Source organism: Lolium perenne, chromosome 3 (assembly GCF_019359855.2).
Source record: "Lolium perenne isolate Kyuss_39 chromosome 3, Kyuss_2.0, whole genome shotgun sequence".
In the NCBI taxonomy this organism is placed as follows: domain Eukaryota; kingdom Viridiplantae; phylum Streptophyta; class Magnoliopsida; order Poales; family Poaceae; genus Lolium; species Lolium perenne.
In genome coordinates, this window is record NC_067246.2 from 352,957,735 (window position 1) to 353,029,823 (window position 72,089).

Below are 72,089 nucleotides of genomic sequence, written 5' to 3' on the forward strand. Positions count from 1 at the left end.
GCATGTATTCTGCACCAACCATTAGCGTAGAATCTCCGTTTGTCAATTGCCCATCTATAATTTGTTTACCTAGCATATTTATTTATTGGGGAGGCGCCTCTAGTGAACTATGGACATCGGTCCTTCTTATTTTAATTGCAATCTTCTACAGCATTTTTCTGTTTTGGTCTCTGCAAACAATTCTTCTTCCACACGGTTCGTTTAATCCTTTGTTTTCAGCAAAACCAGTGAGCTTGACAACCTCGCTGAAAGTTGGGGACAAAGTACTTGGTTGCTTGTGTGCAGGTCTCCACATTGCTGCTGACGCCAGCAGTGCGCCCTGATACGTCTCCGACGTATCGATAATTTCTTATGTTCCATGCCACATTATTGATGATATCTACATGTTTTATGCATACTTTATGTCATATTTATGCGTTTTCCGGAACTAACCTATTGACGAGATGCCGAAGGGCCAGTTGCTGTTTTCTGCTGTTTTTGGTTTCAGAAATCCTAGTAAGGAAATATTCTCGGAATCGGACGAAATCAACGCCCAGCATCTTAGAATCCCCGGAAGCATCCAGAACACCCGAGAGCCGCCAGAGAGGGGACACAGGCCCCCCAGATGATAGGTCGGCGCAGCCCAGGGGTGGCCCGTGCCCCCCTGTGGTGACACCGCCTCGTTGACCCTCCGACGCCGCCTCTTCGCCTATTTAAGCCCCCTCGACCTAAAACCTCGATACGGAAAAGCCACGGTACGAGAAACCTTCCAGAGCCGCCGCCATCGCGAAGCCAAGATCTGGGGGATAGGAGTCTCTATTCCGGCACGCCGCCGGGACGGGGAAGTGCCCCCGAAAGGCTCCTCCATCTACACCACCGCCATCTCCATCAACGCTGCTGTCTCCCATGAGGAGGGAGTAGTTCTCCATCGAGGCTCGGGGCTGTACCGGTAGCTATGTGGTTCATCTCTCTCCCTATGTACTTCAATACAATAATCTCATGAGGTGCCTTACATGATTGAGATTCATATGATGATGCTTGTAATCTAGATGTCATTATGCTAGTCAAGTGGATTTTACTTATGTGATCTCCGGAGACTCCTTGTCCCACGTGTGTAAAGGTGACAGTGTGTGCACCGTGTGGGTCTCTTAGGCTATATTTCACAGAATACTTATTCACTGTTATGAATGGCATAGTGAAGTGCTTATTTATATCCCTTTATGATTGCAATGTGTTTTGTATCACAATTCATCTATGTGCTACTCTAGTGATGTTATTAAAGTAGTTTATTCCTCCTGCACGGTGTAATGCTGACAGTGTGTGCATCGTGTAGTACTTGGCGTAGGCTATGATTGTGATCTCTTGTAGATTATGAAGTTAACTATTGCTATGATAGTATTGATGTGATCTATGCCTCCTTTCGTAGCGTGAAGGTGACAGTGTGCATGCTATGTTAGTACTTGGTTTGGTTATGTTGATCTGTCATGCACTATAAGGTTATTTAAACATGAATATCGAATACTGTGGAGCTTGTTAACTCCGGCATTGAGGGTTCGTGTAATCCTACACAGTTAGTGGTGTTCATCATCCAACAAGAGAGTGTAGAGTCTAGCATCTATCTATTTATTTATGTGATCAATGTTGAGAGAGTCCACTAGTGAAAGTATGATCCCTAGGCCTTGTTCCTAAATACTGCTATCGCTGCTTGTTTACTGTTTTACTGTATCTGTACTGCCTGCAATATTACCACCATCAACCACACGCCAGTCCTGGGCAAAGCACTTTTCTAGCACTATTACTACTACTCCTATATATTCATACCACCTGTATTTCACTATCTCTTCGCCGAACTAGTGCACCTATTAGGTGTGTTGGGGACACAAGAGACTTCTTGCTTTGTGGTTGCAGGGTTGCATGAGAGGGATATCTTTGACCTCTTCCTCCCTGAGATCGATAAACCATGGGTGATCCACTTAAGGGAAACTTGCTGCTGTTCTACAAACCTCTGCTCTTGGAGGCCCAACACTGTCTACAAGAATAGAAGCTCCCGTAGACGTCAAGCACTTTTCTGGCGCCGTTGCCGGGGAGGAAAGGTAAAAGGCTCTCATACTCCGGTTCCAGGTAACAGTACTTTTCTGGCGCCATTGTGTGTGTGTGCTCGAAGCTATTTCCTTTAGATCCTGCAATTGCATCTTTTTGTTTCTTGTTTTACACTAGTTAGGCATAATGGATAACAATGAGCTTCTTATTTTATTTCCTGATTTAAGACATGGATGGTTTGATCCGAAAATTAAAAAACCCATGGAACATGTTAGCATGAATACTTTGAATACCATTGTTGCTAATGATATGGAAAATTCTAAGCTTGGGGAAGCTGGTTTTGATGAGCATGATCTCTTTAGTCCCCCGGGCATTGAGGAGGAAATTTACTTTGATGATACTTTGCCTCCTATTTATGATGATTATAATGATAGTAGTATTTTGGTGCCGCCTATTATGGAGGATAAATTTGATTATGATTACAATATGCCTCCTATATTTGATGATGAGAATAATAATGATAGCTACTTTGTTGAATTTGCTCCCACTACAACTAATAAAATTGATTATGCTTATGTGGAGAGTAATAATTTTATGTATGAGACTCATGATAAGAATGCTTTATGTGATAGTTATATTGTTGAGTTTGCTCATGATACTACTGAAAGTTATTATGAGAGGAAAATATGGTTGTAGAAATTTTCATGTTACTAAAACACCTCTCTATGTGCTGAAATTTTTGAAGCTACACTTGTTTTATCTTCCTATGCTTGTCACTTTGCTCTTCATGAACTTGTTTACTTACAAGATTCCTATGCATAGGAAGCATGTTAGACTTAAATTTTTTTTGAATTTGCCTCTTGATGCTCTCTTTTGCTTCAAATACTATTTCTTGCGAGTGCATCATCAAAACTACTGAGCCCATCTTAATGGCTATAAAGTAAGAACTTCTTGGGAGATAACCCATGTGTTTATTTTACTACAGTACTTTGTTTTATATTTGAGTCTTGGAAGTTGTTTACTACTGTAGCAACCTCTCCCTATCTTAGTTTTGTTGCATTGTTGTGCCAAGTAAAGTCTTTGATAGCAAGGTTGATACTAGATTTGGATTACTGCGCAGAAACAGATTTCTTGCTGTCACGAATCTGGGCAAAAATTTCTGTAGGTAACTCAGAAAATTATGCCAATTTACATGAGTGATCCTCAGATATGTACGCAACTTTCATTAAATTTGAGCATTTTCATTTGAGCAAGTCTGGTGCCCCTTTAAAATTCGTCTTTACGGACTGTTCTGTTTTGACAGATTCTGCCTTTTATTTCGCATTGCTTCTTTTGCTATGTGGGATGTATTTCTTTGTTCCATTGACTTCCAGTAGCTTTGAGCAATGTCCAGAAGTGTTAAGAATGATTGTGTCACCTCTGAACATGTGAGTTTTTGATTATTCACTAACCCTCTAATGAGTTTGTTTCGAGTTTGGTGTGGAGGAAGTTTTCAAGGGTCAAGAGAGGATGATGATATACTACGATCAAGAAGAGTGAAAAGTCTAAGCTTGGGGATGCCCCGGTGGTTCATCCCTGCATATTTCAAGAAGACTCAAGCATCTAAGCTTGGGGATGCCCAAGGCATCCCCTTCTTCATCGACAAATTATCAGGTTCCTCCCATGAAACTATATTTTTATTCAGTCACATCTTATGTACTTTACTTGGAGCGTCTATTTGTTTTTATTTTTGTTTGAATAAATGCTTGTGTGGGAGAGAGACACGCTCCGCTGGTTCATATGAACACATGTGTTCTTAGTTTTAATATTCATGGCGAAGGTTGAAACTGCTTCGTTAATTGTTGTATGGTTGGAATCGGAAAATGCTACATGTAGTAATTGCTAAAATGTCTTGGGTAATGTGATACTTGGCAATTGTTGTGCTCATGTTTAAGCTCTTGCATCATATGCTTTGCACCCATTAATGAAGAAATACATAGAGTTTGCTAAAATTTGGTTTGCATAATTGGTCTCTCTAAAGTCTAGATAATTTCTAGTATTGAGTTTGAACAACAAGGAGGACGGTGTAGAGTCTTATAATGTTTACAATATGTCTTTTATGTGAGTTTTGCTGCACCGGTTCATCCTTGTGTTTGTTTCAAATAACCTTGCTAGCCTAAACCTTATATCGAGAGGGAATACTTCTCATGCATCCAAAATCCTTGAGCCAACCACTATGCCATTTGTGTCCACCATACCTACCTACTACATGGTATTTCTCCGCCATTCCAAAGTAAATTGCTTGAGTGCTACCTTTAAAATTTCTATCCTCTACCTTTACAATATATAGCTCATGGGACAAATAGCCTAAAAACTATTGTGGTACTGAATATGTACTTATGCACTTTATCTCTTATTAAGTTGCTTGTTGTGCGATAACCATGTTTCTGGGGACGCCATCAACTACTCTTTGTTGAATATCATGTGAGTTGCTATGCATGTCCGTCTTGTCTGAAGTAAGGGCGATTTACCACTCATTTAATGGTTAGAGCATGCATATTGTTAGAGAAGAACATTGGGCCGCTAACTAAAGCCATGAATCATGGTGGAAGTTTCAGTTTTGGACATATATCCTCAATCTCATATGAGAAAATTGATTGTTGCTACATGCTTATGCATTAAAGAGGAGTCCATTATCTGTTGTCTATGTTGTCCCGGTATGGATGTCTAAGTTGAGAATAATCAAAAGCGAGAAATCCAATGCGAGCTTTCTCCTTAGACCTTTGTACATGCTGCATAGAGGTACCCCTTTGTGACACTTGGTTAAAACATGTGCATTGCGATAATCCCGGTAATCCAAGCTAATTAGGACAAGGTGTGGGCACTATTAGTATACTATGCATGAGGCTTGCAACTTGTAGGATATAATTTACATGATGCATATGTTTTATTACTACCGTTGACAAAATTGTTTCTTGTTTTCAAAGCCAAAGCTCTAGCACAAATATAGCAATCAATGCTTCCCTCTGCGAAGGGCCTTTCTTTTACTTTTATTGTTGAGTCAGTTCACCTATCTCTCTCCACCTCAAGAAGCAAACACTTGTGTGAACTGTGCATTGATTCCTACATACTTACATATTGCACTTGTTATATTACTTTACATTGACAATATCCATGAGATATACATGTTACAAGTTGAAAGCAACCGCTGAAACTTCATCTTCCTTTGTGTTGCTTCAATATATTTACTTTGATTTATTGCTTTATGAGTTAACTCTTATGCAAGACTTATTGATGCTTGTCTTGAAAGTACTATTCATGAAGAGTCTTTGCTATATGATTCATTTGTTTACTCATGTCATTACCATTGTTTTGGATTGCTGCATTCATTACATATGCTTACAATAGTATGATCAAGGTTATGATGGCATGTCACTCCAGAAATTATCTTTGTTATCGTTTACCTGCTCGGGACGAGCAGAAACTAAGCTTGGGGATGCTGATACGTCTCCGATGTATCGATAATTTCTTATGTTCCATGCCACATTATTGATGATATCTACATGTTTTATGCATACTTTATGTCATATTTATGCGTTTTCCGGAACTAACCTATTGACGAGATGCCGAAGGGCCAGTTGCTGTTTTCTGCTGTTTTTGGTTTCAGAAATCCTAGTAAGGAAATATTCTCGGAATCGGACGAAATCAACGCCCAGCATCTTAGAATCCCCGGAAGCATCCAGAACACCCGAGAGCCGCCAGAGAGGGGACACAGGCCCCCCAGATGATAGGCCGGCGCGACCCAGGGGTGGCCCGCGCCCCCCTGTGGTGACACCGCCTCGTTGACCCTCCGACGCCGCCTCTTCGCCTATTTAAGCCCCCTCGACCTAAAACCTCGATACGGAAAAGCCACGGTACGAGAAACCTTCCAGAGTCGCCGCCATCGCGAAGCCAAGATCTGGGGGACAGGAGTCTCTGTTCCGGCACGCCGCCGGGACGGGGAAGTGCCCCCGGAAGGCTCCTCCATCGACACCACCGCCATCTCCATCAACGCTGATGTCTCCCATGAGGAGGGAGTAGTTCTCCATCGAGGCTCGGGGCTGTACCGGTAGCTATGTGGTTCATCTCTCTCCCTATGTACTTCAATACAATAATCTCATGAGCTGCCTTACATGATTGAGATTCATGTGATGATGCTTGTAATCTAGATGTCATTATGCTAGTCAAGTGGATTTTACTTATGTGATCTCCGGAGACTCCTTGTCCCACGTGTGTAAAGGTGACAGTGTGTGCACCGTGTGAGTCTCTTAGGCTATATTTCACAGAATACTTATTCACTGTTATGAATGGCATAGTGAAGTGCTTATTTATATCCCTTTATGATTGCAATGTGTTTTGTATCACAATTCATCTATGTGCTACTCTAGTGATGTTATTAAAGTAGTTTATTCCTCCTGCACGGTGTAATGGTGACAGTGTGTGCATCGTGTAGTACTTGGTGTTGGAGATATGCCCAAGAGGCAATAATAAAATGGTTATTATAATATATCTTTGTGTTTATGATAATGTTTACATACCATGCTATAATTGTATTAACCGAAACATTGATACATGTGTGTTATGTGAACAACAAAGAGTCCCTAGTAAGCCTCTTGTATAACTAGCTTGTTGATTAATAGATGATCATGGTTTCGTGATCATGAACATTGGATGTTATTAATAACAAGGTTATATCATTATATGAATGATGTAATGGACACACCCAATTAAGCGTAGCATAAGATCACGTCATTAAGTTATTTGCTATAAGCTTTCGATACATAGTTACCTAGTCCTTATGACCATGAGATCATGTAAATCACTTATACCGGAAAGGTACTTTGATTACATCAAACACCACTGCGTAAATGGGTGGTTATAAAGGTGGGATTAAGTATCCGGAAAGTATGAGTTGAGGCATATGGATCAACAGTGGGATTTGTCCATCCCGATGACGGATAGATATACTCTGGGCCCTCTCGGTGGAATGTCATCTAATGTCTTGCAAGCATATGAATAAGTTCATAAGAGACCACATACCACGGTACGAGTAAAGAGTACTTGTCAGGAGACGAGGTTGAACAAGGTATAGAATGATACCGATGATCAAACCTCGGACAAGTAAAATATCGCGTGACAAAGGGAATTGGTATCGTATGTGAATGGTTCATTCGATCACTAAGTCATCGTTGAATATGTGGGAGCCATTATGGATCTCCAGATCCCGCTATTGGTTATTGGTCGGAGAGAAGTCTCAACCATGTCTACATAGTTCACGAACCGTAGGGTGACACACTTAAGGTTTGATGTCGTTTAAGTAGATATGGAATTTGGAATGGAGTTCGAAGTTTTGTTCGGAGTCTCGGATGGGATCCAGGACATCATGAGGAGGTCCGGAATGGTCCGGAGAATAAGATTCATATATAGGAAGTCATATTCCAAGTTTGGAAATGATCCGGTGCATTTATGGCAGGTTCTAGAAGGTTCTAGAAAAGTCCGGAAGAAATCACCATGGAAAGTGGAGTCCCGGAGGGACTCCACCTTGCATGACCAGCCAACCCTAAAGGGGAGGAGTCCAAGGTGGACTCCCCAAAGGGTGGCCGGCCAACCCCCCAAGGAAAGGGTGGGAGTCCCACCTTGAGTGGGATTTCCCCCCTTGAGTAGGTTTCCCACCTATGGGAGGTTTCATTGTTGGGGTCTTATTCGAAGACTTGGATACCAACACTTGGGGATTTCCACCTATATAATGAGGAGGAGAGGGAGGGGGCTGCCTACTCTTGGCCGCACCACCTAGGGCTGCCCTTGGCCGGTGCCCTAGCCTCCCCCTCTCCCCAAACCCTAGCCTCTCCTCCTCCACATAATACTCCCGCAGCGCATAGGCGAAGCCCTGCCGGAGTTCTCCACCACCACCGTCACCACGCCGTCGTGTTGCCGGGATTCCGAGGAGGATCTACTACTTCCGCTGCCCGCTGGAACGGGGAGAAGGATGTCGTCATCAACACCGAACGTGTGACCGAGTACGGAGGTGCTGCCCGATTGTGGCACCGTCAAGATCTTCTACGCGCTTTTGAAAGCGGCAAGTGATCGTCTACCGCAGCAACGAGAGCCTACTCTCGTAGGCTTTGGAACTCTTCAAGGGTTAGTCTCGTTCATCCCCTCGTTGCTCCCATCTTCTAGATTGCATCTTGGCTTGGATTGCGTTCTCGCGGTAGGAAAATTTTTGTTTTCTATGCAACGTTATCCTATAGTGGTATCAGAGCCGTGTCTATGCATAGATGGTTGCACGAGTAGAACACAATGGTTTTGTGGGCGTTGATGCTCTTGTTATCTTTAGTTTGAGTACTTTGCATCTTTGTGGCATAGTGGGATGAAGCGGCCCGGACTAACTTTACATGACCGCGTTCATGAGACTTGTTCCTCGTTCGACATGCAACTTGTATTGCATAAGAGGCTTTGCGGGTGTCTGTCTCTCCTACTATAGTGAAGATTCAACTTACTCTTCTATTGACAACACTAGTATCACCGTTGTGGTTCATGTTCGTAGGTAGATTAGATCTTACTCGAAAACCCTAAACCACGTAAAATATGCAAACCAAATTAGAGACGTCTAACTTGTTTTTGCAGGGTTTGGTGATGTGATATGGCCATGATATGATGATGAATATGTATGAGATGATCATTATTGTATTGTGGCAACCGGCAGGAGCCATATGGTTGTCTTTATTTTTCATGTTGAGTAGTATTTCAAAGTAGTTGTAATAGTTGCTACATGAGGTGAACAACCATGAAGATGGCATCATGAACCTTGACGCTACGCCGACGATGATGGAGATCATGCCCGTTGATGATGGAGATCATGTCCGTGCTTTGGAGATGAAGATCGAAGCGCAAAGACAAAAAGGGCCATATCATATCACATATGAACTGCATGTGATGTTAATCCTTTTATGCATCTTATTTTGCTTAGATCGCGACGGTAGCATTATAAGATGATCCCTCACATTAATATCAAGATAATAAAGTGTTCTTCCCTCGTATGCACCGTTGCATTGTTCGTAGTTTTGAAGCATCTCGTGATGATCGGGTGTGATAAACTCAACATACAACGGGTGTAAGCCATGTTGCACACGCGGAATACTTGGGTTTGCTTGACGAGCCTAGCATGTACAGACATGGCCTCGGGACAACGGAAACCGAAAGGTTGAACACGAGTCATATGGATGATATGATCAACATGTTGATGTTCACCATTGAAGCTACATCATCTCACATGATGATCGGTTTTGGTGTAGTGAATTTGGATCGTGTACCACTTAACAACTATGAGGGATGTTGTATTAAGTGGGAGTTCATTAGTAATTAGATTAAAACATGAACTAATTATCATAAACATAGTCTGAGTAGTATTTTGAATTAATTTTGTAGTATTGGCATCCGTTTTCTACTATGCGCTAGTCTTGTTATTGAGATAGAAATACTGTTAAAATCTGACAAGAAACTTTACGGATTGGTACCGTATTGTTAAAGAATCAAGAATTGATTAAGTCCTATTGCAAACTTTTAGTAAACCTCACATTGTTGATTCAAAGAGCTAAGGTTTCGATTAGTACCTAAAGTTATCTTGTCTCCGTCAAACTTGAAGTTCAAATTTGTTTGAAAAGTAAGGAGCTGAAAATTTAGTTTTCAGAAATAATCAAGGTATGAGATATATGTGATATCTAAGACCTTATTGCAAGATGATAGAATATATTTTGGTGAGACTACATAAACTCATAAGTTTTATGGGAATGTATGAAGGTTGAAGACGCCAGGCGTCACAATCCTCCAAGTATTGGGGCACTAACGATATTCGCATATCCATGAAGTTATCATCCTTAGTATACACCGTTGCTAAGACTCGTCGTATCGAAGCATCACGTGATGATCGGGTGTTATAGATTCTACGTGTGCTTACAACGGGTGCAAGCCAGATTTGCACATGCGAATACTGAGGTTAAACTTTATGAGCCTAGCATGTACAGACATGGTCTCAAAAATTTGTCATGAATTGATGGATAAAATTATGAGTGAAATTGTTCATCGTATTACAAAGTTACTAATAAGTGAAATCTAGAACACTTGTCATATGATGATCAACTTCAAAGTAAGAACCTCAAGGTTATTGGTATTTGACCAACAAACCTAGAAGTTATTGATGTTGAAGTGTTTTTCTGAATAATGAGGAAAGCTAAAAGAGAAGCTGCAAAAGATATTTTGGCAAAAAGAAAAGAAAAGACTAGAAAGTCTAGCTCAGGTGTATATAAATGATATACATGTTATGGTTGTATTCCTAGTTAAGTCACACAATGAAATTCTTGGGTATTAGTACCATATTGGTTGGTATGAAGTGTCATACAAAACAACGCAATACAAGAATACAATGGCCTAAGTGACTGACAAGGAATATGATAGGAATGCACGTCTGGAACAAAATAAAGTGTTATTATGTTCGTCGTTAGCATTCTATCTAGCCCTTAGAATTTATAATAAAGAACTTAATAATTGTTATTTTGCTCTGGTCAAATGAAAACAATGAGTTGTTTAAATTATGACATTACTCCATGTACGATGGATAAGTTATTATAAATCTTAATGGTGAAACACACACACATAATACTGACGCTAAAATGCCATAAGGCAAATGATTCGAATTCCACTTATTTGTGGAACCGCCATTTAGGTCATGTTAGAAAGGAACGCATGAAGGAACTCCATGCAAATGGATTTTTTGGAGTCATTTGATTTTTGAATCATTTGGCGCTTGCAAATCTTTTCTAAAGAGAATGATTAAAATACCGTTCGTAGGCCAAGAGTTGAACGGGCAACAAACTTAGTGGAAAAATACATAATGATGTATGTGGTTCAGTAAGCATAGTTGTGTGCAGGAGATTCTTCTACTTCATGAAAACTTTCAACAATGAATTGAATATATATGTGGATATATTCAATAAGGAAGAAGTTTGAAACATTTGAATGGATTCAAATAAATTTCAGCATGAAGTGGAAATCATCGTAATAGAAAAATCAAATATCTATGATTGGATCATGGTGAAAATATTTGAATTACGAGTTTTAGCGAACATCTAAGATAGTCATGAAATTGTTCTACAACTCACATTTCTTGGAGTATCATAATGATGATATAGTATTCGAGAGATGTATCCAAACCTTGTTGGATTAATGATGAGATAAAATATTATGACGCCATTATATTTTTGTGGATTATGCTTTAGTGACTACCGCTTTTACACTGAATAGAGCATCATCATGATCCGTTGAAATGACACCATACGAGTTATGGCATGGGTATAAACCTTAATAGTCCTTTCTTTAAATTTTGGTCTAAGAGTTTTCAACCAAAATCGGATGAATGTCTTTGTTGGTTATCCCAGAGATTTAATTGGGAATTCTTCCCACGAGACAAAGACAAAAGTGTTTGTCAATGTTTCTTATTTCCAAGAAATTGTTTCTAGTGAAGTATTTGAGTGGGAGGACAATATAATTTGATAAGGTTTATGAACCTGAGCATAATGATCAGAGTAGCGCAGCATCGGAATTGGTTTCGGAAGCGGCCACGACGATCATGGCTCCCATGACTACAAAGTGTTTTAGCCATGGAGATCGAAGTACATATTGAACCTTGTAGGTATGGTTTACTTTGTGATCAAATAAATGATTTGTGTACAAAGGATTGATTTTGAACAATGATAAACTAACTACAAACAAAGAAGTTATGATGGGCCCTGACTCCGTTAAAATGGCTATACGCCATGAAATCCAAGATAGATGAATGTTTTTTGAAAGTAAATGGATCTATGAAATTGATGGACTTGGATGAAATATCCTTGAAGAAAGCTTGACTTGTCGAAAAATTGTTTACGACAAAGTTCAAAGAGTTGACTACGATAAGATTAGATCTTCCATAGCAATGCTTATAGTCTATGTGGATTATTCTAGTAATCACTACATATTTCTTTTATGAGATATGCTAGTAGGATGGCAAAATATACTACTTAACAGAAGTATGTATACAAGATACAACCAATTGTTTTGCTAGTCCGTAGAATACTAGATAGGTATACGAACTTCAATTGGATGAAGTGAGTATTACGGAGTTGGAATCTTCACCAGATGAAATAGTCAAAGAGTTTTTGATTTCATCAGAAACAATGAAGATGCTTGCATTTGCAAGAAATTAAGTGGGAGTGCTGAGACATATTTGTAATACTTTATGTAGATGACATATAGTTGGTTATAAATGATGTAATTATATACTTGATTAAAAGGTTTCATTGAGAAATTAATTTCAATGAAAGGATATGGACTGAAACATATTTAGTGTCAAGATCTATGAATATAGATTGAAACACATAATAAGTTTAAGTCAAAGTACATAGAATGGATATTGAAGTAGTTCAATATAGAAATATTAAGAAAATGTTCTTGTCATGTGAAGGTTTAACAAGACTTGAGTGTATCTGACACTCGATGAGTAAAAACACATGAGTGATTTTAGATCACGAATAATATGTACAAAATCAGATATCTTGTGCTCTAAAATGTTATGAGCATATACCAGAATGATTCATGAGATGATCATTGGACGACAGTAAGAGTATCCTTGAGTACTTTAGAAGAACCAAGGATATATATATAGTTTTGTATGGAGAAATGACAAACAAATCGCTGTAAGTTGATTACACCGATATTTGTTTTGTCAGATATAAAAATAAAATTTCAATCTCAAATTAGACTAAGTGTTGTTTTAAAAGGTAGCACAATGAGCTAGAAGTTGTCTATGCTAGATTTAGAAGAGTTCTAAATATTGTGACGGATTCTACAAAAGAAGGCAGAATATGTCATTGTTTTGACAATGACAAAGGATGTTAAAGTCAAGAGGTTCTTTGAGAACTTGGTGTAGTTCCGACAGAGTCAGAACTTTGAAGCTATATTGTGTGTGACAATATTAGTGACATATTTCAGACAGAGGAATTAAGGTTCCACCAGAAGATCAAACATATTTAATGCTGACTCATTTGGAAATGAGTGATGCGATTGAGACGCAAATGAATTACAAAATACATACGTTTCTGAGCATGTCAGATCCGTTGACTAAAACCTCTCCCGTGAGCAAAACATGATAAAGCACCAGAAGGCCAAGGTGTTATATCTTTACAAATGCAAACTAGATTATTGACTCTAGTGCAAGTGGGAGACTGTTGGAGATATGCCCAAGAGGCAATAATAAAATGGTTATTATAATATATCTTTGTGTTTATGATAATGTTTACATACCATGCTATAATTGTATTAACCGAAACACTAATACATGTGTGTTATGTGAACAACAAAGAGTCCCTAGTAAGCCTCTTGTATAACTAGCTTGTTGATTAATAGATGATCATGGTTTCGTGATCATGAACATTGGATGTTATTAATAACAAGGTTATATCATTATATGAATGATGTAATGGACACACCCAATTAAGCGTAGCATAAGATCACGTCATTAAGTTATTTGCTATAAGCTTTCGATACATAGTTACCTAGTCCTTATGACCATGAGATCATGTAAATCACTTATACCGGAAAGGTACTTTGATTACATCAAACGCCACTGCGTAAATGGGTGGTTATAAAGGTGGGATTAAGTATCCGGAAAGTATGAGTTGAGGCATATGGATCAACAGTGGGATTTGTCCATCCCGATGACTGATAGATATACTCTGGGCCCTCTCGGTGGAGTGTCGTCTAATGTCTTGCAAGCATATGAATAAGTTCATAAGAGACCACATACCACGGTACGAGTAAAGAGTACTTGTCAGGAGACGAAGCTGAACAAGGTATAGAATGATACCGATGATCAAACCTCGGACAAGTAAAATATCGCGTGACAAAGGGAATTGGTATCGTATGTGAATGGTTCATTCGATCACTAAGTCATCGTTGAATATGTGGGAGCCATTATGGATCTCCAGATCCCGCTATTGGTTATTGGTCGGAGAGAAGTCTCAACCATGTCTACATAGTTCACGAACCGTAGGGTGACACACTTAAGGTTTGATGTCGTTTAAGTAGATATGGAATTTGGAATGGAGTTCGAAGTTTTGTTCGGAGTCTCGGATGGGATCCAGGACATCATGAGGAGGTCCGGAATGGTCCGGAGAATAAGATTCATATATAGGAAGTCATATTCCAAGTTTGGAAATGATCCGGTGCATTTATGGCAGGTTCTAGAAGGTTCTAGAAAAGTCCGGAAGAAATCACCATGGAAAGTGGAGTCCTGATGACCCACAAGTATAGGGGGTGTATCGTAGTATCTTCGATAAGTAAGAATGTCGATCCCAACGAGGAGCAGAAGGTGTTGACAAGCAGTTTCGATGAAGGATTCACTGTAAATGCTCACAGACAAGTATTCAGGGGGGTTTGATGTAACAGTTGAATAAAGTGCGAGTATGTAAAGTGCGAGAGTAATAATTGCAGCGAGTGGCCCAATCCTTTTTAGCACAAAGGACAAGCCGGTTTGTTTACTTATAATGACCAAACGTTCTCGAGGACACACGGGATTTTAGTCTAGTGCTTTCGCTACATACGGCTAAATAATCTTCATTGTTGTGATAAGTGTTGTGTGGGTGAACCTATGCTAATGTACCGCCCTTCCTAGGACTAATACATACTTGTGATTATACCCCTTGCAAGCATCCGCAACTACAAGAAAGTAATTAAGAATTAAATCTAACCACAGCCTTAAACTCTGAGATCCTGCGATCCCTCCTGCATCGATATACCAACGGGGGTTTAGGTTTCTGTCACTCTGGCAACCCCGCAATTGGCAAACGAGTACAAGATGCATTCCCCTAGGCCCATAAATGGTGAAGTGTCATGTAGTCGATGTTCACATGACACCACTAGAAGAATAACACCACAACTTAAATATCACACCATTGAATATTACTCAACCATAGTTCACTACTAACATTTAGACTTCACCCATGTCCTCAAGAACTAAACGAACTACTCACAAAACATCATACGGAACATGATCAGAGGTGATATGATGATGAATAACAATCTGAACATAAACTTGGTTCAATGGTTTCACTCAATAGCATCAACAACAAGTAGAAATCGATACCGGGAGAGTTTCCCCTATCAAACAATCAAGATCAAACCCAAATTGCTACGGCGGTGGCGGTGTCCAGCGGTGATGACGGCGGTGATGATGGTGGAGATGATGATGATGGTGATGGCGATGATGTCCAGCTCGATGACGGTGTCGATGGCGTCGATTTCCCCCTCCCGGAGGGAATTTCCCCGGCGGATTCCTGCCCGCCGGAGAGCTCTTTTCTCTCTGGTGTTCTCCGCCCCGCAGAGGCGGCTGTAACTCTTCGCGAGGTACCCTCTGTGGCTTAGGTCTTCGGGACGAAGGGTTTGGCGAAGAAAAGGAGGCGAAAAGGGTCGTGGGCCCCCCAGACCATAGGCCGGCGCGGCCAGGGCCTGGGCCGCGCCGCCCTAGGGTGTGGGCCCATCCTGGCTGCTCCTGGCTCCTCCTTCTGGCTTCCTTCGTCATCTTGAAAAATAGGATTTTTGGTATAATTTCCTTCCAGAGTTGATCTTCCGAAATATTGCGTTCTGACGGTGCTTTTTCCAGCAGAATCCTGGCTCCGGTGTTCGATCCTCCAATAATGATGAAACATGCAAAATAGATGAAATAACATAAGTATTGTGTCCCAATATGAAATATATCAATGAATAACAGCAAATTATGATATAAAATAGTGATGCAAATTGGACGTATCAACTCCCCCCAAGCTTAGACTTCGCTTGTCCCCAAGCGAAACTTGTGGGGACCCCGGACTAACGGTCCGAAATACCCTGTTATGTATACAGTTCACGATCCCATGATCAGTGTGTCGTGAACACATAACCGAACTGATATCAAATTACACCATCCATTACAAAGCGGAATAAGAAAATTACAACATGGTCGCATGACCAATACTTACACAACAGCCTCGGAGGGTCTAACTAAACATCAGAGTAGCATCATCACTTCAGCAGCGCAGTACCCAAGTCATCTGCCATAACCCTACAGGCAACTGACTGGGAAGACGTTCCTAGCTCGCATAGACGTCGCCAACTCCTTCTTCATCCGTCGTTGTTTCTCCAAGTCTGGCCAAGTAAATAGCCAGGGACAAAGCCGTGAGTACATTTGGAATTGCACTCGCAAACCATCAAGAAAGATGCTAATAGAGCTAACTAAAAGAGACAAGAGAGGAAGAATAGTTTCTCTTGTGGATATAGCATGTGGAAGAGAATCAGTTTCTCTTGTGGATATAGCATGTGGAAGAGAATCAGTTTCTCTTGTGGATATAGCATCCCGACATCGCAATTGATGGAGACACTAAAGTGATACTATGACACCTCTATATCTTTATTGAAGAAGATACTTCAAAAGATAGCTATGGCATATCTATATCTTTATTGAAGAAGAGTTAGCATACCGCCATCTCAGGTGATGGGGATACTAGGGAAGTCCTATGACATCTCTATATCTTTGTTAAAGAAGAGTTCCTCTACATGAAACACTAGGAAAGAGTTCCCCACTTGGTCTCGATTTTTCCCACGACCATCTCCATATGGTCAACACACGCCCACTTTTCGTACCCTTCCGGTACATCCAACACAACACTTTCTTTGCAAAGCATTTATCAAAACAAAACTCAAGCCCCGGTAAAGGTAGACCTTTGCAACCCGTCCATGACCGCGGACGCGGCTATTCGAATAGATTTGACTCTGCAGAGTTTGCACACTTTCCCCACAACTATCCGGATACCTATCGTGTGGGCATCATCCCCGCATAACAACATATGCCACGACGGATACCCGGACATAACCTTTCGCCCATCTCCACTGGCACGAGTCCTTCCCTGCGGGCTTACCCCTTCCCGGCACCCCGGCAGCATACCTCCTTTTGAGCGTATCTCCGGCGCCATGACAGAAGACCCTCGATGTCGTCCAGCTATCAGTTAAGACAGTGTATTGCCTCCTCCAGAGCGCAACCCGGCGTCGGAGGTCGTCATGACCCTCCCTAGAAAGTTGTGAAGGGTGCTCCTGCCAGCTTCAACAAACTACGGGCTAAGCCCCGTCCCACACCAGGGTAGAGTGGTTGCGCGATAAAAGTTGGGCTGGTGTACACTTATACGCAGTGCTCCTTTGAAAAACATTTCACCCACATTTCCTTTACTTGCCAACAACCACCATATTTCTCCGAACAACCTTGTTCAAACATTTGCTCTTCCAAAAACCTTCTCTCGGGTAGAGTTAACTTACCCAAGGTTTTCATAAAACATTTACAACAAGGTAAGCCTTGAGGGGTTCCCAACCTATAGTTTCATGAGTTGAACTACTATTGCACTACGGCCGAGATGAGAGTCATCACGCCATAGACGGTGTAAAAAGGTGGTAATGGAGTGGATCATACTTGCTTAAGGTAAGCATGTATTAAGACAACACAAGAAGGATTATACTTTCAGATTGGTGGTGCTAAAAATATAACTTAGATAGTGGAGTATCACTATCCAACATACTCTCCAATGGGTACACGGCATACTCCTCTCAAGTTGAGAATACACCAAGATCATGACATTGATACCTCTATACTACACAAGTGGTGGGTGTGATGTAAGTTACTATCTTGAGATGGAGCATGCTCATGTTGAGCACACAAGATAACCAAGTGGAATAGCACGGCTATGATACCATGCATCCCATAACACAAGGACAATAGTGGAGTATCACCAATAGGGAATACCCCACTTGCAATCACACATAGATGGCATAAATAGAGAGAATAACACACATAGAAATAAGGTGCTTTGGACATCAACAAATGACATCCAACTAGACACCAAATCAGAGATCAAAAGATGGCTTGCCTTGGCTTATTTGTCCCTGTACTTCTTCAACTTCATCAATATAAGAATCCCAACAACATATATAAATAAAATCCTCGTCCGATTCCACTTCTTCTCCGGAATTGTTCGCATCTATCGCCGGAAAATATAAAAGGAACACAATCAATCACATTGCTCCAAACATAACAAGCATGCAACATTCAACAATCAATAGCTAACCACTTTACTAAGGGCTAACATACAAAAGACTTATAGGTACTACAAAGCAACTAAAAGAGAACCCAATCTATTTACCTAGTGAAGGTATGAGAGTGCCATGACTTAGCAATTGCCTCTCTCGGTTATCACCATGGTATAAACCAAACATCCCCTGGTAGATAACATCATAAAGAGGACAAGAGCATTAGTTTGACATCAAATACGTTCACAAAACATTTTCTAACATTTTTGTAAAAGTAGAAAACAGTTTTCCTAACTTAGTTTGCTCACATAACACAACATCCAAAATAGGAAGCAAACCATATTCCACATCATTTAAGAACTTAAGCAAAACAAAAGAGCTAATGTTAGATTGCAGAGGTTTTATTTTGCAAGCATAAAACAAGGGTTGCCCATCTCTACTAAAAAGAGTTGGTCAAGGGTTTTAAATAAACCGAAAAGTTTTGCTTCAACAATGCATGTCACATATAAACATTACTAACAGTAACAAATATGTATGAACAGAGACTAATAATATTTTTCCTATATAGCCAGTACTAATACAAGACTAACCCAATTAGAATCACCCAAAAATATTAAACCTACAATTTTAGGAATTTCTTTGAATCTGACTGTCCAGAAAACAAGATCTGTAAGCCATAAATCGTAGAGAAATCCTAAAAATATGAGGCCACTTGCATTTGAAAGGTAATTAAACAGAGATGCATACACAATTGGATTTGGGTTCAAATTATTTCTGAAACTCTCACAAATGGATTTACAAATTTACTGCATGTCTGTACCATTTTCTTCCTCTCTGGAGTTACAGAACAGATAAAATTTTGAAACTTGTTTGAGGTGATTAAGAAAACATTCAGTAATCCTACAGAAGTGGAATCACTCAATTAGGTTCAAAAATGGATTTTTGATGAATTAAAAGCTAACAGCCATGTCTGCAGAACATACAGAACAAGTTTAATTCATCAAAAATCATACACAACCCATAAAAATATGAGGTCTGCTGCATCTGAAAGGTATTGAATAGGTGGTTCTTACCCAGTTGGTTTCATTCAAAAATTCGTCTCCAAGCTCCTGGTTTAATTCGACAAAGTCAGATCTGACCAGATTTTGATCTGTGAACCATTTCAGTTTCAGGAGGTCAATCGAAGTGAAACCACCGCCAAAATGAAGGTACTGGAGAGGGCTTTCACCCACAGTTGAGTTTACTCAAGAAGGTTTTGTAAAACGGAAGAAATCTAACAAACAGTGATTCTGCATGTTTGCAGAACTTTATTTACCATGCAAAATCCGTAACGAATTTGAGGATGAGACCAATGCCACGTTGTAGATCTTTTCAATACCTATCTGTGGAAATTTGAATCACTCGATTTGGATCTGCACACAAGATTTTGCGGATTTTACAAATTCGTACCAGAATCTGAAACAGCAAGATACAGGAATTACTGCAAGGTTTTGGACGAACTTTGGTCAAGAGTTTCAGATCTGAGGATTGCTCAACCTTCTCCATGCTTGGACCAACATGCACCTGCATCAAGATCCAATCTAGTGAGAGGAGAAAGGAGAAAGAGAGCTGGATTCATCAAAGGTTAGAGGAGAAGAGAGTGAGAGAGATGCTCTCATGGTGAGAGGAAGCTTGAGGGAGGAAGGAGCTGCATCTTGGTGAGCTTTCCATGGACATGGCCGGCCATGGGAGCAAGGGGCAGCAGCATTTTCGTGGGAGAGAGGTAGAAGAGAGTTATGAGGGTGTAGATAAGGTGGGGGAGTGAGTGGGGAGTGAAAATGAAGCCAAAGGTGGAGGTGGTGGCCGGCCAAGGAGCTTTTATAGAGGGAGAGTGAGTTGGCTGCCTCCTTTGTGATTGGCCAAGGAAGGTGGCTGCCCATTTAATTGTTGGGGTAGTTGGGAGGCAAGACTTGCAAGAGAAGAAAGTGAGGAGGGAGGGCTGGCCGAAATTGTCATGCCAATCTCAATGGTCGGCTCCAATTTTGCCAAGAACAAGTGAACAATGTGTGAGAGACTTCCATGTCCATGTGCATAGGCTATGGCATGGTGTTGTGGAAGATGTCAATGGAAAACTTTGAGGAGGATTAGAATAGGAGTAGGTACATATGGATAGAAAGGAGTATGAGGGTGACATGTGGCATGAGAATAATTTCCACCACTTTGGTTGAGACCAACTTATGAAGAAGATAATTCCCGAGGTAGAGTTGATGAATAGAAGTTTTCATTTGAATTCAAGATTGAAAAGATTGAGATAGACCACATGCAACAATGCATGAGCATGCCCAGGTAGATGGGGTGGTGATAGTGGTTTAGGCAATGGTAGAGCAAGACTAAGAGAGATGGTGAGTGAAGTATTCATATATTCACAAAGATGAATATAGTGGCAGAAATCACCAATTCATGAGGTCAAGGTGATGATGGAATAGAAGAGATGATTGAGATGGGTATGATGAACTATAAGTTGCTCTTCAAATAAGAGGTCAATTGGGAGTGATTTGAAAATATCAAATGATCTTCTACATGATCAAGAATTGGAGGATGAAGGAACATTATGGGGTAGATCAGAGATGTACCCAAGATGTGAAAGAGTTGTTATTTGAAATAGAACTTATTTGAAAAGTATTTGAAACACCTCAATTGTCTAGGGACAATTGGGAATGAACTCAAGTGGAGTGGAATTTGAAATTGTTAAGATAAAACTAATTGGAACATAGGAGTTCAAAATGTTCTACTTACTTTCTCAAGTGAAGTAGAGTTTTCTCAAATGTAAAATAAGCAAGAGGAAAACCAGGAATGGTATAAGTACCATAAACAAGCCTTTTGTTAAAAAGAAGGCAAGATAGAAAATGATGTTTTAGAAATCAGTACTTGGTAGAAATGGGATGAAAACAAAACCCATTTCAGTTCCTTGTTTTCTTTGCAGAAATATCTTGAAAATATTTATAAAACTAGAAGTAGCTTTGTGATCAAAACTAGAGAAGGAAAACAATAGGGTTTTTGAGGAGGAAAAACTAATTTAGGGAGGAGTGTTCTCAAGGGTAGATGATGGCTACAAAATGTATCCATCATTCCCACTCTTGGTTTTGTGAAGATAAACTTGGATGAAAACAAAAACAAGAGGTAAAAGAGGAAGAAGTGATCTGGTGCTGGAACATGGGATAGGATACCAGTTCAAGTTGAATATAAGAGTTGCAAGGATGGACTGAGTCATGCAGGACGTGGAGGTTGAAGAGGGTGTTGCATAGATGAGATCCATGTATTTAGGCTACCAATAATAGTGGTGGTTGCATAGAGATTAACTGCCAAAGTCTGGACATTTTAAGCCTGTCAACACAGATGGTTGACATGTCCTCAAAACCAACAAGGATGAGTGGGTACAAGAGAAGGATGTGATGAGGGCTAGATGATCCCAAGTTTTGAATTAAGGATGATTGAGCTATCTTGTACCACAAGGAGAAAAATCGAGAAGGCACACTCAGGTTGCCATCAGGGGAAGAGTTAGATGTAGTAAGAAGGAAAACAACTTTTCCTAGGACACACATGTGTTTTATTAGGTGAGTTATTTGTTTTACCACTAGAGGTGTTGTTCTAGGAGGTGGCTCAAGACAAAACTCAACAAGAAATCAAGTCAATACATCTACCAACAGATCAAGGCAATTCATCATAACAAACAGATCAAGGCAATTCATCATAACAAACAGATCAAGGCAATTCATCTTAATTAGTCTTTAGAAAAAGTTTTTGTTCCCCCTGATTTTTGCATTAAGGACAATTAATCAAGGTTGCAAAAGTTGGGGTGTTACAAAACTGAGCTCGATAGACATGACCACATGTTTATGGAGTGAAGAGTCGATAAATAAAATACGGACAAGAAGCATCATATTCATTCACACAGGACATTATAGTAAGCAACCTCTTATAACTCATATTGAAACAAGTATAAGGTAATCACAAGTAAAGGTGCATGAGAAATCATGATTGGTGATGGCAAACTTCGTTCTTGGTCAGAGAACAATTAACAGATTATATTTATCTCATTGAGCAGCGCTCTCATGTTAGAGTTTATAAGGCACAACTTGCATACTCAATCGTAATGGTCTACTCATAATCATTGATAACTTGCAAAGCTATATTCATTCAAATAAAACTTGTACTAAACAAAGAAGAATAAAAGACATGATGTAGCAAATCACAATATAATGGTTTGATCACAACTACTCAAATGCTTGCTTGAGATGGAGGGAAATAGGTTTACTGACTCAACATAAAGTAAAAGACAGGCCCTTCGCAGAGGGAAGCAGGGATTAAATCATGTGCTAGAGCTTTTTCAATTTTTGCAATCATATAAAGAGAATAAAAGTAACATTTTGAGAGGTGTTTGTTGTTGTCAACGCATTTGGTAGCGGGTACTCTAACCCCTTGCTGGACAACCTCCTAAGAGCGGCTCCCATATTATTTTCATTTTGTGTGGCACTCCTTCCAACCTTTCTTTCACAAACCATGGCTAACCGAATCCTCGGGTGCCTGCCAACAATCTCATACCATGAAGGAGTGCCTTTTTATTTTAGCTTTATTATGATGATGACACTCCCCCAACCTTTGCTTACACAAGCCATGGCTAACCGAATCCTTCGGGTGCCGTCCATCAATCACATACCATGGAGGAGTGTCTATTTAGTTTAATCAATTTGGGACTGGGAATCCCATTGCCAGCTCTTTTTGCAAAATTATTGGATAAGCGGGTGAAGCCACTAGTCCATTGGTGGAAGTTGCCCAACAAGATTGAAAGATAAAACACCACATACTTCCTCATGAGCTATGAAACATTGACACAAATAAGAGATACTAAGTTTTGAATTGTTTAAAGGTAGCACATGAAGTATTTACTTGGAATGGCAGAAAATACCATGTAGTAGGTAGGTATGGTGGACACAAATGGCATAGGTTTGGGTTAAGGTTTGGATGCACGAGAAGTATTCCCTCTCAGTACAGGTCTTTGGCTAGCAAGGTTAATTAGCAAGCATAAGAGTCGAGGGAAACAAACAAATATACATGTGATAGAAACAATCATGCATCTTCCTTGTAAGTACAAACAATTTTAACTTCAGAATAATAAGCTATGAGCTAACAAGAAAGACAATGAAACATCTACATGTATTTCTCTTTTCTATTTAAACCTCAAAGTGTTGTTGCTATTGACCAATGCTAAGTTTGCCAAAACCAAATAGATTTATTCAATGCTCCCAAAGTGATACCAATACTAACAACAAGGTGAATCATATAGTAGAGATTGCAAACTAAAATAAGATGTGCAATATGTAAATGATAAGACTTCTCATTAATATTCCATAACGATAACTCACACCAAGGGATACATAGATAACTAACTAAAGGAGAGATACTTCCAAACGCAACCCATCTTATATGATAACTTCCCTACTCATGATATGATACTACTTGACAATAATAGTAAAAGGTAGTGATAATGTGATACCGCGGCACTCCCCCAAGCTTGGAACAAACCAAGGGGATGCCAATACCGATGATGAATTACTCCTTTGGCGATGATGGTGATGAACTCCTCCCGAGCTTCTTAATAAGCTCCTTCGTCTTCAGTTTCTCAGCTTGACAATTCTGCACTAAGATTCGAAGAGATTCATTGTTATCCGAAGTTGGCGATGACGACCTTGTGACGCGAATCGAGTGGTATTCAATCATTCTTCGGAGACGGCAATTCTCCTCCTGGAGTATCTCCACTTCTCTTCGTAGAGCCCGATATTGATCACAAAACTCATCGGTAATCCGTATGACTTCTTCCATCATGGGGAAAGAGTCGAGGATAAGAGCGGGTGGTAAAGGTCCCTGCAGGTTATGAGAAAAAGAACGTCGAGTGTCAACAGATCCCACCAAGATTTGCTTGCTTCCTCCGGCTTGCTGCTCTTGTCTTGATGGCACCTCCTTCTCTTCCTCCAAAAGCCCCTTGCCCTTGTTGTTGGAGGCCATGGTGCTTCTAAACCGAAAACAGATCCTGGCAGAAACAGCTTGAAACAAAACACGTCGAGAAAATGATATACGGACCTCCAGGGGTCCGGGGGATTATATAGCAAAATTTTTCTCGTCAAAAGGAAAGCACCAGATCGAACCAGAGTCGGAAAGGGGCGACGAGGCGGCCAAACCATAGGCCGGCGCGGGCCCAGGTCAGGCCGCGCCGCCCTATGGTGGCACCCCCTCGTGCGTCCTTTCCACTCCGTTTCAAACTCGTAATTTCTCATATTTTCCAAAAACAGCAAAAATATAGTTCGGAAAGTAAATTGCGTACTTTTCATTACCAGTACTGTTACCTATTCAAAGTCGAGTTCGTGGACTGTCAATTTGTCCTTTGATGAAAGCTTCCGGTGTTTCCACTTGAATAATATCAACATCAACATTATAGGAATCACCCGAGATATAATGCTTGAGTCTTTGTCCATTCACCACTTGCGTAGCATTGCCTTGGAGAGAGCTAATTTTGATTGCTCCTGAACGATACACCTCCTCGACAACATATGGTCCTTCCCATTTCGAGAGTAATTTCCCTGCAAAGAATCTGAGACGAGACCGATACAATAGGACTTTATCCCCAATATTAAATTCTCTTTTGATGATCCTCCTATCATGCCATTTTTTAACTTTCTCTTTAAAGAGTTTAGCATTTTCATAAGCTTCACTTCTCCATTCATCTAGAGAACTCAATTGCAACAACCTCTTATCACCGGCAAGTTTAGGATCTTTATTTAATTCTCTAACAGCCCAATAAGCTTTGTGCTCTAGTTCTAGAGGTAAATGACAAGCTTTCCCATAAACCATTTTATAAGGTGACATTCCCATGGGATTTTTATAAGCAGTTCTATAAGCCCAAAGTGCATCCTTCAATTTACTAGCCCAATTCTTTCTAGTTTTATTAACGGTCTTTCCCAAAATAGATTTAATCTCTCTATTTGATAATTCTACTTGACCACTAGTTTGAGGATGATAAGCGAAGCAATTCTATGATTAATACCATACTTAGCAAGAGTTTTTCTAAAACCTCCATGAATAAAATGAGAACCTCCATCAGTCATAATATATCTAGGTACTCCAAATCTAGGAAAAATAATATCTAAGAGCATTCTTAAAGAGGTCTCACCATCATCACTTTTTGTAGGTATAGCTTCCACCCATTTAGTAACATAATCAACAGCAACAAGTATATGAGTGTTACCTTCCGAAGACGGAAAAGGTCCCATGAAGTCAAATCCCCAACAATCAAACGGTTCAATAACAAGAGTATAATTCATAGGCATTTCATTGCGTCTGGAGATATTACCAACCCTTTGGCATTCATCACAAGATAAAATAAACTTTCTCGCATCTTTGAAGAGAGTTGGCCAATAAAAACCTGATTGTAAAACCTTTTGCGCGGTTCTTTCTCCAGCGTGATGTCCTCCATAAGCACTACCATGACATTTACTCAATATTTCTTGTTGTTCATACTCAGGAACACATCTTCGCATAATACCATCCACTCCTTCTTTATATAAGTGTGGGTCATCCCAGAAATAATGCCTCAAGTCATAAAAGAATTTCCTCCTTTGCTGAGCTGAAAAGGTTGGAGGCAAGTACTTGGAAACAATAAAGTTAGCATAATCAGCATACCAAGGACTGTCTCGCGAGCTCACCTTTATTACAGCCAATTGTTCATTTGGAAAACTATCATTAACAGAGCAGGATCATAAGCAATATTTTCCAATCTAGACAAATTATCAGCAACAGGATTATCAGCACCTTTCCTATCTACAATATGTAGATCAAATTCTTGCAAAAGAAGTACCCATCTAATAAGCCTCGGCTTAGCATCTTTCTTTGTCATTAGGCATCTAATTGCAGCATGATCAGTATGAATAGTAACTTTTGAATCAACAATATAAGATCTAAATTTATCACAAGCAAAGACTACAGCTAATAATTCTTTTTCAGTTGTAGCATAATTTCTTTGAGCAGCATCAAGAGTTTTACTAGCATAATGAATAACATTCAGTTTTTTATCTACTCGCTGTCCAAGAACAAGGCCTACAAAGAAATCACTAGCATCACACATAATTTCAAATGGTAAGTTCCAATCGGGAGGTTCAACTATAGGAGCGATTGTTAAGGCTTTCTTAAGAGTTTCAAAAGCTTCCTTACAATCATCATCAAAAACAAATGGTACATCTTTTTGAAGAAGATTAGTAAGAGGCTTTGAAATCTTGGAGAAATCTTTAATAAATCTCCTATAAAACCCAGCATGACCAAGAACACTACAAATACCTTTAACATCCCTCGGATAGAGCATCTTCTCAATTGCTTCAACTTTAGCTCTATCAACTTCAATACCTCTCTCAGAAATTTTATGTCCCAATACAATTCCTTCATTAACCATAAAGTGGCATTTCTCCCAATTAAGAACAAGGTTAGTTTCTTCACATCTCTGCAAAACTTTATCAAGGTTTCGCAAGCAACTATCAAAAGAATTCCCATAGACGGAAAAATCATCCATGAATACCTCTACAATACTTTCACAAAAACCATGAAAAATAGCAGACATGCATCTTTGAAAAGTAGCAGGAGCATTACATAAACCAAAAGGCATGCGTCTATAAGCATAAGTTCCATAGGGACAGGTAAAAGTGGTTTTCTCTTGATCTTTAGCTTTAACGACAATTTGTGAAAACCCGAATAACCATCAAGAAAGCAAAAATGAGTATTTTTAGACAATCTTTCTAGCATTTGATCAATAAATGGTAAAGGGTAATGATCTTTCTTAGTAACTTTATTAACTTTTCGAAAATCAATGCACATTCTATACCCTACAACTACTCTTTGAGGAATGAGCTCATCATTATCATTAGGCACAACAGTCATACCTCCTTTCTTGGGAACGCAATGCACAGGACTAACCCATCTACTATCAGCAATAGGATATATAATACCAGCTTCAAGAAGTCGTAATACCTCATTCCTTACCACTTCCTTCATCTTCGGAATTAGACGACGCTGAGGTTCAACAACAGGCTTTGCATCATCTTCCATATTAATAGCATGTTGGCATATAGACGGAGAAATCCCCTTCAAATCATCAAGAGTGTAGCCAATAGCGCCTCGATGCTTCTTCAATATTTCCAATAACCTTTCTTCCTCAATCTCTGAAAGCTTAGAACTAATAATAACAGGATATATTTTCTTATCATCAATATGAGCATATTTAAGATTATCAGGTAAAGGCTTTAAATCAAAAACAGGATCTTCCTTTGGTGGCGGTGTTGTACCCAAATCTTCCACCGGTAAATCATGCTTGAGAATAGGTTGGTGAAGAAAAATTTCCTCAAGCTCATCTCTTTCTTTCCTAAAAATTTCGCTCTCGCTATCCTCCAAATGTTGCTGCAAAGGATTATTAGGAACAAGAACAATAGATGCACATTGCTCCATTTTAAAATCATTACTAGGCAAATCAGCTTTATAAGGAGTTTTAGTAAATTTAGAGAAGTTAAACTCATAAGATTCACCAGCGAATTTAGTCAAAATTTTCTCTTTCTTGCAATCTATAATAGCTCCACAAGTATTTAGAAAAGGTCTACCAAAAATAATAGGACAATAATCACTAGCAGCAGAACCAAGTACCAAAAAGTCAGCAGGATATTTAATCTTACCGCATAAAACTTCCACATCTCGAACAATACCAATTGGAGAAATAGTTTCTCTATTAGCCAGCTGAATAACCACATCAATATCTTCAAGTTCACAAGAATCAATTTCGTGCATAATCTCCGTGTAAAGCTCATACGGAATAGCACTAACACTTGCACCAATATCACATAATCCATAATAACAATGATCACCAATTTTAACAGATAGCATAGGAACACTAGCTTGTTTGGGTTTATTAGGATGTGAGACAATATTAGAAGCATCTTCACAGAAAATAATATGACCATCCTCCACACTTTCAGTCACAAGATCTTTAATTATTGCAACAGCAGGTTCAACTTTTATTTGTTCTTCGAGTTCTACGGGTTTCTTTTCACTTTTATGAACCGCACTATTTATAACAGAGTACTCTTTCATTTTAGCAGGGAAATGAGTTTTTTCAATATAAGCTTCAGGAATAACACGATCGGCAGTTTCAACTACAACGCATTTATTAATAGATGAATCAATTTTATCTTTATACGGTTCATGATACTTATCAAAATTCTTCTTTGGCAATTCATAATGAGAGGCAAAAGCTTTATAAAGATTTACTGACAACTTGAGAATCAAGACCATATATAGCACTCATATTACGAAATTTATCAGTATCCATAAAAGCTTCAATGCATTTATAATCATAAATTATACCTGATTCTCTATCCTTGTCGTTCTCCCAACCTTCAGTATTTTCTTGGATCCGATCAAGAAGGTCCCTTTTAAACTCTTCTTTGTTGCGTGTAAATGATCGAGAACAAGAAGTATCCAGCAAGGTCTTGTCTTGAAAAGAAAGTCTTGCATAGAAATTATCAATAATAACATTACCAGGAAGCTCATGAATGGGGCATTTGAGCATTAAAGACTTCAATCTCCCCAAGCTTGGGCGATGCTCTCTCCATCATGAGGCCAAAAATTATATATGCGATTCCGATCCTTATGAATTTCACTTGGAGGATAGAACTTAGAATAAAACCGGGGCACAATATCATTCCATTCAAGAGAATCCCCATTATCCAGTAATTTATACCAATGCGCCGCCTTCTGGGACAGCGACAAAGAGAATAGTTTCTTCCTCACTTCATCCATAGCAATACCTGCACATTTGAATAACCCGCATAATTCATGCAAAAACAGTAAATGATCACCGGGATGGACAGTTCCATCCCCTTCATAGCGGTTATCCATAACACGTTCAATAATTTTCATAGGTATTTTATATGGTATCACTTCCTCACCTGGCGCCTCATCCACTACCGTTGCAGTAGTAGTAGATTTCCCAAATAGAAATTGAAGAGAAGATCTCTCCATAATGACTTATAGCAGCGAGGCGAGAAATAAAATCAGCACAACAAGAAAGGTTTTCCTTACCAATTCCACTTACCAATAGCGCTTCGCTCCCCGGCAACGGCGCCAGAAAATAGTCTTGATGACCCACAAGTATAGGGGGTGTATCGTAGTATCTTCGATAAGTAAGAATGTCGATCCCAACGAGGAGCAGAAGGTGTTGACAAGCAGTTTCGATGAAGGATTCACTGTAAATGCTCACGAGACAAGTATTCGGGGGTTTGATGTAACGGTTGAATAAAGTACGAGTATGTAAAGTGCGAGAGTAATAATTGCAGCGAGTGGCCCAATCCTTTTTAGCACAAAGGACAAGCCGGTTTGTTTACTTATAATGACCAAACGTTCTCGAGGACACACGGGATTTTAGTCTAGTGCTTTCGCTACATACGGCTAAATAATCTTCATTGTTGTGATAAGTGTTGTGTGGGTGAACCTATGCTAATGTACCGCCCTTCCTAGGACTAATACATACTTGTGATTATACCCCTTGCAAGCATCCGCAACTACAAGAAAGTAATTAAGAATTAAATCTAACCACAGCCTTAAACTACGAGATCCTGCGATCCCTCCCGCATCGATATACCAACGGGGGTTTAGGTTTCTGTCACTCCGGCAACCCCGCAATTGGCAAACGAGTACAAGATGCATTCCCCTAGGCCCATAAATGGTGAAGTGTCATGTAGTCGACGTTCACATGACACCACTAGAAGAATAACACCACAACTTAAATATCACACCATTGAATATTACTCAACCATAGTTCACTACTAACATTTAGACTTCACCCATGTCCTCAAGAACTAAACGAACTACTCACAAGACATCATACGGAACATGATCAGAGGTGATATGATGATGAATAACAATCTGAACATAAACTTGGTTCAATGGTTTCACTCAATAGCATCAACAACAAGTAGAAATCGATACCGGGAGAGTTTCCCCTATCAAACAATCAAGATCAAACCCAAATTGCTACGGCGGTGGCGGTGTCCAGCGGTGATGACGGCGGTGATGATGGTGGAGATGATGATGATGGTGATGGCGATGATGTCCAGCTCGATGACGGTGTCGATGGCGTCGATTTCCCCCTCCCGGAGGGAATTTCCCCGGCGGATTCCTGCCCGCCGGAGAGCTCTTTTCTCTCTGGTGTTCTCCGCCCCGCAGAGGCGGCTGTAACTCTTCGCGAGGTACCCTCTGTGGCTTAGGTCTTCGGGACGAAGGGTTTGGCGAAGAAAAGGAGGCGAAAAGGGTCGTGGGCCCCCCAGACCATAGGCCGGCGCGGCCAGGGCCTGGGCCGCGCCCCCCTAGGGTGTGGGCCCCCCCGGGCTGCTCCTGGCTCCACCTTCTGGCTTCCATCGGCATAATTGAAAATAGGATTTTTGGTATAATTTCCTTCCAGAGTTGATCTTCCGAAATATTGCGTTCTGACGGTGCTTTTTCCAGCAGAATCCTGGCTCCGGTGTTCGATCCTCCAATAATGATGAAACATGCAAAATAGATGAAATAACATAAGTATTGTGTCCCAATATGAAATATATCAATGAATAACAGCAAATTATGATATAAAATAGTGATGCAAATTGGACGTATCAAGTCCCGGAGGGACTCCACCTTGCATGACCAGCCAACCCTAAAGGGGAGGAGTCCAAGGTGGACTCCCCAAAGGGTGGCCGGCCAACCCCCCAAGGAAAGGGTGGGAGTCCCACCTTGAGTGGGATTTCCCCCCTTGAGTAGGTTTCCCACCTATGGGAGGTTTCATTGTTGGGGTCTTATTCGAAGAATTGGATACCAACACTTGGGGATTTCCACCTATATAATGAGGAGGAGAGGGAGGGGGCTGCCTACTCTTGGCCGCACCACCTAGGGCTGCCCTTGGCCGGCGCCCTAGCCTCCCCCTCTCCCCAAACCCTAGCCTCTCCTCCTCCACATAATACTCCCGCAGCGCATAGGCGAAGCCCTGCCGGAGTTCTCCACCACCACCGTCACCACGTTGTCGTGCTGCCGGGATTCCGAGGAGGATCTACTACTTCCGCTGCCCGCTGGAACGGGGAGAAGGACGTCGTCATCAACACCGAACGTGTGACCGAGTACGGAGGTGCTGCCCGATTGTGGCACCGTCAAGATCTTCTACGCGCTTTTGAAAGCGGCAAGTGATCGTCTACCGCAGCAACGAGAGCCTACTCTCGTAGGCTTTGGAACTCTTCAATGGTTAGTCTCGTTCATCCCCTCGTTGCTCCCATCTTCTAGATTGCATCTTGGCTTGGATTGCGTTCTCGCGGTAGGAAAATTTTTGTTTTCTATGCAACGTTATCCTACACTTGGCGTAGGCTATGATTGTGATCTCTTGTAGATTATGAAGTTAACTATTGCTATGATAGTATTGATGTGATCTATGCCTCCTTTCGTAGCGTGAAGGTGACAGTGTGCATGCTATGTTAGTACTTGGTTTGGTTATGTTGATCTGTCATGCACTCTAAGGTTATTTAAACATGAATATCGAATACTGTGGAGCTTGTTAACTCCGGCATTGAGGGTTCGTGTAATCCTACACAGTTAGTGGTGTTCATCATCCAACAAGAGAGTGTAGAGTCTAGCATCTATCTATTTATTTATGTGATCAATGTTGAGAGAGTCCACTAGTGAAAGTATGATCCCTAGGCCTTGTTCCTAAATACTGCTATCGCTGCTTGTTTACTATTTCTTGTATGTCTGTCTTGCTGCAATATTACCACCATCAACCACACGCCGCCCCTGGGCAAAGCACTTTTACGCACTTTGTTACTACTGCTCCTATATATTCATACCACCTGTATTTCACTATCTCTTCGCCGAACTAGTGCACCTATTAGGTGTGTTGGGGACACAAGAGAATTCTTGCTTTGTGGTTGCAGGGTTGCATGAGAGGGATATCTTTGACCTCTTCCTCCCTGAGAACGATAAACCTTGGGTGATCCACTTAAGGGAAACTTGCTGCTGTTCTACAAACCTCTGCTCTTGGAGGCCCAACACTGTCTACAAGAATAGAAGCTCCCGTAGACATCACGCCCTGCCACGAGTTGATTCGCAACACCTCGGGAGAGAACGTTTTTCTCCTACTGGTCGATAAACCTTGGTTTCTTACTGAGGGAAAACTTCCTGATGTGCTGAGATTGAGCGTTCTACCCGTACATGGGGATGTTTATCGGGACCCCCTCACCCATTACCTCTCCTCGAGTTTGTTTACTGGGAGCCACAACCTTGGTTTTATTTGCCTATGCCATACTTTACTTACTGTTGCCTTCGGGTGTTTACCTTCTGTTGCCTTCGGGTGGTTTATATTTTGTATTGTACCTTGCTAGATGACTTATCTAGTGCTTGGTCGTATGTGCCCACCTAGATGCCTACGCAACCTCTGGTCCGTCTCGGAGTACGGCCGAACTTCGTCACGGGTAGCTTAGTTGGGTGGCTCCCATTAAATTTTCTCTTGCATTGGGAACGGTCTTGTTGTTAGACTTCACCTGTAGTAAGTGGGGTCGAGCATGCGTATGGTTACATTTGAGCAACCCCTGCAGGGTGTACATATTATCGATAAGCCGTGTCCGCGGTTATGGACGACTTGGAGCTGTATAGCTTGATCATAGAACAACTTACACCTTTATGTTGCCGCTAATAATTTGTTAATAACTTGCATAGTAAATTAGCATCACTACAACTGTTACCTAATAAAATTTGTCAACCATGTGAGTACCCTTGGTAGTACTTCTTCCTAGTGAAGGGGGAATGCAACAGATGAGTTATGATTGCAGAGTATAGAACTGTTACCTTATGCGCTCTCTTATCTCCTCTGATTAGACGAGTGTTGTAGCATGTCTCTATTGATTAGTTGCTTACTCCACCATATAGCCGGGCGATGTTTATACCACCCACCAGTGAGCACAACTGGTTTTGTCTCACAAGTACGTGCCATGGTACTTACCCTCGCCTTTCTACTTTTTGTCTCCTCCCCCTTTTGTCGGCAACCGATGGCCCAACTTCGACAGGTACAAGATGATGACGTTAGCAGGGTTACCCTTCCGGCTTGGCCTGGGCAGGATTATGGATGCCACTGGTTATCTTCAGGACTCTTAGTCCAATTTGTATCTTGTCCGTACTCGGACGCATTCAACATTTTTGTATGATTCGGATCTTGGATATTTGTGTCTTGACTCGTTGGAGTCGTTGTTGTAATATATCTGTTTTTTGTGGGCTCTATTGTAATCCTGTTGTAATATTACCGCTCGTGTTAATTCCTCTGGCATCACGTGTGTGATTCGACGCGCAGGTCGTGTCGGAGGGCGTCTCTAAATCGATATCGTGCGGATTTCGGCGGGATCGCTGGAATTCTCAGGGTACCGGTTCTGGGGAGTCACACAGAGCTTCAGGTTGGGTCCTTCAAGCCTATGGAAGTGTGTACTTCTTGTGAGCATGAGACATCCTTGTTTGTTGATGATGATGCATTCGCTGAGATGATGACGTTGAAGACTTTGTTGACAAGGCTTGGGAGGATTCTTTTGTTATTGGGGAAGACCACATCTTTGGTTGCTACTCCCCTCATGTGTGGCCTTGCTCGTCGCCACTGCCCGCTATGCATGTCGTCTCTGACTGCGAGGATGTCGATGTGATCATGGTTCCGGTCATACAGATCATACCTGAGTTTCAGGAGCTGTGTGGGGAGAAGCCCTAGCCCTCTCCTTCTCTATCAAAGTTGCAAGTGGTGTCGCTTGGGGCCTCGGTGATGGACTCCATGGCACTGCCGATGCATCTTGGCCAGCCGCTTGACTTCGTTGGCAGTGGTGACAAGGTTAATGAGACAACCGATTTAGCACCTAGCTCTGATGTGCTCTTTGCAACAGAGCTTTACAACCTACTCGTCAGTTTGGAGGTAACCTTCCCTGGATCCGGCAAGGAGATTACTAGCATCCTATTAGAGAAGGCTACAGTTGGCAAAATTAAGAAGGTTAAGGATTATCTCAAGAGCAAAAGAAAAACGAGTGGTACGGCAAGGAAGGCGTCCGTAGCTGGTTGATGAATGGTTCTCTTCTTTCGGGTATGAGATCCTTACTCTCTAGTGGTTATCAAGGCGTCGAGAGTCTGTAGGTGTAGCATGTCGGGAGGGTTGCTTAGTGTGCTTTAGCAGTTGGGGTGTCAGCATGTTTTCGGGGAAGTGCGCACATGGTTTTGTTGTAACGACTTTCGCCGGTTTTTCCATTAATTACCTAGGCAATTATCTTCTTAATGGTTTTGTTGTAACGATTTTCGTCTGGTTTTCCATTAATTATCTACGCAATTGTCTTATTAATTAATAGATTGAGGCAAGCTTTTGCCTCCGTTTTTTTTTAAGTAGTTTGAAGTGCCAGATTGATCAAAACAACATGTCCGGCGCAGAGGGTTTGCTGTAGGTAAAGAGAAATTTCCCAATGGATCAACTGTCATGATAGTCCAACAAGTCGGTAACAAGGAGAACAATCAGCAATTCAGCATCCTTGTGGCAAATGTGAGATCTCCTCTCTTTTTCGAGGGAAAGTAATTAGCGTCCTCATCTCGACTGTGCGATCCACAAGACCAGCGATGGGTGCGGTCCTCCATTCATATGTACCATCAACGGATCAGCAAAGTATACGGATTTGATTGCAAGCACACTACAGCTGGGAGCCAAAACGAGTTTTTTGCTTCTCATACAAACTTATGGAGTACAGTAACGGCAAAGGCAACATGTTAGATTATGTCTTTCAAGCAATTCACAGCAACGTACGGTAACAAAACCTCCAGGAACAACCACTACAATCCAGATATCCAAGAAAAACGATCCTGCGTCCAACAGTAGGCCTGTTGTGCGCTCCTAGGATAGACAGGGCAACCCCGGTGGCGGGATCAGGCCGTGTAGCGGTTCTTGGGGGCTTTATCCGCCTTCTTTGCATCCTCCTGCAAGCAACCACAAACCATGTCAGCCACAGCAAGCTAGTGAAGAAGCGAGATGAAATCCAGACTTGAAGTGCCACTCACGTGAACGATGAACCCGATGGAGTCCTTGTATTCCAGGAACTCCTTCCACTGCTTACCAATGCTTATCTGGCAAACCAAATCAAACAGAGAATATGTTCAACATAGCTAGGAAGTCAATAGTACACAGCTGATAATTGACCCAAACGGAAAGAAAAAACAAAATATGCACTTGTATCCACAAACCATGAAACAGTTAATAATACTCTCTCAGATGATAAATCATGTAGTACATCCTATTTGGACTTCATACTCCCTCCGTTCCATAATATAAGGCGTATATAAGTTTAGTCAAAAGTCAAACCCTACTAAGTTTGACCAAATATTTTACGAAAAAATATCAACACGTACAATATTGAAGACATATTGAGAAAATATACTTTATGGTGAATCTACTAATATTGATTTAGCATTCTAGATGTTCATATTTTTTGTATAAAGTTTATCAAACTTAGAAGATATTGACTTTTGACAAAACTTAGATGCCTTCTATTTTGGGACAGAGGGAATACAAAGGTAGGTGATGACTTTACCCAAGTACCCACTGATGATTGATTTGCAATGATGAGCGATTCTTTTGCATAGGAGAGAAAATAATTAGGACTATGCTTCAAATAAACATGTCCTGCCACCCAATGGAGCACTGGCAGACCTTAGTGGAGGCCAAAAGGGCCATAATCCTTATTCAATTATGTTCTGCTTTCCGGATAACCCTTCTACATGTGGATCAGCGCTATCGTGCAAGATTGTATTCCACAGTTTCAAACTATTTTGGTATGTATACAAGGCGAAGAGACAAGTTTGCATTACATATTTTCAATACATACCTGAGCAGCTTCATTGGTAGCATTTTTAGTCCAGATAGCCACTCTTTCCTGCTTCCCACGCACGCTAACAACGACTCCACAAATTTCATCACCAAAGTCAAATTGCTCACCAATAATCGCCAACAACTAAACATAAATATTTTTAACAGGGAATTAGGATAGAAGTTATAAATGAGAATCCTGCAAAAAAAATGAAGTAAAAGATGCTCTTACAGTATGCAACCACAATGTGTCAGATTTCCCTCTGCCACAACTGATGGTCCATTTACCACCATTGGCACAAATGGGGTCTTCCCATTTCGGCTCAATCTTATTCTTGAAGCAATGAAGGTCGGCTCCCACACCCAATTTGCTAGGGTGATGGATGTTGTTATAAAGGCTGAAATACCACTCAACTTGTTAGCGATAAAGGAATATATTAAGAGTTACTAACTAAGCTCGAAAACAAATGAAAGAATAAACCAAATTATCAAAACAAACATAACCAGATTTCTGAAGCAAGCTATTAGCATACGGAAATCACCCTGAAATATATTTGGTGAGGATGGCAGAATTTCTGTAGATTATCTTAAATCTGTGACCATCTTGCAACTAGAGCCACGGAACATACATACTTTTGGCTGGTACCAACTAGATTATAGAGGCGTCAAGTATGAGTAGCACATTACCCAAACATAAGCTTCAAAATCTCTTAGAATCACAAAAGAGGAACGACTATTGTAGCTAGCTCCAAGCATAGACGTCCTTTTTTTCCTTTTCTGGTCATGTGTGCATCGTTTTCTAATTGTTTCGCAAACATTTGAACACATACTGATGGGCTACAAAGATGCATATCTCGGCTCATGTGAAACGCACTAGGAATTCAACCATAGAGTTGTTTATAAATGTGTTCTTCCGTTGACTAATTCAAGACAAGCGATTGCACGTACTGAACTAGCATCCTTAAAACTGAAGCGCACAGTTAATATAAACAACCGGAAAGAAAACATAATCTCAAATTTCTAAATCAAGTACTCCATCTTGAGAAAACCTTGCAACATTTCCATCAAAACAAAACCACCTTCCCATACATGGTACACATAATAGAAGTACTACTTCTTTCCGTAAATAAATGCCTTAGATTTGTCAAAATTTGGATGTACTCCCTTCGATCCCTTTTAATTGACTCGGATTTAGATTCAGATGGGATAAATCCGAGTAAATTAAAAGGGATGGAAGGAGTAGGTAGACACTATTTAGTGTATAGATACATCAAAAATTGAGCAACGCAAATGCTACCTAGATCCACAATCCATCTTACAAGCATAGGCTGCTACCTAAATCGCATCCGGTAAACCTAGTCCATGGGCAGCAGCAATAAAACTTGACCCAGCCACCAGAGACATGACATCAAACTACCGGCCGGGGACAATATATTTTCATTCCGATTAGAAAGGAATCTGGCGATATCGTCCGGGGGGTAAGAAAAAAAAAAAAAAAGAGAAGGATACCTCCAGAAGTCCTCTACGGTGGAGAAGGTGTGGATGGGGTGGATGGTGCTCCCCCAGGCCTGCTGCCTCGACTTTCCCTGCGGGTTATCGAACCAGAAGGTCCAGGCGTGCTCCAGCGGGTGGGTCAGCGCCCCGCCGCGCGGGGCCGAGGAGTCCTCGTCGTCCGCGATCTCCCCCTCCTCCCTCTCCTCCCTGCCAGTGCCCGCTGACGCGGGCCTCGTCTCAGTGTCCTCGGCCATGACGGCGGCGGTGATGGGCGGCGGTTCCGTGGGCTTAGGGCAGACGAAGCAAAGCAGAGCAGGCGGCGGCGGTGGTGGTGGTGTCGTCTTCTGTGCGGCGTCTGATCGGCTTCGCCTGTACCATGTAGGGGGGTGGTAGAAAACGAAGAGGCTGGGCCTGGGCCTGGGCCTGGATAAGCCGAGAGAGAGAGAGACTAGCTTCTGGAGGCCCGTGCAGGGGTTTATTAACCCTTTACTGCCTGCCTGAGGGCGTCCCCAATGCTCCTACGTGGAGTTGTATCTAATTCATCCTAGTGGTCGTAGCCCGTTAGGTTTGTGACGCACGCCGACACAAGCTTTTACTTCTTCTCTCTCTCAAAAAAAAAAGCTTTTACTTCTCTCCACAAAAGGGATCCAACGACTGGGATGTTGTATGGATCATATTGATCATATAATATAATCCAATTAACATATCATCCATCTCTAATTAAGTTGTGTACATGTGTGTAATTTAAATATAACTATGCATACTAACAAAGAGAATTTGCATAACATATTTTATCCTACTTGCCCATCGTACCGGGGCCAACTTTAAACTATAAGCAATTAAGGTTTATCATTTCAAATAGCCTGAAATAAAGCATGAAATTTCATGAACACAAATTATCCTCGAACTATCACATATTCCTCTTGTTTTCTCTATCTATCACACTAGAAATTCGCAGAGTCAGCATAATAATATGCAATACACCTTGCAAATAGATATCAACCTCATGCATGATATAAAGCAATATAGGTTCAATACTGAGAGTAAGCTCATGGTTATTGGTGATGACGTTTGTGACGGTGATGATGAAGAAGCCCTCGAAATCCCTCTCTCCGAGGTGGAGAGCAGGATCAATCTAACCCCCAAAGTGAAGATCGTGGATATGGCGATGCTCTGTTTCGCTACACGCTTCGTCCTCTCGGTAGGCAAGGTTTTTAAGGTATACTAGGAAAATTGCCCGTGCGTTGCTACGGGTTGATTTTATTAATGAGTTCAGGACAAGTAGGAATGCAATTGTTTAACTTGAAAGACCCCCAAGAGAGTCATATTATGCGAAGTACTTCCGCCAGGCTCCTGTGCCGCGTGTAGATCGCAGTGGACACCCTCTGCAGCCGAGTTTCTCACCTAGTCGGATGCCATGTAATGATAGGCCACTTCATTACGGAAATTCAACTCGGCTCCCGGGTGCGTATGCTTCCTCTACCAAAAAATCATATTTCGAAGTGTCGAAAAAATTTGACAAAAAATTCTACATGTACATCTCCATAATATATGTGCGTTCCTCAAGTTTCACAAAAAAACCAACATTTTTTGTGGCCAAAAGAGAAAATGTATCTTGTGAAAACCATTATTTTTTGCACTGAAATTTGTCTTTTTTTACACACATTACATAATAAGTCGATTTTTTTTATGAAACACGTTTGTGAGCGTGTAGCACGTGAAGATGTACGTACAAATTTTTCGTTTCAATTTTTCTGAAGTTCAAAATCCGTGTAAGATGGATTTCAAAATAGTGGGAGCATATGCACCAATGTTCCAAAACATCACTCCCACTTCATTATGTATACTAAATTATTGTGCCAATTATGTTATTGTCTCAAGACGTGCAAATTAGACCGAGGTGGATGTATAAGTGTACCGGGCAAAATTGTAGTTAGTATAAACGCAAATTCTATCTCTTAGTCGACTTCGTTCTGGTCGTTCGCCGAGGTCACGCGTCCGCGCCGTTGGATGAGATCGGACGATCGCGCGTCGTCCCGCGCGGGGGGCCACCACCTGGTCGTAACTCGTAATATCCGCCGCTTTTTGGTGCGTGTAGTAATTTCCCAGGCGGTTCAAATTTCGGGACTCGTGCAGTCGGCATCATCCATTTCGCTCTTCGCCCAAATCTCTCCCGGAGCTTCGCCAAATCGCCGGCCAAATCGCCGCCGCTCCCCCGCGATTCTCGCCATAGAGTAGGAGATCCTGGCCACGGCGGGTGTACACCATGTCGGCTGGCGGCTGATTCGTCGTCGGAGCTGCATTTCCGTCCGCTCGGCCGGGGGAAGGTCTGCATCGCTCGTCGACGGTGAGGTATGGTTTGCGCCCTCTCCTTCCTCGAGCGCAGCACCCGCATCTGGTTTTGCTCTCTGTGGTTACATCCTTCGTATGTTCTGGCAGGGATTCGGGGATTTTTCGGCTTTTCTCTGTTTGCTGCTACATCTACTTTGGCGCCCGAGCTGTTCCTGGTAAGTGATGGCGATTTTCGTTTAGCATATGTTAGGATCTGTTGAAGCATTCACGGATCTAAGTTATTTTTCGAGGATCTCCCCTCCGCAACTGCTGATTTTAGTTGTAGCAACATATCCATGGTCAAGCTCATAGCTGATGTGTGTGGATCCTTTTTTTTTTGATGCAAACAGTGTTACATTCTAATGGTATTGCTATTTCATATGTAGTGGTTACATGCACCCATGGTTTTTGCATGCAGTGCTATGTATGTGGGAATGAAAATGTAACAGTGTAGCACATGGTTATCAAAATCAAATGCTAAGTCTAGTTTAGTCCCTGAAAAAATGGTTATCAGTTGTTTTCAGGTGGCACAAAGCATGTAGCTCATGGTCCACAAACCATGTAACTAGGTCACACAAACCATGATATAAGTATCTGCATTACTGCATGTCACATGATAGCTATACCTGGGGGGCATGTAACTGAAAATGATATGTTTGTGTTCATTGCCAGCAGCTGTAGCTGTGTAAGTGCTTGTAACATATTTTTTGCTAAGATGCATGTAACTGAATCTGGTCAATATATTACTGAATCATGTACAGCAGCTACAGATATGGGGGAAAGGGATTTTTCTATATTTTTTTTTGCTAGGTGCATGTAACTGAATCTGGTCAGTATATTACTTCCAGACCTCGACGTAGTATGTTACATGAGATATCTTTACTTAAATTTTTTTGGCTGCTTTTAGTGGCATGTAAGGTAACTATAGATTTTTATCATCTTACATGCAGTGTTTATTGCATCACGTCGACCTTGTAGCTCCGACTCTCTACCATCTTTTTTTCTACGTTTGAGTTTTTTGGTGCATGTAACATCATAATGTGTAGGACACAAAATGGAACATGCAGCTTACATATATGCTATATGCAATAATAGATTTGAGCTAGCTTTTTTTCCTTCTGTATATTCAGATTAGTTGTTTTTTGTTTTCACAGTAAAACTAACTAATTTTCTTAGACAGAAAATAGAGCTATGGACAACAACGAAGAATCTAGGAACCCCATGGTTTCTCGTTTAGTTATGGATTACCTTAGTCTGCAGCCTGGCCCAGTAATTGGTGTCCTCTTGGTTTGTGTCCGTTTCTCTTCATCACCTGAGGCAATTTTCCATGCACTCCACACAGTTAAAGCTTTGACTACTGCTCCTATCAATTATGTCGTAAACAACACACGGCATGCTCAACTGATTGTTAGGTGCACAAACCCAGTTGATGCACTAAACCTAGATTACACAAGGGGCACCTTCAAGTTTAATGACACGTTGATCAAATGCATCAACCTCGAAACCATCAGCATGTTACCTTATGATGAAGACGATGTTTACTCATGCACTGTTGAGCATTTCCTTGCATGCCATGAAGGCAATTCTATTATGCACTACCCTAGAGGGTTTGGGACTCCAATCGAAGACATGGACTTGCATTACTACCCCACGTTGTCCGCCACCACAATGGACATCCTTGGTGTACAAGAAGGCCCTTCAGATTCTCTGCTCAGAGTGGAAATCAAGTATTTCGGACGCCCTAGGGATTTCCTATATGCCATACGAGTTGCCAACCTCCCAAACCACAAGTTTGTTGTTGACCAAGATGGAACAATGTACATGAAGTATAGGACCACATTTGAAGCTCATTACACATCTATCCATCACTTCTACGTGGGTGGACACATGATGATCAAGTTCTATCGAGTAGCATATGTCAACAAAAGGATTGCTGCCCTTGACGCGTCTTTCATGCCAATATATTTCAGGGCTTCAATTGATGATGCATGGGAACGTGTTGTCTAGTGCATCTAGGGGAGGAAATACCATCAGGCTGTACCGGGGGGGAGAGGCTTCGAGTGTTTTTTTTTTTTTTGGAATTTCATAACTAGATTTTTGGGAGGATGTTCCCAAATCTTGTTTGTCACATTTCCCCTGTGTTTTTTTACCTATGCTGCAATGTACTTCTGAATATGGAAATGTAATAAGTACTTTTTTATTATGTCGAACCTTCATTCTCATTTTGTATTAGTTCCTATGAACGACATTTATGGTCTGTAATTTTTTAATATATGTGTGGATTGTTCGTTTCTTTTTAGAGAGAGTCTATAACTCTTTTCTGTAATGTATTCCATCTCAATTTCTATTACTCTGAAATTTTAAGGGTTCACTTTTTTCCTGGGGAAATGTCTTATGCAGGTTACATTTTTCAAATAAATTGTAACTTCTTCTTTTATGCAGATTTTTTGTTACAGGTACAATGACAAGATCTAGTAGTAACAAAAAAAACAAGTCTGTCAGAAGATATTCAAAGTACAACCAGATGCGCCATAAGCTTACACTGAAGCATTCCATGTCACCAGTCCAATTCCTAATCAAGCAAGAGGAAAATGTGCCTGAAGCTAGACCAGCCATTCAATGTGTGAAACAAGAATCTCCAGGGGCTGGTAATGAACCGCACCAAGATAATATGGTTAGTCACTTTGTAACATCCTAGTCTAGTGCTTTTTTTTGCTCTTTTTCATTTGTGTTTTCTGTAACTGTCATAGTGAAAAATACATCCTCTGATTGTTTTCAACTACTTCTTTGCTTTGTTATGTAGACAAAAAGTAAGAAATTGTTTCAGAGGGCTTCACCTATGAGGATGGTCAGGTTATACCCAAACATTACAGAGGAACAACAGCTGTTGATAAGGAGCAATGACTATGGCGGTCTGCTGGATATTAAGTGTTCTAAGTTGCATCCCGATCTGTGCTAGTTTCTAATGGAAAGCTTTGATCCAGCGTCTTGCACATTAGTGTTCCCGGGACGTGGCGCAATACCTGTGACAGAAGAGTCTGTTCAACAAGTTATCGGTGTTCCATTTGGAGATATTGATGTCATTTTTGCTCGAGATCGAGACGCATAGCGCTTTCATGAAGGAGCAACTATCGCTTACTGGGAGGAAACAGCCAACCCTTACCTCATTAGAAACAAAGCTCACTGCAATGAGACCTGCTAACAGTAAATTTCTGAGGCTTTTCATAACTTTTGCAATGTGCTCTGTTCTGGCTCCAACAACTGGAATCCGCGTCAGCCCGAGAGTATATCCTTCATTGATAAATATTAAAGAAGCAAAGCGGCTCAACATGTGCAAGTTTGTTATAATGATCCTTTGTAAATCATTGAGTGTAGATGCAGACAAGGAACAAGTCAGTCCATGCATGCTGTACCTCATGGTACCTCTTCCTTCTCAATTTATTCATATGTTTTTTAAATATAACTTTTACCCATGCATCGTCTCTTCTCAACATGATTCCACAAAGGAAACGCTTTTACTTACATCCATGGTCTTCTTTTTCTTCTCTTTTTTTATGACAGGTAAAATATCTTGACTCATTACAGTTGTGGGATTTGGATGTAAACCCTGAAGGTACTAGAGTGTCAGTATGGACAAATGAAATGGTTAGAAAAGCTATAAAGCAAGACACGAAAGAAAATGGCTCATTCGGTGCATTACCGGTGAGTTTTTCCCTCTTCATTTAGGTGCTTTTGGCGTTTGTTTTTTCATAAACTCCATTACTCTGAAATGTTACATTGCATTTCACACTCATGTCTTTTTTAGAAACAACCTTATTTATATCCTTATGTTTTTTTCTCGATATAATTGCAGCTAAAGCAAGAATTCTTAGAAGTACAAGATGCATCGGATGACAGGACAATAACAGATGGAAGTGATAATGAGAATGTGAATGTTGCATCCGATCCAGAGATGAATGAAAGCTGTGGTAATGATGGTTCCATGTCGGATTCTGAAGTTGCAAAAAGCATAACAAGCGGCCCATCTGATGCACCAGCGCAGGGGTATGAAAACAACAATACTGCTAATGACAATGGTCAATCAGAAGAAGATGAATATGTTCAGATGTCACAAAGCATTTTATTCTCAGACCCTCGCAAAATAACCAAGTTCATTGAAAAGAATGCTCCACAAAACGTTACACAGGAAGTAAGTCGTGCAATCGTTTTTGTTTCTATACTTGCACATTTAAATGCTGATCACTATCATTACATCCTTTTTGGAACAACAATTTTAAATTTTCTTCTCCTACAGTACATCTCATTTCTTTCCAATTATCTTCTTTTGTAGGACAAAAGGAGATTTACAGAAGCAGTTGAGTATGCGTGCCATGGGTTTGAAGCTTCCTTGCAGATGCTAGTTAGGAACCTAGCCACGAGCCGAACTGACCCAACGACATCAAGGAACCACAATTCTATGCCAGAGAAATCAATATTACCCAGTCCAAAAAAAGCAAGAGAGCTCCTCCAAGGAAACCAAAGGTACACAAAGACACAGAGTTGCAAGGTCCTAAACATGAGGATGTTGGTACGATTCATTCTCAAGTGGAAACCAAGGATTCAAGTAAAATAACGGCAGATGTAGCTAAAGCAAGACCAAGAAATACTACCAGTAAAGAGAATGTACAAGGAGAATCAAAGTTGGATGGTAACACGCATGCCGCCCAACATCCTTCAGTTGGTGCAGTCATAGCAATTCGAGAGTCAGAGAAGAAAGAGTCTGATCCTGCTCCTGCAAGCTCTGATGCCAAAACCAAAATGCTTGTCAGTGAACACGCGAGTTTGGAAAAAGAAGATGAAGCTTCAGTTGATACGAAGAATCTTCAAAAGGATGAGGAGCATGTAGTTATAGTTGACACAGAAATATCAGCACAACAGAATGCAGTGTTGCCCATAGAGGACCAGCACACCACGAAACATGCTCTTCCCACTGCAAAAAGTGCTGCCACATTCGATAATCAGCTCAGTGATCATGGAAAACTTGAAGAACAAGCTGAAGCTACAGTAGTGGAGCAGGAATGTGGAAATGTTATTCCACTCATTGGTGGCAAAGGAAATAAAGTTCTTGAAGATGCAGAGGTTACATTGGCAGATACTGATAATGTCACAACCAACACCCTCAAGTTTACTCACATTGACAGTACAAAAACTGAACACATAGTGGCTTTGATGAGGGATCTGAAGAGGAAAAGATGTAACAGAGCAGAGGATGATGTTGACCAACATGAAATCAATGAAGAAGAAGTTAAACCAGAAACTACATGCTTCAATTTTCCTGTCATTGATCGCAACGCAAACATGACTTCATCACAGAAGGAACATGTGGTACAGACACCAAACATGTTAGCAGATGACTGCACTTGCAGTGAAGAATCAGAATCCAAACTAGAAGAAGATAGGAGGAAGGAGTTCTTGAAGTATGTTGGCACCGAGATACACAAACAGCCTGAATTTCCTTTGTTCGAAGAACCCCAGTTCATTGATATCGGCACACCTATTCTAGATAGGTTTCAGTTAATGAAGAACATACCACAAATGGAACCTTCAATGGATGGTCTGGAAACTGTGCATGATGCTATTCTCAGGCCTGAGTGCCAACAAATTCTTGCTCAAATGGAGCCTAAAATCATACCAAAGAAAAGGAAAGATGTAAGGTTTGTTGACAAGAAAGACAAGAGAACCAAAGTTGAGGAAACCAATGTAACATCACCAGGCAGGTACCGAACTAGGTCTGTTGTGCGTCAAGAGCTCAAAAACAGTCCTATGAAGGATGGAATAGGCACAACACCAAAGAAAAAAGCAACTGAATCGGGAGGCAGCCCAAGCAGTAGCAATTCGCGCAGGCAGACTAGGTCACAAGTTGCTGCAGCTATAAAATCAGAGGAGGAAAATTCAGTACCAAGGACACTGGCGACAGATGTGCCCCAATCCGCTGCACATGATCCTATGAATAGAAAGCTTGACTTCGAAAGCTCTGAATCGGAAAAAAGGGAAGAAGCAATCAGACGGGCTGCAGATCCTCCACTATTTGATCTCGACACTCCTCCAGATGTCAATGACATAGGCGAAGGAACTGAAAACGAACATAACAAGATTGATGGAACTGAAGCCAGGAAGGAAGATGTAGCTCAAGATCGCATGAATCCAAAGTCGAAACAACCAGCATCTAGCATTACACCAGTGCCTCATGAGTATGAAAAGAGGATTTCCAAGCCAGGACAGTATGCAAAATCGCCTTTTGTCAACTCACAAGCTAGTAGAACATTTTATGTCAACAAGTCTGTTGACGAGGTGTATAGCATGGTCTCACAAAGATGGATGGAAACATGCACCAAGGGACCCTTTCAACAAGGAAATAGTTATAGACCTGGATGACATATATGTTAGTCTCGGTGACCTTGCTGAATCTGTTAGGCCAAGGAACAAGTTGTACAACACTGTTGCAGAAATTGGAATCAACATCATCAAAAGGGAAAATCAAAACCCCAAAAAGGTCATTATGCCTCTGCGTATAGCTATAAGTTATGTCCAATTTGTTCTCTTTCTCTTTTTTTGGATAATCAGATAGAACTTGAAATTAGTGGAACACATGTGCACCTAATTGTTCTTTCTCTTTTTGTCAAGTCAATAGTAATTGGTTTTACTTTTTATCTGTTCAAACAGTCATACCTAATTGAGGGACGTGATAATCTCAAGGAAGTAACCCGATGTTTCGAAAACAGTCCATCAAACAGATTGGATCACAAAGACATTGTAAGTGCTAACCTGATTTTTTTATTACTAATCAGTTTCCTGATCAAACCTTTTTATTACTAGAATGTTTTTCTATCTTTTCTGATTCCTCATCACAATTCCACATCTATATTTTGTTACATTACAGGTTTGTTTCCCTACACTTCAAGCTTTTCCTGGAACACCAAAGGATGCATCAGGCCATTACTGGCTTGTTAACCTGAACATCAAAGCTCAGAGGTTCGAGATATATGATTCACTAGGAAACAATTCCGAGCCAGTAAACATGCACGCTTGCCACTTGCTAATTGCTGGCATAAAGACTAACTGGACCAGACAGTACTCCAACTCAAAGATAAAGATCATGGACTGGCATATAGAGATAATTTATAGCCCGCGCCAAAACAATGGGTAAGCTTCATAATTCTTTTAAATTCAAGTGTATAACGCATTTTTTATATTTTTTTGGAACAATGTAACTTCATTTTACTGTAGGTTTTTCATTTCTGCTGTTTCTAACAGTCTGACTGAACACACTATCTGTGTTTCATCTCCCAGGTATGACTGTGGTTTTTTCACACTGAAGAATCTTGAAGCATGCCCAAGCAGGACCCCAGCAACGTACTCGCAGAAAGACATTCCAAACATAAGGAAGTTGTACACAGACAAATGGCTACGTTTCACGAAGAAAGCAAATTGGCAGTTATTTGTCTAGCAAATGTGTCAAGTGGTAATTCATATCTCTAACCATGCTCTTTTTTTTTCATTTTTTAATGTTACATATGTTTCAATACTGACTTTACATAGTTACTTTATTATTACTCTATCGAAAAGAATTCAGCAAATGCAATAAATTATAAGTTGACAATCATAAGATACGTTTTTTCGCATCAGAAAACATACTGTCTCAAAAATCATTTAAATATTCGCAAAAAGGTCTCGTACAAATTTGTTCGACAAGGTAACATGAGCCACATAATTTTTAAATCAAACACAATGTCCTTCACTTCTTATATATTTTCCTTCTTTTTTTCAAATCAATGAAAAAGGCCCAACAAAGCGTACTTCTGCGGGTTTGCTAGTCGCACCTCGCACGTACGAGCATCGTGACCTGGTTGCTTGCACACACCACAGAGACCTTGTTTTGGTTTCAGAATCGTAGACCACCTTTCTTTCTTTTTGAACACAGGCGCCCTTTTGTCGGCTGACATTGGTGGGTTCCTAGCTTTCCGATTCTCCACGAGCAGCATCTTCTTCCATAGGTACACTTTCTTGTGAATCATTAGCAGTGTTGGTGTTTCTTGCATGCTTGGCGCTCTTCCTTTTTTTGAGTGCATCGGCATTAGCCTTTTTCAAATCTGCCATCTCTTTCTCCATTGCTCTCATGTGCCGTTCAGCTATTTCATTAGTTTTCTACGAGGCCGCTAAACCAACGACAAGCTTAGCAAAATCACCGCAGAGGTTACCATATCTAAGCAATCTCATATCTTTTCTATATAGCTTCTGGCCAACAGGCTTTTCTTGCCTCTCATCCCGTGGTGCAACTATGTCGGGAGGGGGTAGACACCACCTGGGTAGGATGTAGTGCTCTGGGTATTTTGTAACCATCCCTAGATGTGTCATAACTTTCAATGCATGGCAGCACAGGATACCATCCCTGTTAATTTTGCAACATTCACAATTGTAGATTCCATTAGCTACATCAGCATCGACACGATAACTCCTCCTACCGTACCCGCGCACGGATCCTTGTATTGGGAAAACCTCATGAATGCTCCCTTGTTCAGTAACACCAATGTCACGAACATTATAGGATGTAATCTTCCGAAGCTCAAGCTGAAAGCGGTGGTAGATGGGCATGGTGTATGTCTGAAGGATCTGCTTCTCCATGGGAAAGTCCCCCAAAGCCCGTTGTCTTCTCATCACCATCAAACTCATGAGCATCTTCATTACATCAATTCTTTCTGTAGTTTCATGTCCGCTTGAAGAAACGAACAAGGCTATCATGTGGATGAACATCTTTTAAGAACAGCATTAAACCCTTCACTTCTAGATGTAGTTTGAAGGAATGGGAAAAACCGGTGGCGGAAATATGCTGGCACAAAATACTCACGCAAATCATAGAGGTCAAGAAAATGTGTGTTATCTGCAACCCCATGCGTTTCCACCATATTTGCCCACCGCTGTTCAAACTCTTCCGGTGTCATGCTGTAGTCAATCACATCATTGAACTCTAAACGCAAGTCTTCTCTCTGAGCAACAAAAGTACCAAGTTTTTCCTGTACTTTTTGCATTATATGCCATATGCAGAACCTGTGTATGATGCCAATGAACACAATGATGATAGCAGTTACGATAGCCGCATCTTGATCTGTAATGATGTTCAATGGATGCAGTCCATCCATTGCCTCTAAAAACCGCTCAAACAACCACACAAAGTTCACAGAAGATTCATTCCTCACAAAACCACAACCAAGCTGGATGGATTGACCATATCTATTTATTCCAATGAAAGGAGCACATGGCATGCTGTACTGGTTTGTCATGAATGTTGTATCAAAAGAAATACAATCATTGTACAGGGGGTAGACATCTCTTGCTTTGCTATCCACCCGAACAGGTTCTCCACTTTATTTTACGCATCTAGCTTGAACCTGTAGAAAAATGCGGGATCATCTTTCTTGATTTCTTCAAAGTACTCTAGCAGCTACGGGATATCTTTAATCCTGTCATAGTTCCCTAGTTTTGCGGTGTAGTTACTAAGCTGTTTCTTGTTGTATGGGACATTACGCTTGCTCCCATATAGCTCCCCCATGATTTCCATGATTCTTCCTGAAGTAAGGTTGACTTCATGCAACAAGTCAATGAACTTTTTCTCTTCTGCAGGGATCTTGTTGTGTGATCTCAAGTACTTCTTAAGCGCAAACTTGTCAATCACCTCATGTGTATGCACCTCAACAACCGAGTAACTTTCCATCTAGCACCATCCGTTTTACTCGAAGCTTTGCTTTGCGGTCGGTCAACACAGTTAGCTTACGGTTCCTCCCTTAACTGACTGCTTCTTCTTCTCTAGGCTTCCCAGATTTGTTGCAGACATAAACAAATTTATCTAGCTCACCATCTTTAGCACATCTCCTAGATGATTCTATCTTCACTGAAAAACCAATGTGGTGAGCATATCTGTTGTAGTGCTGCAAAGCTAGTTCAGGTGTGTCAAACATCATGCCAACAAATGGAACCTTTGGAACATATCCTTCAGGCGTTGACTCAACCTCAGCTTCACCATCGCTTTCCTCACTGGAAAGTGTAAAACCAGTCCGTGCACGCGAATCAGCTTGCTGATCATTGTTTGAAGGACCTGCTTCATGTCCTTGGGGATCGACACGATGGCCTCCGACTTCTGGCGGCTGCCCAGCATGTTGATCAGTTGATGTACTAGCTTCAGGAGTTGCATTGAGATCAATGCCACCAAACCAGTATTCAAATCCGCGAGCCCTTGGCATTCTTCTTCAAAAACAAATATCTGCATGGAATCAATGACATGAATCATTAAGATTTTTTGATTGCACAACATTTTTTAAAGTAATTTTACATCTGTTTTTTACCATCTTCAGTTAAATAACATTCTCCTTTTTTTATTTTTTCCCTGTTTTACAGGTGCAAGTTGTAAATATGTTCTGCAGAAAACCAAGGCAATACCAGGAAAGATCATGTGACTGACATGGCAACCAGTATGGGCAAATTTCATGCAGTACTACTTTTACTAATGGCAAACCAGTATGAACTGATAACCAGTATGAGCATGTAACATACCAGCTGCAGTCTAGTGTTCTTTGTAGCTCTGCCCTAACTTTGTGTTCTACCTAGTTGTTCTACCAGTTACATGCTTTTTCTTGTGTTCTACATGGTTGTCCTACCTTTGTGTTCTACCAGTTACATGCTATCTACTTTTTGTGTTCCATCTTTTTGTGTTATATCCTGTGTTCTACATGCTATCTTTGTGTTCTATGCTCTTGTCTGTCGACTGGTTACTTGTGGTGTGTCCTACGGGTCCATTCGTGGCACATGTAACATAGCAGTAATTTATTTCAGACAAAAGTAGTTACATGTAACATACATTCGATGGCGGTGTATTTGTCTAAAGACTTGATGCTGCCATATTTTTTCACTAGATGTAGCAAGGGAAAGGTGCATGTAACTGAATCTGGGCAAGATAGTACCTCCAGGCAACTGATTTTGCAGAGGGTTAGACGATGTAGCAGGGGATGGGTTGGAGGTGATTTCCCTGGACCTGCTAGTCGTCAGATGTAGCAGATCCCTCCTCTCAATGTAGCAGATCTCTCCCTATATGCATGTAGCAGATCTGAAACAAGCAAGTATGCAGATCTATTCGTCAAGTAGGTTGAATCGATGTAGCAGGTTTAACTGGTGGCAGGAACTGGACGAGAGGAGAGAAGAATCTGGATGTGACTGTTCTTGCCTGGTTCATCCTTGTTCTTGGCGTGCTGGAGAAGAAGATGGGGATCCAGCGCACATGTAGCAGGTAAGAAGAAGATGGGATCCGATGTAGATGTAGCTTTATGCTGTGGTCCCCAAAAAAAAGTGGCTTTCACGTGGGAGATGATCGTATGCTACGGGGTCCCCACGGTGGGCCGAAAAAGGAAAGTGCGTGGTCCCCACGGTGGGCCAGAAAAGGAAAGTTTCACCTGGTCGGACTGACCTTGTTTTAGCAGGAATCGAGGTCGACCTCGATGTAGCACAGCCCTAGTATAAATACTAATGTTTCTACTTCCAATTTATGTCCAAATAAAATACGGAGTATATGACTTTTCAGTTGACAAAGCATAAATCATAGAGTTCCCTACGAAACATGAAAATCATAAAGACCACTGGTTAAAAAATTATAATTGGCATGACAGAAGGATGAGCTAAGACCAAGTGCACGGAGGGGCACGCAGAATCAATTACCTTGATGACCAAGATGAACATACCAACGTCATGCATGCAATTTAAACGTCTAGATTATATCATGGGTATGGAAATCGATTAGGAGGCGGTGAGGCGCAATACCATCACCAATTCCATCGAGGCATGGCCGATGGGCCGCCCGAAGATTAGCACCTGCTCCGCCGCGGGTCCGCTTTCGAACGCAAGAAGGCCGGCATTTGGACCAAGTCCAAGGCGAGTCCTGGGCATAGCGGATATGCCTGGGGCCGAGGAGCAGGGTGCGCGCGCTTTCGCTGCAGGGTCGGGGACGAGCGACGATTAGGAGGTGAAGCTTGTGTGCACGTGCATGGGAACGAGCAAGAGGAGCAGCAGAGCTATATAGAGGAGGCAGGGCTGGCGCATGTAGGGAAACGAGCAGGGGTAGCTAGCAGCATAGCCATGTGGGCTTGTGCACAAGGCACAAGCTAGGGCGGACGCGGGCTCTGATTCGAGCAGGAATACGGCAGCTGTTCCGCAGAATCGAAGCGGGAGCTCACCAGCGGCGGGGTAAATATGAGCAGGAGGATTAAGTGCGATGTGCGGAGCCGGCGGGCTGCTTTATGGAGGAGGATGAGCGGGGACGCGCTAGAGGAAGGAGGCCGGGAAGCTAGCCTTAGGATATCCGGAGAAGAAGACGGCAGGGATGCAGCTGGGAACGAGTCAACGCTCCGGAAATCTCTGGATTTCCCAGGATTGTTCTCTAACGAAGGGGAATCCTCAAGTGTGACGAAGCGTTTTCTTTTTACTTAGCGGTGGCACAAGCTGTAATTTCAGCTAGACACAGGGGCACAAATAGACGGACAAACAAGAAGCCTTATTTTCTTTATTATTAGGTATAGATATAGACTAGTAAAAATACCCGTGCGTTGCACCGGGCGGAACAAATGTTGAAATGCCCTTGTCAAGCATTTGCATTTTCATCTTTGCCACAATTGTAGATGGTGTCTATGTTGTCTCCTTTTCACGATGAATCTAAAAATTTGAAGTTGCAAGTTCTTCGTTCTTGTGGGTTCCACACTTGGTGCATCCATATCGACATGGACTTGTATTTTCACTGACTTCTTATGATGCGTTGCACGGGTGGAACAAAAGTTTTAAAAAATTATCGTTAATGCTCCAAAAAATGATTGTTAAAAAGAGATGTTCAACTACCTCGCGCTACCCTCCTCGGCGACACGGGGGAGTCCCAGCCACCATCTCTTGTAGGGAGCTCGCAAGATGGTGGAAGGAGGCAGCGGAGCAGGGTGCACATGCAGAGGCTCTGCGGACTCTGTCAGCCTATGTGTGTGTGGGTTGCAGAGGTTTGAATGTTGGAGCGGCGGCTCCGAAAGTGATTTGTCAGTCGATAGGGTGTCGTCTTTTGCTGCTTGGGCGGAGCGGTGGCTCCAAAAGCGGTTTGTCAATCAGTAGGGTGTCATCTTTTACTGCTTGGGCGGAAGGATCATCGGCTCGTGTGGTGTGCGATCTCAGGACCGGCGTGTAAATATACTCTTCTATATGTCGCTGTTATTTTTTTTAAAATTTTTGTTTTAATATTTTATATTTTGAGAGAACCGCCTTGCTACCGCAATTGCGTTCGGGAGAGTGCAAGGTGTGGACTTTATCATATAAATTTACAAATAATCTAATCCTTAAATTTGAATGTGCTCGTAAAATAATTGGGGGCGGGTACGCCTCATCCAATAGTTTCAGAACTATGGAATAATCATGATACTGCGTCAAATAGAAACCCCTATTTAGAGAAGCACAAAATGGTAGTCATTCAGGAAAAAAAAAATCGAAAGTGAGAACTGCCCATATTCTCCATACTCCGTAGCATCCTTTATCTAACAGATGATGAAAAGACAAACCGGATAAGGTTCTCTTCTCCAAGCACACTTCGAGCAACGGACGGGAGTACGCGAGGCCATCCTGGAGAGAGCCGTGAGCGTGCAGGCTCCGCCTTCATCGCAGGCGGCGCACGAGCAGCTTCCTGCCGCCGGTGCCCCGGGCCTGGGCTATGTCCCCGAGGGGACTTGCTTCTTTCCTCTCAATGTTTTCCTTCCTGATTGATCCACAATCAATGGTGCTGATCATTGTTTCTTAGGCGGCCTGTTGTTTTCAGAAAATCTGCATATATAAACCGGCCTAACTCCCCATAACAAAGCGATGTGGGACTAATTTGGGTAACTTTTTTAGGCGTGGGATTACATCAGCTCAAATGATTACGATGGGATAAATGCTTAGGTGGCCCAGCAGTGCACCAACGAAGGCCCATCATGATGCCAGCGGAACTACCGAACAATAAAGCGAATACGGACGCGTCAGTGCGTTTGAGCCCATGGTAGCAAACAGACGGGGAAAAAGGAATACATATGCCTGGAACATAGCGATCGAACCGTTTCGTTCACTAAGCGGTGGCAGGGCTCGTAATTTTGACTGAAAAGTATGGCTAATAGAAAAACGGACGAAAAAAAGAGGGAGAAACCTTACTCCCTTTATTAGTAGGTATAATACATTTGCCCGTGCGTTGCCACTGATTACATTTTAGAATTTTATCAAAGAAAGTCAGTTTTTCCTTAACTTTTTAGATAAAAGGCCACAAGACCAATATTAAATTAATAACGACTTCAGCCGGCAAAACAAATATAAGATGTTGAGTCCAGCTTACAAGGTAGAATTGTACACATACACACGACAAGAGCCACTCGAGGGTGCGACAAATGGAAACATGAACAGTTGGCACGACTATTACATGCTACGATGAGGTTGAGGAAGCGCAGGGCGGGATATGTTGTCGGACCGGTGCTCAGCCAAGCATGGGCGGACCAACAACCACAACAACTGACGAGACAACACCACCGTCGCAGACACCACCATAGGCCGGCCACCACCAGGAATCGATAAACATAGCTCACAGAACGGTGAGGAACACCAAGGGAGAGCCCAACGAGAAACACCGCATGCAGGTGTAGAACACGAAGAAAGCTTTGCCGATGAGAGCAAAACTGAGGAGGGCCTCCGCCACCCAAACACGGGAGAGCCGCATGGCGTGATAACTCCAAGGTGGCATCTTCAAGAGCATCACGACACAAAAGCGCCGCTACCACCAGATCCGAGGATCTTGGGGTTTCACCCGGAGTACGCAGAGAGACCGGGCACCGCCACATCGACGCCTTCAAGAAAAGAACGGCGTCTGCAGACGCCACCATCGTGCCCAAAGGGCAATGGTTTCCCCGGGGAAAGCACTCGGCTGTCCACATTGGGTAGTGGCTAACACCAAAGCAGCAACCGTACCACTACCACACCAGAAAAAATCGCCAGCACCACGCCATCCACATGACCAAGCAAACAAGCTAGCACCGGAATCCTGGCACGCCCACCAACCAACAAGGCTTCAACCGTGCTGGGTCGCCGCCCTAGGGACCAGGCACATCACGCCAATGAACCGAGACAAACCGGAGGTGGAAGGACCGGCGGCGCGTAGCTAGGATTTCACCCTGCTACTCGCGGGAGCGGGCAAGACAAAACGTTCTTTTCGTTAACTTACGGTGTCGTAGAGAAGAATAATAATGTTTAGAATTCAATGTAAATACATATTTTGGATCCGCGGATTTTTTTCTGTATATTCTAGTTAACGGGGTCTCTTCAATCATGTTGTGCTCGCATGTATTCGTCTGAGGTACATTTTTTCTTAGATTTTATGTGTTTTGATAAGGAGTATTAGACTTGCTTATCACTAAACATATCATAAAGTATTCTTTCACAAAATCATGGTATTCTCTATGTTCAAAAAAAATCATGTAATCCGTGATATTTAGTTCCACAAAAGAACTCTACTTAATAAATACAAAACAGGAGAATGATTTTATGTTCGAGAATGTATTGTACAGTAGCAAAAAAAAAAAGACGAGAGAGCATATATTCTATCACAGGCAAGACAAAGTAAATTAAGTCACTCACGGTCCGGTATAATCCGCGCGGCATGGCGTATTTATCTTCTGCGTTCCACTCAGAGGAGAGAGGAGCAACCCCATTCCGGTTGCAGGCATGTGACCCCCTCTGGAGATAGACGTGCGGACGAAGTGCTGAGCCATGAAGTAGAGGCGGCGAGTGGATTTCGGCCAAGGAGCAGCGGCCGCCGCTGATGTCTCCTAATCTGCGCTCAGTGTCCACACGGTAGACCAATGATTGACCTTCCTCCAAATGCTTGTTGTCCAACAACACAAGCAGCAGAGCACCATCCGACTTCACAAGGTAGAACTTGTTATTTCCAAGTTCTGGAAATGAAAATAGTGTATCCATGTTGACTGTGCTCGCGCGCTGCTCCAACTGGACATTGTTGGTGCACACTAATTTTCCGAACTCAAAATTGTTCACAGCTATTGCATACAATTCACCATTGAACGGGGTAATGCAACGCAGAGAATGGTGCTCGGTCGAAAATCTTTCTTCTCCCCAATCTTCATCTATACCCTTAGTTGGAGTGCTCTCATCGACCCAAGCAATTTCCGCCGGGTAATCTTTGGAAACGAAGACCATAGTCGGGGACTTCATTACAGCGACTGACTTCAGAATAACATATGGCATATGCGCCTCAAACCTGACGAGACAACACCACCGTCGCAGACACCACCATAGGCCGGCCACCACCAGGAATCGATCAACATAGCTCACAGAACGGCGAGGAACACCAAGGGAGAGCCCAACGAGAAACACCGCATGCAGGTGTAGAACACGAAGAAAGCTTTGCCGATGAGAGCAAAACTGAGGAGGGCCTCCGCCACCCAAACACGGGAGAGCCGCATGGCGTGATAACTCCAAGGTGGCATCTTCAAGAGCATCACGACACAAAAGCGCCGCTACCACCAGATCCGAGGATCTTGGGGTTTCACCCGGAGTACGCAGAGAGACCGGGCACCGCCACATCGACGCCTTCAAGAAAAGAATGGCGTCTGCAGACGCCACCATCGTGCCCAAAGGGCAATGGTTTCCCCGGGGAAAGCACTCGGCTGTCCACATTGGGTAGTGGCTAACACCAAAGCAGCAACCGTACCACTACCACACCAGAAAAAATCGCCAGCACCACGCCATCCACATGACCAAGCAAACAAGCTAGCACCGGAATCCTGGCACGCCCACCAACCAACAAGGCTCCAACCGTCCTGGGTCGCCGCCCTAGGGACCAGGCACATCACGCCAATGAACCGAGACAAACCGGAGGTGGAAGGACCGGCGGCGCGTAGCTAGGATTTCACCCTGCTACTCGCGGGAGCGGGCAAGACAAAACGTTCTTTTCGTTATGTTGCGGTCAGAAACCCACCGGCGAGCAGCGACGGGCAACACAGGAGAGCCGGGAGGCTCCCAGGACTGTGGCTGGCCCTGGTCCCTCCGAGCGACGGCCCGCAAAGACTTCGGCACACACGTCCGATGCTGATGCAAGGGCGTGCCACCTGACCTATACCTGGTCAGGAAGGTGATGGAGATGCCTCGCTTAGTTTCCTGCATGGCATACACGTAAACATTAAATACGAGCCTCGATCGGCTCTCAGGTTGTCCTGTGAATCGGCTCAAAGAGCCGATCCACCCATGATTCGCACGAGGTGTACGAATATATGGTGGTCCTGCTTGATCAGAATAAAGCTAAAGCGATCTACTACGATTTAGGGTTTTCACCGCATAATCGGAACATCCTACTCGTGATTGAGCCTCGCGGCCACGCACGGTGATCGTAAGCCGATCCTAGACAAGGCCTAAAAACCAACACGAAGTTGATCCCCGGAACATCCTGTCTAGGGCTAGCAAACTACACCCTACGCGCCGCTGGATCCTTCAACCCTTTGTAAGGCCTAACTATGCAAATATTAAACTAATCCTTGAAGAACAAGGAGCAACCATAACGGATCGGATCTACTAAATAATGATCAAGCGGGGTGCCGCCCCTACACCTAAGACAGGTGTAAGGGCGGCTAGACGTCTCAGGGTTGCACTACGACAGCATATGATACGAAGAACAATGCTAACCCTAACACATCTAAGATAACTACGTTGCTCGCCATAAAAAAGGCTTCAGTACGAGTAACGCATGAACAGCGAATAAACTTGTACTGCCTAGATCGCAAGATGCGATCTAGGCAGCATGATGCTTACCCGGAAGAAACCCTCGAGACAAGGGAGTTGGCGATGCGCCTAGATTGATTTGTGGTGAACGTGATTGTTGTTTATTTCATAAACCCTAGATACATATTTATAGTCCGTAGACTTTCTAACGTGGGAATAATCCCAACCGTGCACGAGACAAACTCTAACTAACCGACACGTATCCTACTATATTACAGATACACGGGCAAAACTAGCTCAAACTTTGCATATAAGGCCGATTCACGTATATTCTTCCATGTATATTCTTCAAGCCCATCTTGATCGCGGCCCACCTCTGACTCGGTCAAATTCTGGTGATAACACATGCCCCCCCTGGTTTTGGAATTGATAATTCCAAAATCACCCTGCTTTTCTTTGTCGGGTCATGTCGTGGCAGAACCGTCGCAGTATCCTTCATCATGATGCCTTGCCTCTTCCACTTCTCCGCGTGATCTGGCAAATTTATTCCTGCTGGGCACCACCTCCTCGGAAACCGCTGTGGCATTGAATCTCCACTATATCCCCTTTATTTAACTGTGCCGAACGGTTCGCCACTTTATCCCCTTGCTCTGCTCCGGCCATCGGCACCTAAAAAACCCTCTTCCCCTGCAGCAATGTCATCCTCTTCCTCCATCTCCTCAGGCCTCTCCCTCCAGTCTTCCTCCTCGAGCGAGCAGGAGTGGAACTTTGATCATGTGCCAGACGGCCCACCCGAAGCACTCGTCGGGTCAGATGGTGACCTACCTCTGACCGATGGGGAAGACGACCTCAAGTTCCTCATCGAAGGGGAGCTGAAGAGCGAAAGCGAAGACGACCTCCACCCCTGGGTGAAACCCACCTCCTCCGACGGGAAGGAGGAAGAAGAAGAAGTAGAGGAAGAAGAGAAAAAGGAGGAGGATGATTCCTCCTCCTCCGCTGGGTACCCGCCGGCAAAACGATTCCGCGCTTGGGCGGACAGCGAGGACGATGATGATGACGAGGAGGAAGAGGAAAAGGAGGAGGATGATTCCTCCTCCTCCGCTGGGTATCCGCCGGCAAAGCGCTTCCGCGCTTGGGCGGACAGCGAGGATGATGATGATGACGAGGAAGAAGAGGCCCCGGCCGAGGGCTGGGGTAGCAGCGACGAGGAACTCTCCGGAAGCAGCGCCGACGGCAGCGATGCCGACGACGAGGACAGCGAGGACTAGTAAAGTAGGACTAGTAGCCCCTGAGCAATCGGCTCTTCTTTTGTTTTCCCTTTCTTGAGCAATCGGCTCTTCCTTTGTAAAAAACCCCTCTTATTATGAAGAAGAACTTCTCAGCTGATTCTGTCCTTTCACCAAATTTACCGATTGCTAAAATAAGTCAACAAATTACGAGCCGATGGCAGTGCACCGGTCCTTGCCACGAAAACGCGAGCAGAGCCAACTCTATTGTTTATCCAAACGGTAATCTGTGGCCTGTCCGCAAGGGCAAAACCCAATTCCCCAAAACGCCACTTGAACAGATCCAACCCACGGCCATACGAACCTCAGATGTCAATCGCGCAGGTTCGCAACTGCAATGAATCCATGGGCAGCACCATCCAAAGCCCACGCTATGGTTCCCAGCCTAAAGGTGATCCTTAACTGCCCCTTACTGTCCGAACATAGCGCCTTGCTCTACCTTTTCGCAGCAACAGAGACGGTTCTGACTCTGTAGATGATGGTGGCTTCCCTTTCAGCAGCTCTAGTAGTCTTCTACTGCAACAACTCACCGCTTTCGAAGAAGGTTATGATGCAAGGTCAGCCGACGACCCTCCAATCGGCTTCTAAAAACAGAGCAACTAGCAGGCCAGCTGCCCCCGAGCCCCAGTCAAGGTGAGAATAGCGGTGAGGATGCACAGATCGGACTAACAGCTTTGAACTCAGGCAATTCTGAGTCAGCCACCATGCAGAGTCAGCCAAACTTGCCCCCATCGATCGCCTTCTCTTCCGTTGCAAGCCGATGTTGTAGACAAAACACTAACGGCTTAATGAGCAAAAGGTGCCTTGCACGCCAAAACTGACTTATGACAGTACTGCTCTGGGGCAAAGGGTTGGAAGTCCACGAAGAGAAGGTTCGGGCACCAAAATCGGCTCATTGCAGCTGAGGAAGATACATGAAATCCCTCAAGGAAACAGAAGGCTTCGAAGCTGAACTGAAGACCGACTTGGTCGAAATCCGTGTCTTGAACATGCAGCGGGTAGATCCTGGGTAATTGTACTAGAGTCGATGGCTGTACATCGGCTTTGTTTCTTAGCTCTAAAGTCGATGTCCGTGCATCGGCTGTATACCATGAGAATATTTTTTTTACTGGCCGATTTTCTATCGGCCCCCAATATTTCACTGCACATGTATCGCACATGTTCATCTGATTAGGTGCCCCCCGAGCCGAATCTGTCAGGTGACTGCAGATATCGGCTCTGTAGTTAGCCAAGGCACTGTATTTGCACGTCGGCTCCGGTAGGACCAATGTTGATTTTTTCCAGCTCATCAGCCGACGCAAAACCGCTGCCCATTAGATCGACGTTGAACACAGGCAGAATACGTGGTGAGGATAATTTTGGCCGATTGCTGGAATCGGCCTCCACGTCGATTGAATCGCTCAATGAAGGTTCCACCTTGGCCGGTGGTACCTGTCTTCTTCTTCCTCATCATCGTCTTCCAAATCCTCGAGATCTTCCACCCGAGGGGACTCAGCATGCTTGTTCCGAGGCGGGAGAGGCCCTAGACGTTTGAACACGGACACGTTAGCTGCATCCTTCCTCTTCTGTCTACATTACGGCGATTTGCCGATTGTAGGCAATCGGCTCATTCCTGAATCCCAGCAGTGTCTGAAGAAGGGACAGTCCCAGTGCCTATCCTCGTCGTCTTGTTCCCTTGACTTTTCCTTGGCGTGGCGCTCATATCTCTCCTCATCGCGATCATGTCGACGACGTCTCCTGGCGTCCCTAGCCAGACGATCTCTTTCATCATCGTCGTTGGGTCGTCGGCGTTGGTCATATTGACTCACATACTTGTTGAGGAGGTGATCAGAGAGAGGCCGTTGATATCTCACGTTCCTCACTTCTCCCTCTGTGATGTAGCGCTTGCCATCGTGACGGAGCCGATCGCGTGGAACGGCTTCCTCTGTGTCCTTGCTATGAGAGCAGCTGCCCTCGTCTCCGTCCTTACCAGAGTGGTGTCCAGGTCCTACCATGTTGATGTTGAACGAGAATCTGGCTGGCACCCTTCGGGTAAGTGCACTCCACCATGTTAACGGCGGGGAAGGGGTGAGTGTCGACTTTCATGGCGTACTGGTTGAAAATTAGACGTCCTTGTTCTATCGCCATTTGGATCTGCTGACGCCACACCCTGCAGTCATTGGTGGTATGGGAGAACGAGTTATGCCATTTGCAGTATGGCTTTCCGTTCAGCTCCTGTACCGTGGGGATTTTGAGGCCTTCGGGTAACTTCAACTGCTTCTCCTTAAGTAAGAGGTCAAAAATTTGCTCAGTTTTAGTTACGTCGAAATCAAACCCTCTGGGCGGACCTGGTGGCTTAACCCATTTGCAGGACACAGGGGTTGCCCCCCGAGTCCATTCAGCCACTGCTACCTCTTGATCTCCCGCAGAGCCTTCGTCTTCATCTGCCTCAACCAGGACTACCGCACGCTTGAATTTGTCCTGGTACAAGTCCGGTGGCGCTGTTCATATAACGACAGTTTCTGAACCATGTGCGCCAGTGAAGGGTAGTCTGCTTGGGAGGCCATATCCTTGATTGGTGATGCAAGGCCCACCACTGCCAATTCGACTGCTTCTTTTTCAGTCACACGAGCCGAATAACATCGATTCCTAACAAGTCTGAAGCGCTGGACGTATTTTGCCACAGTTTCTCCACGCTTCTGACGTACTTGCGCTAGATCGGCAATGCCGGCCTCGGAAGCCTCTGAGTGATACTGCATGTGGAACTGCTCTTCCAACTGCTTCCACGTCCGGATTGAGTCTGGTGGCAGCGATGTGTACCACCCGAAAGCCGATCCTGTGAGGGACTGTGCGAAGAACCTCACACGCAGTTCATCTGCTGCTGAGATCGTGCCCAGATGTGCCAAATATCGGCTCACGTGCTCGATGGAGCTGGAACCATCTGATCCATTAAACTTGGAGAAATCAGGGAGCCGATATTTGGGTGGTAGCGGGATCAACTCGTACTCGTTGGGGTACGGCTTGGAATAGCCGATTGTCCTCCTTTTCGGCACCATGCCGAACTGGTCTCTCAGGATGGTACTGATCTGATCCGCGGTGCTGGCTGCAGGAGTCGAACTCTGAAGATTCGCCGGAGTGGCATACTTAGCCAGCCATGCTCGCTTTTCCATCTCTGAGCCAACTGCAGGAGCTGAGCTCTGGAGGTTTGTCGGAGTGGCATACTTAGCTAGCCACGTCTGCTTCTCAAGATCTGTCGTTGAAGTTCCTCCTGCTTTTCCAGAAGTCCCTGCTGTTGCAGTCTGGTTTGTGAGCGCCCAGTTACTGCAGTCTGGCACGTATGTGCACGTGTAACCGTGAGGGATCTCCTTAGTCGCCTCATGCAAGAACTGGTAGTCGCTAGGGTCACCACCGATCTTGTAGACGACGTATGCCGGTGAATTCGGCACTTCTGGTGCTGCCAACGCGAATGGCAGCGGTGGACGGGACTGGAGTGGCATCTCTCCTTGGTAAGTCCCGAGAGCTGGTCCTGACGGAGAATGCGATGCCTCATGATTTCCTGGATCACCCGAAGAGCGACACGCTCCAAAGTGTTCACCAGGATCTCAGAATGGCGGTGCAGCGAGTGAGCTACCATGTAGTTAATCTCCTGACGCAGGGACCTGGTGCGTTCTTCTGACGGGGCGGACAGGTCCACTCCATCGAGCGCGCCTTCAGGTGAGAACCCTTTCCACCTGATGCCATGTGAGCGGGTTCTGTGAAAAGAGCCGATGAGGTCGGCTTCGAGGATTGCTTTGACCTCGTCATACTTCTTCTTGAGCTCCTCGGTCAGATCCTCGTACGTGACTGGAGTGCCGTCCGCCATCTCAGATGTAGATGGCGATGTGGTTGATGTCGAAGACCGTCCCACCGGGCGTGCCAGAATGTGTTGCGGTCAGAAACCCACCGGCGAGCAGCGACGGGCAACACATGAGAGCCGGGAGGCTCCCAGGACTGCGGCTGGCCCTGGTCCCTCCGAGCGACGGCCCGCAAAGACTTCGGCACGCACGTCCGATGCTGATGCAAGGGCGTGCCACCTGACCTATACCTGGTCAGGAAGGTGATGGAGATGCCTCGCTTAGTTTCCTGCATGGCATACACGTAAACATTAAATACGAGCCTCGATCGGCTCTCAGGTTATCCTGTGAATCGGCTCAAAGAGCCGATCCACCCATGATTCGCACGAGGTGTACGAATATATGGTGGTCCTGCTTGATCAGAATAAAGCTAAAGCGATCTACTACGATTTAGGGTTTTCACCGCATAATCGGAACATCCTACTCGTGATTGAGCCTCGCGGCCACGCACGGTGATCGTAAGCCGATCCTAGACAAGGCCTAAAAACCAACACGAAGTTGATCCCCGGAACATCCTGTCTAGGGCTAGCAAACTACACCCTACGCGCCGCTGGATCCTTCAACCCTTTGTAAGGCCTAACTATGCAGATATTAAACTAATCCTTGAAGAACAAGGAGCAACCATAACGGATCGGATCTACTAAATAATGATCAAGCGGGGTGCCGCCCCTACACCTAAGACAGGTGTAAGGGCGGCTAGACGTCTAAGGGTTGCACTACGACAGCATATGATACGAAGAACAATGCTAACCCTAACACATCTAAGATAACTACGTTGCTCGCCATCAAAAAGGCTTCAGTACGAGCAACGCATGAACAGCGAATAAACTTGTACTGCCTAGATCGCAAGATGCGATCTAGGCAGCATGATGCTTACCCGGAAGAAACCCTCGAGACAAGGGAGTTGGCGATGCGCCTAGATTGGTTTGTGGTGAACGTGATTGTTGTTTATTTCATAAACCCTAGATACATATTTATAGTCCGTAGACTTTCTAACGTGGGAATAATCCCAACCGTGCACGAGACAAACTCTAACTAACCGACACGTATCCTACTATATTACAGATACACGGGCAAAACTAGCCCAAACTTTGCATATAAGACCGATTCACGTATATTCTTCCATGTATATTCTTCAAGCCCATCTTGATCGCGGCCCACCTCTGACTCGGTCAAATTCTGGTGATAACACGTTAACTTACGGTGTCGTAGAGAAGAATAATAATGTTTAGAATTCAATGTAAATACATATTTTGGATCCGCGGATTTTTTCTGTATATTCTAGTTAACGGGGTCTCTTCAATCATGTTGTGCTCGCATGTATTCGTCTGAGGTACATTTTTTCTTAGATTTTATGTGTTTTGATAAGGAGTATTAGACTTGCTTATCACTAAACCTATCATAAAGTATTCTTTCACAAAATCATGGTATTCTCTATGTTCAAAAAAAATCATGTAATCCGTGATATTTAGTTCCACAAAAGAACTCTACTTAATAAATACAAAATAGGAGAATGATTTTATGTTCGAGAATGTATTGTACAGTAGCAAAAAAAAAATGACGAGAGAGCATATATTCTATCACAGGCAAGACAAAGTAAATTAAGTCACTCACGGTCCAGTATAATCCGCGCGGCATGGCGTATTTGTCTTCTGCGTTCCACTCAGAGAGAGGAGCAACCCATTCCGGTTGCAGGCATGTGATCCCCTCTGGAGATAGACGTGCGGACGAAGTGCTGAGCCATGAAGTAGAGGCGGCGAGTGGATTTCGGCCAAGGAGCAGCGGCCGCCGCCGATGTCTCCTAATCTGCGCGGGCCGGCCAACTGCACGCCGCCGCCGGGGTCCGGTACTTCAGATTCAGAACATCCCCCAATTTCTCTCTCGCCATGTGATTTTCTCGGGTCACCGTATAATATTCCCCATCCTCTTTCTCTTCGGGATCTGGATCACCAGAAATCCATCTATTCATGCAGGCAATCCCTCCTTTAATTCATAATATGCGCAGGCAACAGATTTCAGCCAATCAATCGAAGTACATCTTGTTGATTCACCTTGCTGATATTCCAACGAAATTCGAATCGTATATAAACCGGTTGGAATCATCCTAAGGAAACGATGTGGGACTATTTAAGAATAATAATTCGTTCGGTGGCAGCTTTTCTAAATCCCAATAGAGAAGCCCACCAAATGGAGGGCCCAAGAGAAATGCCGATGTCCAGGGGTGAGTGCGACGCGGGCGCGCGCCGGAAACGGAAGTATATTTTTCTATACTGGATGAAACGTTTTTTACATATGGCGGTGGCATTTTCTGTAATATTATCTGGAGATTAGAGGTAATTAAAAAACGGACGAAAATTTTGGATAGAAACCTTCCTTCCTTTATTAGTAGGTATAGATATAGATAGATAAGGCACCACACGAAGGAGGGAGACGAGACGATGCTCAAAGGCCACAAGGGCCTAGGTAGCCCCGTGCCCCCTCTTCGTCTGGTCCAAAACTCAAGGTCTCTTCATTTGGTGAAAAACTTTTGTGGTATCTAATCACTTAGCCAATGAACTTACCAGGCTCATACATCGCTAGTTGCTGCTGTGTACTGCAAGCTGCCAATGGAAACAGAAGGTGGAAGCTATGATTGATCTGGATGATGAGAAATCTTCTCTACCTCTGCCAGCTCCAACCTCTACTCCACTAAATAGAGAACTAACTCAGAGGGGAGGAAAGAGAATCAGAAGGAATAGCAGCAGGGTTTTGCTTAGCAGTGGTTGAGCAGGTGGATGCACTAATGTCAGCTGTGATATTATAGGAATAGTGAGAATCATGCCTTCGCGGCATACGTAGGAGCTTACATTTAAGACTGAATGAGAGGGGCAGCTAGGAACTTAGGAAGCATAGTGAAACATTTATTGGGTTGTCACAAATATTAAGAGTCGGACCAAGGTCACAAAGTAACTTTCAAGGTTGGTGGTTGTGTTTGTGCACTTAGTGGATCAGAAGGTACTAACTGTGGAAGGAAGGAAGTATCCATTGTGTTAATGACACTAAGAGACGCTCTGCCATGCAATGTACAATGGTTAAATTTTCTAGGCATGCCTGTCGGTAAGTGCCTATGTTTGTGTGTGTGGAGAGGAATGAGAAAATTTGAATGCATCTTGCAGAAAATATGCGAGGAACTTTAAGATAAAGCGACCCATTATCCACAGAACAATTACATGTACCAATACTGATAAAACATACTGATTATATAACCAAATGGAACAAACTGATGTGCACTATCAGCTGGCTCTGAAATTCTATAAAGATGATAATAATACCAGCAGAAGATCTTTATGTTCCAAGCTGTCTAACTGAAGTTGCAATTCGATCGGGCATTGGACAAATGAGAAGTATTCCAGTTGTTTTCTAGAATCTGAAGTGATACAGTTTCGGTATTATAAAGTCTATATAAAAGTATCAAGATGCTCATGTGATAAACATTCTGCAAATAATGCTGGCGCATAGAATGAACGAAGCATCTTCCAAGGAGCATATCCATATAGGATTGCTTTCTGTTACATATCTTTATCCGCCAAACTCTGTCAAGAAACCCGCTGAACGCCACCACATTTGATATATATTCCAGGCAGAGTCTTCAGCGTACTTTTCCTTGGATTATGCAGCAAATCAATCTCACATAGAAACTCTGCAGATAAACGGAAGCAGCAGTTAGGCCCCTTTGCGGTCACACGATATTTTTCAGGCTATTGGAATTTGGAAAGTTGATTGAGAAACAGGAAAGGCATCCAGTTCTTTTTCGAGAAATGGAAAGATGATAGGCTGAGAATCATATGCAAAGGAGAGGACGATGATGATAGCTTTTCGTTGCAAGGAAACATGGTACACGTATAATAATGTAATAGTTGCAGCATCTCCTCACCGAAGCATGGTTCTGAATTCATGTGCACCTTTAGAAAAAAAATAGAAACGCCTTAGAAGCAGTTCAATAGCCATTCCTGATAGACACTCTTCCAGAAAAAAAGAAAAACAAGTTAATACTTCCAGTTGTTTGATGGATGCATGGACTGGGTTATATTAAAAATGATGCTACAGAACTATTGGAGCTCCTGTAGGTAAGGATGAAATTAACTGCAGCGAAATTACCCCCAATAATAAAATCTAAATAATATGCCTAGGACTTGTGTTTATCAGCAGATGGAGAAAAACAATTCAATGCTTCATAATAAGAAGAGAACAAGAAAGTGCAAAAGAAACTAACCTTATGTATATGATTAGAGCCCTAGCTTGTAGTCATTCAGCACCTAATATGAAGAAGCGAAAAAAGAAAGAAAGAAAGAGAACGTGAGAGATTCGCTGAAATTTGTCAAAAGTGGAGAATATGATGCCGACTTGCCGTTTCAGAATAAGCATCCTTATTGGCCTATAAAAGAGGAGAAGAAAACATCACAGCTGCAAACAAAATCCTACCCTTCCAGCATTTCCTCATACCATCAATCAAGAAGCCACAGACCAATGTCTCACACTCGTCTGCTTTACTTACAAGCCCACCAAAACCATGCCAAATTTCAGGACAACCATACCAGTGCTATGAAGAAAGAAGCAGCAGTAGGAACAACCCATTTCCAGGCCCGCCCAAAGCAAGTTAAGTTTCAGGAAAACCATGCCAATGTTGTCAAGAAAGACGATGTGAATCAGGATGTGGATACGGTGGCTTCTGACTTCATCAAACGTAAGCATATGTCTTGGGGACTCCAGAAAAGCACAACCATGTATCCTGCTTCTTAAGAGCATCAGGGCTCCTTAGTCATGGTTATCTACTCATGCTTTGTCCAGTTTGAGACTTCAAATAAAAGGTGCTGCTTGGAAGAGTCCTAGATATCCCTAAGTTGTATTACTATGGTCTTATTTGAAAAATGAATAAGAGTGATGTGAATATGATACACTGCTATTTGCAATACCGATGTATGGTATTCGTACATATGAATATCAGGTTATTACAATGATCCTGTTCAACTTTCTGTTTGAAATATCATACTATATGGAAAGCATACACATTCTGTGGTAAACTGGTTTTTCTATGTAGTCCCATGACGGACAATTGTTCACAATCTGCCCCTGTAATACAAGGATTAGCGTGCTAATCAAGTAATCAACAATATCAAACCTAGAAAATTTCAACATCATCATTTTAATTCTAAAGGTTGCAAATATCGGCCGATATTTCAGTTAATTGATTAACTGCGGATCGGAGGCTGACCGAAACGAAAAGGGCATTCTCGGTGTGTTTACTGGTCCAGCCGGTTAATCGGTCTCACAAGCGGATTTATCAGGAATTTTCAGTTAACTGGGACTCATTTTTGGCTAAATACCCCCTCCGTCCCTGTCTCTCTCCAGTTTCGACCTGTCCCACTCGTTAGGGTTTAGGAATTGGGGGCTCCAGCGCCTCCTCCTCATCTCCCGCTCGATACCACCGGCCGCCAGCAAAGAGCACGCCGCCGCTGGCCAGAGCCAACCAGCGGCCGCATCTCAGCTTCCAGGATCCTTCCCGCCGGCCCCTCTTCTCCCTCCTCCGGCTGTCCCTCCTTCCCAGCTAGGTCCCTGCTCGATCTGCCGTCCTCCCGTCCGCCTTTAGCAGCTGCCTGCGCTGCCGCCTGCCAGATCTCCTCCATGGCTTCTCCGGCAAGACTAAAAGGCAAAGCAGCAACTAATTAAAACATTAAAGAGTCTACACCTTCTCATACTAGTTTCCTGCTAATTTGTATCAACATTGATCACTGTAGAAATACATATCATCATTTTAAGCACCAGATAAGTGGTGCTGTAGCTCCATGGACTGACATGACGGAAAATTGTTCACAAACTTGGCCCATAATGCAAAACATTAATATGTCAATCAACAATATCTCGAATAAAGAAATCCAAGAAAGTGTCACTGTAATTCTGCCTACTAGACTGTAGCACTTTATAGAAAAAGTTTGTTCATAAAATAACTTTGACAAGCACACTGGAGTAATTAAAAGGGTTTAATTCGGATTGTATTTCTAAGGAAATAGCATTTGTATAGCTGCAAAGGTACAAGAAAAGGTGAAGACAAATGCAAAGGGGATAAAAGATAACTCAATAAAATATCTGTGTTACAATCAATAAAGTACCATGTAGAAACCCATGAGCACCAAGCTTACTAAATAGCAGCTAGCTAGTGTGCAAAAGCTGGTGTGTTGATATAACCTCAGCAGCCTTTTTTCCATGGTTGAGTTAAGAAGTAGTCTTGGCTTTTATTGATTCAAACAGCTTGGTTACTTCATGATGCTTGCGGATATGGAAAGGGCACTTGTACAGTAGATCCTGAGCTTCTGAATATCTCCCCTCCGCAAAGAATGACTTGAACATTAGCAGATAGACAGTGTATGCCGGATAGGTATTCACTGACCCTTTCAAGGCCTTGAGAAAGTCCCTAGCATCTTCAAGGGTCCCGTATTCAGCAATTTTAGGAGGGAAAGGGTCTGCAAAGGGTGGAAACTTGCGGGCTTTCATTGATTTAAGAAGCCCCAGCGCCTCCTCGAGTTTCCTCACCCTCAGCAACTCGCGAATGATATGCTTGTAAGTGTGCTTCCAAGGGCTTAACTCGCCCTTGTCCACCATCTCAACAAACAGAGTGTGAGCAGCATCAACCTTGTCTTGGTTACACAGGCCTTTGACCATGACATCCAGCAAATCAGCATCTGCGTCCAAGTTGTTCTCGATCATTTCTGTCAAGTATTGGCTTTAGCATCAAGTCGTTTCAGCAGCGGTTCTGGGGCTCTCTTAAAGTGACCAAATTCACGATCACTCCGACGTCAAAGAAATGAAGAGCGGATTATGAGGAACCAATGCGTGGCAATCGGCTCATTAAACATTGACCGAGTTGACAATCGGCTAAATTAGCATAAAAGGAATCGACAAAGTCAAAATTAGAGAAATTCTTCATTGTTAAACAAGATTTCTTACAAAGAAAGAGTCGATTGCTCAGGGGGAGAGGTACAAAAGAGGGATCTGCTGACCAAATTGCTACTACTAGTCCTACTCTACTAGTCGTCGCTGTCCTCATCGTCGCCGTCGTCGAGGTCGTCGGCGCTGCTCCCAGGAAGCTCCTCGTCGCTGTTGCCCCAGCCCTCGGCCGGAGCTTCGTCTTCCTCATCATCATCATCATCCTCGCTGTCCGCCCAAGAGCGGAAGCGCTTTGTCGGCGGGTACCCGATGGAGGAGGAAGATTCATCCTCCTCCTCTTCCTCCTCGTCATCATCATCGTCTTCGCTTGCGCTTATCAGCTCCCCTTCGACGAGGAACTTGAGGTCCTCTTCCCCGTCGGTCAGAGGCAGGTCGCCTTCTGGCGCATGATCGGAGTTCCACTCCGGCTCGCTCGAGGATGGGGACTGGAGGGAAAGGCCGGAGGAGACTGAGGAAGAGGAAGACATTGCTACAGGGGAAAAGGGTTTTTTGGTGCCGATAGCTGGAACAGAGGAAGGAGATGAAGTGGGCTACCCAATCGGCACGGTTAAATAATGAGGAACCTGGTGGAGATTTAATGCCATTGCAGTTTCCGAAGGAGATGATGCTAAAGCTATCAAATGCAGAGAAGCTGAGAAGACAGGGCGTCATGATGAAGAATACTGCAACGGTTCTGCTCTGCCACGACATGACCCTTCGAAAGGAAAACAGAGTGGTTTTGAAATTATCATTACCAAAACCAGGGGGGCATGTGTTATCACCAGGATTTGACCGGGTCAGAGGTGGGCCACGATCAAGATGGACTTAAAGATTATACATGGAAGAATATACATGAATCGGCCTTATGCGCAAAGTTTGGGCTAGTTTGCCCTTGTATCTTAATATAGTAGATCGCATCGTAGATTAGAAGATTAGAGTTTGACCCGTGCACGGTTAGGTGCACGCCTGAATTAGAAAGTCCCCTAGACTATAAATATGTACCTAGGGTTTATGGAATAAACAACAACCAACGTTCAACCAACCAATCAATCTCGGCGCATCGCCAACTCCTTCGTCTCGAGGGTTTCTACCGGTAAGCGACATGCTGCCTAGATCTTGCGATCTAGCCAGCACAAGCTCCACGTTGTTCATGCGTTGCTCGTACTGAAGCCTTGTTGATGGCGAGCAGCGTAGTTATCATAGATGTGTTAGGGTTAGCATAGTTCTTCGCGTAACATGCTATCGTAGTGCAACCCTTGCATGTCTAGCCGCCCTCACACCTATCTCAGGTGTGGGGGCGGCACCCCGCTTGATCATTATTTAGTAGATCCGATCCGTTACGATTGCTCCTTGTTCTACAAGGATTAGTTTAATATCTGCAATAGTTAGGCCTTACAAAGGGGTGGAGGATCCAGCGGCACGTAGGGTGTCGTTCGCGGGCCCTAAACAGGATGTTCCGGGGATCAACCTTGTGTTGGTTTTTAGGCCTTGTTTAGGATCGGCTTACGATCACCGTGCGTGGCCGCGAGGCCCAACCGTGAGTAGGATGATTCGATTATGCGGTGAAAACCCTAAATCGTCGTAGATCTCATTAGCTTTATCTTGATCAAGCAGGACCACCATATATTCGTGCACCTCGTACGAATCATGGGTGGATCGGCTCCCTGAGCCGATTCATAGGATAACCTGAGAGCCGATCGAGGCTCGTATTTAATGTTTACGTGTATGCCATGCAGGAAACTAAGCGAGGCATCTCCATCACCTCCCTGACCAGGTATAGGTCAGGTGGCACGCCCTTGCATCAGCATCGGACGTGTGACCAGAAGGCTTTGCGGGCCATCGCTCGGAGGGACCTCAGCCAGCCGTAGCTCTAGGTTGTTCCCGGCTCTACGGTGTTGCCCGCCGCTGCCCGCCGGTAGGTTTCTGACGACAACAGCAGTCCATCCATTGCCTCTAAAAACCGCTCAAACAACCACACAAAGTTCACAGAAGATTCATTCCTCACAAAACCACAACCAAGCTGGATGGATTGACCATATCTATTTATTCCAATGAAAGGAGCACATGGCATGCTGTACTGGTTTGTCATGAATGTTGTATCAAAAGAAATACAATCATTGTACAGGGGGTAGACATCTCTTGCTTTGCTATCCACCCAGAACAGGTTCTCCACTTTATTTTCTGCATCTAGCTTGAACCTGTAGAAAAATCTGGGATCATCTT

The 72,089-nt window shown here is 43.0% G+C and overlaps 1 protein-coding gene and 1 long non-coding RNA gene across 2 annotated transcripts; both read right to left on the reverse strand.

Moving 5' to 3' along the window:
- Positions 1-18,138: 18,138 nt before the first annotated feature.
- Positions 18,139-19,834, reverse strand: LOC127339021 (uncharacterized). The gene is made up of 4 exons (XR_007874587.2): positions 19,675-19,834; positions 19,490-19,586; positions 19,248-19,324; positions 18,139-18,363 (listed from the first exon to the last, which is right to left on the reverse strand). It is a non-coding gene; the product is annotated as an uncharacterized lncRNA (long non-coding RNA).
- Positions 19,835-34,965: 15,131 nt separating this feature from the next.
- Positions 34,966-37,999, reverse strand: LOC127346212 (eukaryotic translation initiation factor 4E-1). The gene is made up of 5 exons (XM_051372773.2): positions 37,637-37,999; positions 36,360-36,525; positions 36,147-36,272; positions 35,323-35,388; positions 34,966-35,241 (listed from the first exon to the last, which is right to left on the reverse strand). The coding sequence occupies exons 1-5, from the start codon at positions 37,873-37,875 to the stop codon at positions 35,191-35,193; spliced, it is 648 nt and encodes a 215-aa protein (XP_051228733.1). The 5' UTR covers positions 37,876-37,999; the 3' UTR covers positions 34,966-35,190.
- Positions 38,000-72,089: the final 34,090 nt, after the last annotated feature.

What these genes read in the sequence shown, in the direction of transcription:
- LOC127346212 (XM_051372773.2), bottom strand. Translation starts at nt 37,875, where the DNA reads ATGGCCGAGGACACTGAGACGAGGCCCGCGTCAGCGGGCACTGGCAGG. An exon ending in ACACATTGTGGTTGCATACT is followed by an intron (nt 36,273 to 36,359) that starts GTAAGAGCATCT and finishes ATTTATGTTTAG; the next exon opens with TTGTTGGCGATTATTGGTGA. An exon ending in CCATCGGGTTCATCGTTCAC is followed by an intron (nt 35,242 to 35,322) that starts GTGAGTGGCACT and finishes GGTTGCTTGCAG; the next exon opens with GAGGATGCAAAGAAGGCGGA.